This window comes from Bos indicus, chromosome 12 (genome assembly GCF_029378745.1).
Source record: "Bos indicus isolate NIAB-ARS_2022 breed Sahiwal x Tharparkar chromosome 12, NIAB-ARS_B.indTharparkar_mat_pri_1.0, whole genome shotgun sequence".
NCBI lineage: Eukaryota > Metazoa > Chordata > Mammalia > Artiodactyla > Bovidae > Bos > Bos indicus.
In genome coordinates, this window is record NC_091771.1 from 527,919 (window position 1) to 600,007 (window position 72,089).

A 72,089-nucleotide genomic window follows, 5' to 3' on the forward strand; every position below is an offset into this window, starting at 1 on the left:
CAAGGCAAACCATTCAATGTCACGGTGATCCAAGCCTATGCCCCAACCAGTAATGCCGAAGAAGCTGAAGTTGAATGGTTCTATGAAGATCTACAAGACCTTTTATAACTAACACCCAAAAAAGATGTCCTTTTCATTTTAGGGGACTGGAATGCAAAAGTAGGAAGTCAAGAAACACCTGTAGTAACAGGCAAATTGGAGTACGGAATGAAGCAGGGCAAAGGCTAATAGAGTTTTGTCAAGAGAACACACTGGTCATAGCAAACACCCTCTTCCAACAATACAAGAGAAGCCTACACATGGACATCACCAGATGGTCAAAACCGAAATCAGACTGAGTATATTCTTTGCAGCCAAAGATGGAGAAGCTCTACACAGTCAGCAAAAACAAGACCGGGGGCTGACTGTGGCTCAGATCATGAGCTCCTTAATGCCAAATTCAGACTTAAATTGAAGAAAGTGGGGGAAAACATTAGACCATTCAGGTATGACCTAAATCAAATCCCTTCTGATAATACAGTGGGAGTGAGAAATAGATTTAAGGGACTAGATCTGATAGACAGAGTACCTGATGAACTATGGACAGAGGTTCGTGACATTGTACAGGATACAGGGATCAAGACCATCCCATGGGAAAGAAATGCAGAAAAGCAAAATGGCTGTCAGAGGAGGCCTTACAAATAGCTGTGAAAAGAAGAGAAATGAAAAGCAAAGGAGAAAGGAAAAGATATAAGCATATGAATGCAGAGTTCCAAACAATAGCAAGAAGAGATAAGAAACCCTTCCTCAGCGGTCAATGCAAAGAAATAGAGGAAAACAACAGAATGGGAAAGACTAGAAATCTCTTCAAGAAAATTAGAGATACCAAGAGAACATTTCATGCAAAGATGGGCTCAATAAAGGACAGAAATGGTATGGACTTAACTGAAGCAGAAGATATTAAGAAGAGGTATTAAGAATACACAGAAGAACCATACAAAAAAGATCTTCATGACAGAGACAATCACGATGGTGTGACCACTGACCTAGAGCCAGACATCCTGGACTGTGAAGTTAAGTGGGCCTTAGAAAGCATCACTACGAACAAAGCTAGTGGAGGTGATGGAATTCCAGTGGAGCTTTTTCAAATCCTGAAAGATGATGCTGTGAAAGTTCTGCACTCAATATGCCAGCAAATTTGGAAAACTCAGAAGTGGGCACAGGACTGGAAAAGGTCAGTTTTCATTTCAATTCCAAAGAAAGGCAATGCCAAAGAATGCTCAAAGTACCGCACAATTGCACTCATCTCACATGCTAGTAAAGTAATGCTCAAAATTCTCCAAGCCAGGCTTCAGCAGTACGTGAGCCGTGAACTTCCAGATGTTCAAGCTGGCTTTAGAAAAGGCAAAGGAACCAGAAATCAAATTGCCAACATCCGCTGGATCATGGAAAAAGCAAGAGAGTTCCAGGAAAACATCTATTTCTGCTTTATTGACTATGCCAAAGCCTTTGACTATGTGGATCACAGTAAACTCTGGAAAATTCTGAAAGAGATGGGAATACCAGACCACCTGACCTGCCTTTTAAGAAATGTATATCCAGATCAGGAAGCAACAGTTAGAACTGGCATGGAACAACAGAGTCTTTCCAAATAAGAAAAGGGTACATCAAGGCTGTATAAAGGAAATCAGTCCTGAATATTCATTGGAAGGACTCATGCTGAAGCTGAAACTCTAATAATTTAGCTACCTGATTAGAAGAACTGACTCACTAGAAAAGCCCCTGATGCTGGCAAGAATTGAACGCAGGAGAAGGGGACGACAGAGGATGAGATGGTTGGATGGCATCACTGACTCAACGGACATGGGTTTGGGTGGACTCTGGGAGTTGGTGACAGACAGGGAAGCCTGTTGTGCTGCATTCCATGGGATTGCAAAGAGTCAGACATGACTGAGTGACTGAACTGAAGTCTCTTATAAAAAATTATTTCTTTTGTGAAAAAAAATTTTCAAGTTGCACAAATTAAGTTGCCAAAATAAGTTGTTTGATCAAGTTAAAGGAGTGAAACCGGGAAAAATTGATAAGACCTTTCCTCATTTTCATACTTAAGCATGTATGTGAAATTGGCCACAAGGTTTTCAATGTCTGCTGTGGAGAAGTGATGATAATATTGCCTCCCCCTGAATGTGAGCAGGTTCTCTATCTGCTTTGACCAATAGATAATGGTGGAAACGATGAATAAAATTTCTATTTCCAAGTCTGAAGAGACTTGCAGTCTCCATTTACTGCCTCTTGAGTTACTCAGTCTTAAAATTCAATGCCTAAATAGCCTAAGGAATATGGAGGGATGATGTTTGTAGAAAACTGTCAGCATCCACAGTTGAGCTCTTAGTTGATAGCTAGCATCAATGTCATCCATGTGAATGAGCTATCTTGGATATCTGATCCGGTTGAGTCTCCAGATAGCTCCAGTCCTGATGACTATCTGACTACAATCACATATGACATCCCAGGAAAGAACCATCTGAGCTTATTTAGTAAAAAACTTATTACAGAAAAACAACAAGATGTTTTTAAACTATTGCATTTCAGGATCGTACATGGTTGTTTTGCAACAATAGATAAAACATAATTTTTAAACTATACATACATATTTTATATTTCAAGTATTTTAGATTGGTTTACAAGAAAAACCTATTGTTCCCTCAAGATGAATCTTGTTCCTACTTTGAAAAATTACTAATTTTGATTTGGTTGAGAATATATTGCTACATAAAGTAGAAGAGATACTTGAGTATCAAGTTATCCCAGACAGAAAGATTTCAGGGTAGTCTAAAGAGTTAATAATTATGGAGTTGTATGTGATCAATCAATTGTGGCTACTATGAATAAAACTTGGCTTAGTTAGTAAAGAATCTGCCTGTTATGTAGGAGACCTTGGTTGGATCCCTGGTTCAGGAAGATACCCTGGAGAAGGGAATGGCAACTCATTCTAAAATTCTTGCCTGGAGAGGTGCTTGGACAGAGCAGCCTGGCAGACTACAGTCCATGGGGTCACAAAGAGTCAGAGACAACTGAGTGACTTTCTTTCACTTTTCATGAATAAAACTAAACAAAATTGCTGAACCACAGTGATTACACATGCAGACATTTCACCTCATAAGTGATCACACAGGAAAAACTATAACACCTGTGCTCTTTATTGTTGAAATCAACAGTCCAAAACTACTAAAGATGATAAAGTTATTTCTCTGGTGGTTGCATTAGATAGATAGATAATATATACTTATGTATGGATATGTCTCCATGCATTCATATATCCCACATACACACATTTATTAAATATAAAATTTGTGTAAATATTAAACAGAACCTTGATGAAAAAGCATTTTAGGGATGACCAGTTTTGGGGAAAGCAATCAAACAATAGCAAAACTATAACTGATATACTTAATAGACTTCTGTTTTGTGTCATAAATCAAATTTGCCAGTTCAGTATAGTTGTCAAGGAGATTTTAATTCATCTAAAATCAGCAGCTATATTTTTTCCTTGGGATATATATATATGTCTTATTGTTGATACACATATAATACAAAATTTCAGTTAAAATGTCAACCGAATCTATTTGGTAACAATTTCATTTACAATAAACACTACAGCTTGAAATATTTAAAAAGTCTTCATTTATTATCCATCAATTTTGTTTGTACTTTCTGGCATACCCATGGTTAAAACAAATGGCTGACCACGCAAAATTAATTAAATATAACTGTGATATTATTACAGAAATGAAGTAGTCTGTAGCTCCTAAAAACTCATCTAAGATATTTTTTTTCTTGTTTAAAATTTGTCAATTTTAATGTGAAATATCTATTTTTAAAATTTAATGAGTAACAAATTCACATACAATCTCTATTAACTCAGAAAATGAATTGCCAGTTTCTTTGTCATCACATGCTAAAAATCTCATTTCTAAACTCAAGGAAATCTCCTTGTATGCTACAATCTCCTGGCAAATTTATATCATTGAAAGTGGCTAGGGAATGACCAATAAGAAAAAGGCCCTATTCTTCCCTTATTTTTAGAGAGCAGAGGGCCCTAAGTAAGCCTAGATAGGTCATGTTTGAATAGAAAAATCTTGTATTATCATTAGAATGAAAACTAACACAGAATGGGTACTCAGTTCCCTATTAACCAACCCAGGCATAGGTTTAGTGTTTGAAGAAGTGCTGAGAAGGATAAGGCAGATGGATTATCTGCTTTATCCAACTGAGGATGGATCTGCTTCAGAAGGCCATGATTTTCAGCACAGCCTTGTGTCTTAGAACAAAGAGCATTAAGCAAATCAGGGAAATACGTATTCAAGGTTTCAGAAAAAAGTGGACCAGCATGTACACAGCGAGTCAGTATGGCCTTGGCACTTGGGAGGAAGATATGTCAAAGGAGTATTAGCATCAGTGCCTCAGGAAAGAGGGATTTAATCTTTATTTTTAGCATGCACATTTCTTTACTTCTGGACAACACATCATTTCCTTAATGATTAAATCAGATCTACAATGTATGTTTGATAGTCCATAAATTGGTTGTTTCAGTCAGCACAAAATACAAGTTAACTCGTGATAAGGCAGAATAATACCCGATACCTACCTCAATATGAGAAAAGTGATTTCATTATATCCTCTCAAAGCATATAAATTTGTAATTTCAAATGTATTGTGTTGCTTTTTGTAATGTTTAAATGGATACAAAGCAGCTTTTAAATTATTAAATTAATAAAAAGAAACAATAATCCTTTTGGAAGATACAACTGAGTGACTTCACTTTCACTTTTCACTTTCATGCATTGGAGAAGGAAATGGCAATCCACTCCAGTATTCTTGCCTGGAGAATCCCAGGAACAGGGGAGCCTGGTGGGCTGCCGTCTATGGGGTGGCACAGAGTCGGACATGACTGAAGAGACTTAGCAGCAGCAGTAGCATTGTTCCTTTGGCAAAGTATATGCCAGCAGACAAAATGTATTCTTTTTCATTGTAGCAAATAATAGAATAAAATCTGTCAGTTGTCACTTCCAGTTTTGGATAAAAATTTCCACGTAGAAATTTCATAAGTTCTTTTGAGACAAATGTTTTCTGTTCTTCTAGATCTGGTCACCATAAATACCCTGTGTGTTCTAGAGAGTTGTTGTTGCTGTTGTTTCCCAAAAGCAACTAAATATTTAGATCAGATCAGTCACTCAGTCGTGTCCGACTCTTTGTGACCCCATGAATCGCAGCACACCAGGCCTCCCTGTCCATCACCAACTCCCAGAGTTCACCCAGACTCACGTCCAACGAGTCAGTGATGCCATCCAGCCATCTCATCCTCTGTCGTCCCCTTCTCCTCCTGCCCCCAATCCCTCCCAGCATCAGAGTCTTTTCCAATGAGTCAACTCTTTGCATGAGGTGGCCAAAGTACTGGAGTTTCAGCTTTAGCATCATTCCTTCCAAAGAAATCCCAGGGCTGATCTCCTTCAGAATGGACTGGTTGCATCTCCTTACAGTCCAAGGGGCTCTCAAGAGTCTTCTCCAACACTACAGTTCAAAAGCATCAATTTTTCAGTGCTCAGCCTTCTTCACAGTCCAACTCTCACATCCATACATGACCACAGGAAAAACCATAGCCTTGATTAGACGAAACTTTGTTGGCAAAGTAATGTCTCTGCTTTTGAATATGCTATGTAGTTTGGTCATAACTTTCCTTCCAAGGAGTAAGAATCTTAATTTCATGGCTGCAGTCACCATCTGCAGTGATTTTGGAGCCCAGAAAAATAAAGTCTAACAATGTTTCCACTGTTTCCCCATCTATTTCCCAAGAAGTGATGGGACCGGATGCCATGATCTTCGTTTTCTGAATGTTGAGCTTTAAGCTAACTTTTTCACTCTCCATTTTCATTTTCATCAAGAGCCTTTTTAGTTCCTCTTCACTTTCTGCCATAAGGGTGGTGTCATCTGCATATCTGAGGTTATTGATATTTCTCCCGGCAATCTTGATTCCATCTTGTGTTTCTTCCAGTCCAGCATTTCTCATGATGTACTCTGAATATAAGTTAAATAAACAGGGTGACAATATACAACCTTGACGTACTCCTTCTCCTATTTGGAACCAGTCTGTTGTTCCATGTCCAGTTCTAACTGTTGCTTCCTGACCTTCATACAAATTTCTCAAGAGGCAGGTCAGGTGGTCTGGTATTCCCATCTCTTCCAAAATTTTCCACAATTTATTGTGATCCACACAGTCAAAGGCTTTGGCATAGTCAATAAAGCAGAAATAGATGTTTTTCTGGAACTCCTTGCTTTTTCCATGATCCAGCAGATGTTGGCAATTTGATTTCTGGTTCCTCTGCCTTTTCTAAATCCAACTTGAACATCAGGAAGTTCACGAAGCTGAACTGAAGCCAGCTGAACTGAAGCCAGGCTTGGAGAATTTTGAGTATTACTTTGCTAGCGTGTGAGTTGAGTGCAATTGTGTGGTAGTTAAGTGGACATAAACCAAAGAGAAATATGTTGCTACAGAATCTATCTTGTTTTTATTATTATTGTTCTATTTACATGTTTGTTTGTTTTGTTATGAGCAGAATCAAGGTTGACAACCATTCATTTTGCTCTTGCTAAGCAGTCAGCTACCAGGCTGCCTACAACCCTCCTGCCCTTGTAATCTGCCAATTTAAATTGAACTAACAGATGTGTAGTCTAAGTCACTTATACTTTTATTCAAGTGAAAATAAGATATAAATCAGACACATCTAAATAAATATGGATACAGAAATCCTCATTTTATTCAAGGAAAACTTTGTAAATTGTGTCTATGAGATGTGAAATTGCACACAAGTTAAAGCAAATAAGCAATAATGTCTCCTCCAAATATGAGATTCTATGACTTATAACATAGACAGCTTTATGAAGAATGTCATGCATTTTATCTCCACCACATCTAGCATCATGTGTATATAGTAGTAAACCTTATGGGCATACATTCTCAGTTAACCTTCAACCTTCAATGAACTTCATGTGTGAACTTTCACTTTTTACACTGCCTCCCTGCTGCTAGAGATCTCTCTTTTATCTTTAAAGAAAATATTCCATCCCCTTTTTAATTGTCATGTTGCTAAATTATCACTATCTTTCCAAACTCCATTCACTTCTTGATTCAGCTTCAAAACCAGGCTGGGTTAGAGGGCTTAATACTCAGGATTCAAAGACATTCAAAAGATCTATTTGGAAGTATCAAACAAATTTTTATAAGTAACAGAAATCCAATATTGTTATTAATATTTTTGCTCTATATGACAGGAAATAAATTTTTACTTGGGAATACTAAAACTTTCTGTGAAAAAAAAATTATAATGAATTTTCAGTGTACAACAGATACTTATTGTATGAAATTTATTAATAAACATGAAAACTGGCAAATTGCTAAATGACATAAATAATCTTTCATCATGGACTTTAATTTGTCTTAACAGTTTGATTGAACATACAAATCAAAATTATGATTTCATACAAACCTGTATATCATTGTCATTTGCATAACATTGTCCTTGTCTCAATTTTAATGGGAAAAGGTACTTATATAGGTTACCAATCTTCCTACAAAATCTTGTATAGTAAGAATTTAGCTGCTTGCCAGTTGCTTTACATACTTAACTCTCACAACATTTTGCAGATGAAAAAACAGAAAATCTGACAGTGAATCATTCTCACACTGTTGTGTGCTTGCATGTGTGTGCTCCATCACTGAGTTGTACCCAACTCTTTGCTACCCCATGGGCTGTGGCCTGCTAGGCTCCTCTGTCCATGGAATTTTCTAGGTAAGAATATTGGAGTGGGTTGCCATTTCCTAGTCCAGGGTATCTTCCTGACCCAGGGAAGGGTGTGTCCCTTGTGTTTCCTGCACTGTCAGGTGGATTCTTTACCACTGGGCTACCTGGGAAGCCCCTCCAGTGTTAATGGCATTTTAATTTGTCATTAACAACAAAGTTGGAGTCTTTGCAATATAATATTATACATGGCTTTTACATTTTCACTATAATTCAATGATTTAAATAAGTAGAATGTATTAACTGTACATTACAGACAAGGACATTAATAAAGCCAGGCACTATGATCTGCACATGGTCACACAGTAACACAAACTCTAAATAAGACATTAAGTTACCTAAATTTCAGTTTTTCCATAAAGCACTGTTTTGTATAAATTTAAATTCTGGAATTTGCCTTGTTCCTAGTTTTAAGTTCTGCCTTTCAGCATCTTTTCTTTTTGCTCTTCAAAGTTGCATGTTAATTATTTTTTCCTCACAAATCAGATAGACAGAATATTCTAAATTTAGAGAAAATAATGAATAATCTAAAGCAAACATAAAAACAAATTTCAATTTCCAATAGTAATATATTTAATTTGCTTAAAACAGTCCAATGAATGGCTTCTAGGTGAGTACTTAAGAAAGGAGAGCTAATAAAATTTAGATTTGCTTTTTACACATATTTTATAGATATTTTTAATGCCATCACATGCCAATTGTGTTGCTGTGCTTGTTTTACTGCACCTTAATATGTCAATAATACATAAGAATTCTTTCAAATTTAAATCACTAATAATTGGCATGCCACATTGCAGCAAGCATAGAGACCTCAAAACTAAGAATAAACTAATTGATATATGAGTTGTATTATTGTTTAGAGATTGCCCCCTGGAAATAAAATTAATATTACCTTATCTTGTAACAAGGCATTCTGAAAAGTAGTATAGATAAAATTACATTGAATTATTAATTGTGTAGACAGCCTGAGGTTAATAATGATTCTGAGCTGCTCACATTTCTGAAATCACTTTATTCTTCCAGCCATGACGTTGCCAGAAACAATTAGTAAGTCAAGAAGTGAGAAGGTAAAGTTACATGGAACTGAAATCATAATTAGCCTCTGACCTGGTTTTGATAACCAATTCAATTCTACTCTTCTGTTTTTTTCTGTTGAATAATGCAGATATGCCTTTCTCTTCTTTTCATAAATATACTTTAACATTTACTATTAAGTGATGTCCTGTACCACATGGCTCTGATCCAGGGGCATCACTAATGAGAATTTAATAGTTCTTAATAGTTTGCCATTAGCCAGTTCCAGTGTCAACAGCCAAAAGAGGTTAAAGTGAATACAAATAAATTGTCTCCATTGCCTTCCCTTTCCAGAGAACCCACTAAAGCAATCCTGGGGGTTTGATGAGCAGAAAATTTTAATTTGTTTCTTCACAGACATCCCTTAAGGTTATAGTACAGCAAAATGCATATGATCATTTTGATCCTGAAAAATAACAGGTATCAGTCAGAATTTGAGGTTCAAAGGAGAAATAAATGAAACTGACCTTAGAAGAAAATTTGGTATAGAGATGTACTGGTAAGCAGGGAAAAAGGATATAATTACTGGTCCTAAAAATCTAATAATCTTTGAGAATCAATATAGCATCTTAAAAAAGCTTTGTTAGCCTAAACTTAGGAACCATAGTTCTAGCTATGTTCTTTAAATCATTCTATGGCCTCAAGCTTAGAAAATAATCAGTGGAGGAGTGACATTATCAAGATAGTGACATAGGTTATTCCTGACTTCAGTTCTACTCACAAAACCAACTAGCAACAACCACAGATAAGACACCACTGTGAAAATCTCAGAATCTGAGGATAAGTCTGAAGCACTGCCCTTAACCACAAAGACTGAGAAGGACCTCAATAGAAGTGCAAGAGGAAAATTTCTTCAATGATCTCATCACATCTCCCCCAGAATGGCATGGTGCTGTACCAAGCAGGCCCATGAGACCTACAGCTTCACCAATGGGCAAAAAGAGAACCCAAGGTGGAAATCTACTTCTTCAGCATAGGAGAACATTTCCCAAGAGGCCCACACAGGTCTTACTTCACCTGGATCATTGAGAGAAACAGAAAATACTGGGGGAGTGGAGAAGGACAGAGTTTACAGCAACCAGCACTCATATTTCAGTGAATCTCATTCCTTCTTGCAGTGTCACCCTCACAGAGATTCCAGCTGTGGCTCTGCTCATCTTCAGAGCCGATCCAGTGGACCTATAAAGCCAAAAAGATTGGTTGGTAGTTCTGTCTGATTTGATTTCCTAGTCAACAGGCCATACTGGTCATGGAGACTACTCTGTGGCCTTACTCAAGCAGGGGGACAAATTAGCAGTGTCACCCAATTGCTAAGCATAGGCTCCAGTTCCACTGCAGATGGAAACTGGGCCATAGATGACCAGCAGCTGCAGAGAACATCCCTATGGCCTGTCTAGGCAGGGAGTTAAGCCAGTAGCTCTGCCCAACTGTTGAGCACATAACCTTTAGACATATGTACCAAGTAGTCTGAACAATGACCCCAAGTAGCCGTTGAGCCAGCCTACAGCAGCACCCAACCACAAAGCCCAGCCTACAACCTTATCCAGCAGCACAGCTCACCTATGGTCCTGCCTAATTCCTGAACACAGCCTGAAGTCTTATCCAGGCAAGGAGCCCAACTGTGACCCTGTCCACTTGTGGAGTCTAGCCTGAGGCTCTACCCAACAGGAAAGCCCAACCAGTGACACAGACCACCTGAGAGCCACAGGTCTCCAGATTCAGCCAACTGTGGGGCACAGCTAGAAAAGTCCCACTTAATAAGACAGCCTGACCAGCAACTTTGAGCAACAAGTCCAGCGACCAACACTGAGGCAGAGCCAATGACTTACTTGACTGGAAATTTCAGCCTACAGCTCTGTCCAAATTAGGCACAGCCGGATGCCCTGACTGATTGCAGAGCACAACATAAGGACCTGTCTTGACCATGAAGCACAGCCCATGTCTTTCCTGTACATGGAGTTCAGCCAAGGCACCATCCATTTGAGCACAGCCTGAGGTCCCAACAACCAGGAATAACTGCAGAGCACAGACTGTGGCTCTGTCCAATTGCAGACCAATTGTACCACCTTTCCAGGGAACACCAACAGTCTATGATCCCACCTAACCAGAAGTAATTAACAGCTTAGCTTGTAGCCCCATCTGAGTGTGAAACCAGAGAGTTGCCCCGTTAGAATATGCAACATAGCCAGCAGGCTCACCCAACCACAGAGCCCAGCCAGTGACACTTTCCTTCATCTCAGAGCGTGGGAAGTGGCCTTGACCAACTAGGACTCCAAAAGTAAGCTTTACTTGCCTATGGATACTACCAGCTAACATCTAGTATCAAAAGCTGAAATGACAGGTAAAAGTCTTTCCCCGAAGAAGAAAATGTGATGTCTAGAAGACTTACTCAATTGCACAGGTACCAACACAAAGATACAGAGATTGTAAAGAATCAAGTAAAACAAAAAAATACATCACCAAAAAAACACTAATAAACTTCCAATAAGTGACCTTGAGGGCATGAGGATCTGTGAAATGCCTAACAAAGAATTCACAATAATCCTTTTAAGCAATCTCAGCAAACTGCAAGAACACAGACAGCTAAATGAAATTAGGAAAACATTGCAAGAACCAAATGAGAAATTCAATAAATAGACCCAATCAAAAACAAAACAACAACGAAACAAAACCCCCCACAAACAGAAATCCTAGACCTGAAAGCCTACAGAATGTATGGTATAGGACTGAAGGAAATAATGCATGCATTATGAAACTCCTGAGAGAAAAGGAAAGAAAGAAACAGAAAATCTATTAAACAGTAATGACAAAAGCTTCCAAAAGGTTGTGGAGGAAAATGCACATCCAAATTCACAAAGCCCAGAAAAATAAAATAATTTGAGCCAAAAATATTTAGAGTGAGATATATTAAAATTAAGTTGTCAACAAAGACAAACAGAGAGTTTTGAAAGTAGCAAGATGAAAGTAATTCATCAAATACAAGAGAGTCCCTGTGAGATTATAAGCAAATTTAACAGAAGAAGCTTGGCAGGACAAGAGAGATTGGAATGAGGTACTCATTACAATGAAAGAAAAATCTATTTCCGAAGGATGCTATGCTGTCAAAGCTATCTTTAAAAAATTAAGGAAGCATAGATTTTCACAGACAAAAATTGACATTTTCATAACTAGATATATCTTAAAAGAAATGATAAATGAAATGGAAGCTGAAACTAAATGATTCTAGTAAATATTATAGAAACATACAAATGTGCAAAACATCCATAAAAGTAACTATCAAAGTATAAAAGTCAGATTCTCTAATATTATAATGGTGAAGTACCAATCAAAACACTTGTTAAAGAATAGGAAAGCAATGAAAAATAATTAAAAACTAAGAGTTGAGTCTTTGAAAGATAAACAAAATTGACAAAACTTTAGACTAATCAAGAAAACAAGAGGACTCAAATAAAATTATAAATGAAAAAGAAGACATTAAAATAAATATCACAGAAATAAAAAGGACCAAAACATACTACTGTAAACAATTATATATTAACAAATTGAGCATCTTAGAAAAAAATGCACAACTTTCTGGAAACATACAACAGACCAAGAGTGAATCATGAAAGAATAGAAAATCTGAACAGACAAGTAATATGTGAAGAGTAAATCAGTAATTAAAAACTTTCCAACAACAGCAAAAATTGTAGGACCATATGGTTTCCCTGGTGCATTCTACAGAGTAGATTGATTGGTGATTGATAGTGGGAATGGGGGGAAGTATTAAAATTATTACAAAATTCTAGTTATGATAAGTTCTGGGGATTAATTTAATAATATTGTACTACATACTAGAAAGCTGTGATGAATGTATACCTTAAAATGTATCACCGCATCTAGACACATAATGAATCCATAATTTTACTGGCACAACAAAGAAATCACTAGGTTCTGATTAGACCATGTATATAATGATATTGCTGCTGCTGCTAAGTCACTTCAGTCATGTCTGACTCTGTGCGACTCCATAGACGGCAGCCCACCAGGCTCCCCCATTCCTGGGATTCTCCAGGCAAGAACACTGGAGTGGGTTGCCATTTCCTTCTCCAATGCATGAAAGTGAAAAGTGAAAGTGAAGTTGCTCAGTTGTGTCCGACTCTTTGGGACCATATGGACTGCAGCCTACTAGGCTCTTCCATCCATGGGATTTTCCAAGCAAGAGTACTGGAATGGGGTGCCATTGCCTTCTCTGTATAGTGATACTAGCAGGCACAAATTGTATTTCAGACAAGTAAGTTATTTAAAGCCTCACCTACTGGTGAATTTAATGATGTTTATAAACTTCTGCCTTGATGTGAGCTTTCTTAGAGGCACTCACCTTCTAGCTCTGACAATCTTTTTTTGAACTGGTTATGACCCAACGCTGGGCTGGAGGAAGCACAAGCTGGAATCAAGATTGCTGGGAGAAATATCAATAGCTTCATATATGCAGATGACACCACCCTTAGGGCAGAAAGTGAAGAAAGAACTAAAGAGCCTTTTGATGAAAGTGAAAGAGGAGAGTGAAAAATTTGGCTTAAAGTTCAACATTCAGAAAACGAAGATCATGTTATCCAGTCCCATCACTTCATGGCAAATTGATGGCGAAACAGTGTCAGACTTTATTTTGGGGGGCACCAAAATCACTACAGCCATGATTTTAAAAGTCACCAATCATGGTGACTGCAGCCATGAAATTAAAAGACACTTACTGCTTGAAAGGAAAGTTATGACCAACCTAGACAGCATATTAGAAAGCAGAGACATTACTTTGCTGACAAAGGTCCATCTAGTCAAGGCTATGGTTTTTCCAGTGGTCATGTATGGATGTGTGAGTTGGACTATTAAGAAAATTGAGCACCAAAGAGTTGATGCTTTTGAACTATGGTGTTGGAGAAGACTCTTGAGAGTCCCTTGGACTGCAAGGAGATCCAACCAGTTGGATCTCCAACTAAAGGAGATCAGTCCTGGGTGTTCATTGGAAGGACTAATATTGAAGCTGAAACTCCAATACTTTAGCCACCAGATTCGAAGAGCTGATTCATTTGAAAAGACCCTGATGCTGGGAAAGATTGAAGGCAAGAGGAGAAGGGGGCCACAGAGGATGAGATGGTTAGATGGCATTGTCGACTCAGTGGACATGGGTTTGGGTGGACTCCGGGAGTTGGTGATGGACAGGGAGGCCTGACATGCTGCAGTTCATGGGGTCGCAAAGATTCGGACATGACTGAGCAACTGAACTAAATTGAACTATGACCCAATTCTGATACCACCACTGATTTCATAAAGCCCCTTCAAGTCTTTATAGTTTGGCTTTCAAATCTATAGTTTTCTAAAAATATTTTCTCTAAGTAATTAAAGATAAATAAAATGGCATATTTAATTCAATATTTCTACCTTTGCTTTAAATTTAGGTAGAAGAAAATATTTTTATTATGATTTTATTATAAGTTTAATAAGACCAACATCAGAGGGTCATCAGTTCAGTTCAGTTCAGTCGCTCAGTCGTGTCCAACTCTTTGCGACCCCATGAATCGCAGCACGCCAGACCTCCCTGTCCATCACCAACTCCCGGAGTTCACCCAGACTCACATCCATCGAGTCAGTGATGCCATCCAGCCATCTCATCCTCTGTCATCCCCTTCTCCTCCTGCCCCCAATCCCTCCCAGCATCAGAGTCTTTTCCGAGGAGTCAAATCTTCGCATGAGGTGGCCAAAGTACTGGAGTTTCAGCTTTAGCATCATTCCTTCCAATGAAATCCCAGGGCTGATCTCCTTCAGAATGGACTGGTTGCATCTCCTTGCAGTCCAAGGGACTCTCAAGAGTCTTCTCCAACACCACAGTTCAAAAGCGTCAATTCTCTGGCACTCAGCCTTCTTCACAGTCCAACTCTCACATCCATACATGACCACAGGAAAAACCATAGCCTTGACTAGATGAACCTTTGTTGGCAAAGTAATGTCTCTGCTTTTGAATATGCTATCTAGGTTGGTCATAACTTTCCTTCCAACGAGTAAGCGTCTTTCAATTTCATGGCTACAGTCACCATCTGCAGTGATTTTGGAGCCCCAAAAAATAAATTCTGACACTGTTTCCACTGTTTCCCCATCTATTTCCCAAGAAGTGATGGGACCAGATGCCATGATCTTCATTTTCTGAATGTTGAGCTTTAAGCTAACTTTTTCACTCTCCACTTTCACTTTCACTAAGAGGCTTTTTAGTTCCTCTTCACTTTCTGCCATAAGGGTGGTGTCATCTGCATATCTGAGGTTATTGATATTTCTCCCGGCAATCTTTATTCCAGCTTGTGTTTCTTCCAGTCCAGTATTTCTCATGATGTACTCTGCATAGAAGTTAAATAAGCAGGGTGACAATATACAGCCTTGACGTACTCCTTTTCCTGTATGAAATCAGTCTGTTGTTCCATGACCAGTTCTAACTGTTGCTTCCTGATCTGCATATCAATTTCTCAAAAGGCAGATCAGGTGGTCTGGTATTCCCATCTCTTTCAGAATTTTCCACAGTTTATTGTGATCCACACAGTCAAAGGCTTTGGCATAGTCAATAAAGCAGAAATAGATGTTTTTCTGGAACTGTCTTGCTTTTTCGATGATCCAGTGGATGTTGGCAATTTGATCTCTGGTTCCTCTGCCTTTTCTAAAACCAGCTTGAACATCAGGAAGTTCACGGTTCATGTACTGCTGAAGCCTGGCTTGGAGAATTTTGAGCATTACTTTACTAGCATGTGAGATGAGTGCAATTGTGCGGTAGTCTGAGCATTCTTCGGCATTGCCTTTCTTTGGGATTGGAATGAAAACTGACCTTTTCCAGTCCTGTGGCCACTGCTGCATTTTCCAAATTTGCTGGCATATTGAGTGCAGCACTTTCACAACATCATCTTTCAGGATTTGAAATAGCCCAACTGGAATTCCATCACCTCTACTAGCTTTGTTCGTAATGATGCTTTCTAAGGCCCACTTGACTTCACATTCCAGGATGTCTGGCTCTAGGTGAGTGATCACACCATCATGATTATCTGAGTTGTGAACATCTTTTTTGTACAGTTCTGTGTAATCTTGCCATCTCTTCTTAATATCTTCAGATGGTCATAGTAGCATGTAAAATGCCAGTAGACTTTCTTTTTTAACTTCGATGCCTAGGGCGTTCATTCTATATTTCTAATGCTCAACTCACTGTGTTTATTGTGGGTTACTGCATAGTTTTAAACATACATTTAAGTTAGGCTTCACATGGGTTGTTGCTCTATTTTATTCACAATTTCATAAGATTTCCTCAAAAGTCCTATAGAGTATGACAAACATTACCAGACAATTTAGTGCTCTTTGAGAGAAAGGCTCAGAGCAATTCAGCCCTGCTGAACCAGGCAAGCACAAATGATTAATTACAGTCAACTATCAGAAGAATTGTTATGTTGCATGATGAAGGTTGGCAGCCCTACCTGATCACTTTAGAGAAAAGATTAGGTTATTTATTTTCAAACTCACTTGTGTATCTGCTACTGATGCCATTGTTGTTATCATTCATGAAAATAGGGGGGAAATAGTCTAGATATGGCATCATGGGGGGGGGGAGAATTTAATAAATAATTATGTATATACTTTTATGTTATTTTCTTTTTTCTTTTTTTTAAATTTAAATTTGTTTATTTTAATTAGAGGCTAATTACTTTACAATACTGTATTGGTTTTGCCATACATCAACATGATATACTTTTAAAAATAAATGTATATATTGTAAAACAGAATGTTAAGTGAATATGGAGCTAATTTTCAACAAGTACATTTGTTTGTGATAAACCTAGCATTAAACACCAGTGAACATTTTCATACTCCAAATATTAAAAACATCTTAATAAAACATAGGATATAAGTTAATCAATGATTAGTCTTTGAAACTGAAGTTATATTTGCCCTTAATTGTCACTATCTTTAAGTTTTAATAACCATAAACAAGCAAAGGTGTTAGTCGCTTCTTGTTGTCTGACTCCGGAGAAGGCAATGGCACCCCACTCTAGTACTCTTGCCTGGAAAATCCCATGGATGGAGGAGCCTGGTAGGCTGCAGTCCATGGGGTCGCTAGGAGTCGGACACGACTGAGCGACTTCACTTTCCCTTTTCACTTTCATGCATTGGAGAAGAAAATGGCAAGCCACTCCAGTGTTCTTGCCTGGAGAATCCCAGGGATGGGGGAGCTTGGTGCGCTGCAGTCCATGGGGTCGCTGAGTCGGACACGACTGAAGCGACTAAGCAGAAGCAGCTTGTCTGACTCTTTGCGATCTGGAACTGTAGCCCACAGGCTCCTCTGTCCATGATATTTCTCAGGCAAGAATACTGGAGTGGCTTGGCATTCCCTTATCCAGGGGACCTTTCCGATCCAGGGATCAAACCCAGGTCTCCTGCATTGCAGGAGGATTTTTTACCATCTGAGCCATAGCAGAATAGCCATAGAACGATTAAATATTGTGTATGTGAAAATCTTTGTTGAGAGGTATGAAATTTTATACTCTAAACATATCACAAATAATTTTTCATCTTGATAACAGGCCTGTAGATGGAATACATTTTATATTCTTTATGTTACAACATATATATTTATAACATACATGCATTTATTTAATATATATTTATGTTACAATTTAACTATTTTCTACTGAAAAATGGTAACATTAATACAAAATCATAAGAACATTCCAGATTAAATTTTTCTTTCTTGTTATATCCTAATACTATAAAATTCTGAGGCATGGATCTTGTAACATGGAATAACTCATGGTCCATGAGTTCTGGGAGATAAGAAACTTTCTACGGGTTTATCAAATTTCAGTAGATCTGTGAACAAGGCACTGACGAACCTTTATTCAAGAATGCTTATACAGTGAACCACCTTAAGAAACAGAGTTGAATAGTCCTTCCTTATGGAGCAAACAGCAGATATGCTTGAAAGTGAAGTAAAAGTGAAAGTCACTCAGTCGTGTCCAACTCTTTGCAACCCCATGGACTATAAAGTCCACGGAATTCTCCAGGCCAGAATACTGGAGTGAGCAGCCTTTCCTTTCTCCAGGAAATCTTCCCAACCCAGGAATTGAACCTAGGTCTCCCACATTGCAGTCAGATTCTTTACCAGCTGAGGCACAAGGGAAGCCCAAGCATACTGAAGTGGGTAGACTATCCCTTCTCCAGCAGATCTTCCTGACCCAGGAATGGAACCTGGGTCTCCTGCATTGCAGACAGATTCTTTTTTTTTTTTTTTAAATAAAAACATTTATTTTAATTGGAGGCTAATTACTTTACAATATTGTATTGGTCAATTGAACTATCAGGGATATGCTTAGTGCCCATAAAAATTCAGAGTCCAAAGCCCTCTTCCTTCCATGCATCTCACTAAATGTGCATATATTAACCAGCAATCTTACCTTAGCCCTGTCAGAACTGGTACTCAAGAAATTGGTGCAAAAATACTAATACTTTGACTTCTATAGCTGTGAACAGTAAGCTGCCTGTTGCTCTGGGCAACAAACTGTCCTGTTTCTCTGATGCAGAAGTCTTGCATCTTCTACCGGTGTCCACAAAAATGTGACAGGATAACTTGTTAACATGCTACTAAGTAAAATCTCAGATCATTCATAGATGTTTGCAGAGAGGAACCCCACATTGACTGCTAGCTGATCCTCTTAAATATAGCTACAATCCCATAATAATTTTGTTATTGTTAAGGCTTTATAGCCCCACATCTTTGAGTTGACCCCAGCACACATAATTATTTGCACCGTTAAGGTATGACTCATTTGAGGAGACAGGATGACTGACTCTCCTATCCTGGGGAAAACAGAGTCATAGACTCCACCTCCCTGAAAAATGTATGAAGGATGTCTCTTGAATTGAAAATGATTAAGATATTGGAGACAAAAAGAAACCATTTAGTATATTAACACAAGAAGAGAAAAAAGAATAAACCACATTTTAAAATGTCTTTAATATGTCTATGAGTTGTAGTATTTTATAATCAATTTATGTAAGACAGGAGTTTTACCACTTCTTGCCAGTTTCTATAATGTAATATATCCAACATATTTGTACATTGTCTTGTTACTTTATATCATCATTTTCTTTCCATCTCTGACATATTTTTCCTCCCTGAGATTAATTATTTATATTTTATTTTCAAGCATTCCCATCAGTATAAAAATAAATATATTTAATTTTTCTAAATCGATAAAAAATAATGCATAAATATCTGAATATATAGTAGCTTAAGTTATCTACTCTCAATATCAGATATCCATTCAACTACTTGATTTATAGAAGCTGCCTTCAAAATCAAATATCAAGTTCAATCAAATCATATTAGATTGAAAACTCTAAAGAGTATGCTTAAAATAAGTTAACTAATAATTAGGTACTCTAGAAAAAGAAAAATGTTGTGATACTGCTACCTTCTACCTTGTTTTATCCTATAATCTGTTTGGTATTTTATAAAAGAAAATTAAAATGCATTTAATTTACACTCTTGTTGCAGCACTCTTTTTCATTGGGAATTATAAAAATACCTTCAATGGTTACTATTATGTACCTCTCTAGTATTTGTAATACAATATTTTGCTCACTTGGTGATTATGAAAGCACTTCTTTACTTCATCTTCTATTTTTATCCTCATAAAAATGGGGTCTGAGTTCACATGTTAAGGAAACACCATACTGAATATTGTTCAAATTTATATTTTATAATGAAAGATTATAGGTTTACCATAAGCTGTAGTCTTTTCAAAAAATGTTATTGAAGTATAGGTGACTTACAATGTATTTAATTTCTGCTGCACAGCAAAGTAACTCAGTCATAAGTATATATGTTTTCATATTATTTTAATTATAGTTCATCACAGGATATCGAATATAGTTTCCTGTGCTATGCATTACCCTTCATGGATCACTACCTTGTCATGGCAAAGGGGCTTGTGTGCCTCAGTGAAGCTATGACCTATGCCATGTAGGATCACCCAAGATGAATGGGTCATAGTGAAGATTTGACAAAACTTAATCCACTGGAGGAGGGAATGGCAAACTACCCTAGTATAAGTGCTGTGAGAACCTCATGAACTGTATAAAAGGACAAACAGATATGACACTGAAAGATGAGTCCCCCAGGTCAGACGGTGTCCAATATGCTGCTGGGGAAGAGCAGAGAACAACTACTAAAAGCTCCAGAAATAATGAAGCAACTGGGCCAAAGCAGAAACAATGCTCAGTTGTGGATGTGTCTGACAATGAAAGCAAAATCTAATGCTGCAAAGAACAGTACTGCATAGATACCTGGAATGTTAGGCCCATGAATCAAGGTAAATTGGACAAGGTCAAGTAGGGATAGTAAGAATAAACATTGACATCTTAGAAATCAGTGAACTAAAATGGATGGGAATGGGTGAATTTAATACAGATGACCACTGTATCTGCTACTGTGGGCAAGAATCCCATAGAAGAAATGGTTAGCCCTGAAAATCAACAGAAGAGTCTGAAATGCAGTACCTGGGTACATGCTCAAAAATGACAAAATAATCTCAGTTTGTTTCCAAGGCAAGCCTTTCAACATCACAGGAAGTCTATGTTCCTACCACCAATGCAAAGAAGTTGAAGTTGATCAGTTCTATGAAGATGCTAAAACTGAAACTCCAGTACTTTGGCCACTTCATGCGAAGAGTTGACTCATTGGAAAAGACTCTGATGCTTGGAAGGATTGAGGGCAGGAGGAGAAGGGACAACAGAGGATGAGATGGCTGCATGGCATCGCTGACTTGATGGACATGAGTCTGAGTGAACTCCGGGAGTTGGTGATGGACAGGGAGGCCTGGCGTGCTGCGATTCATGGGGTCGCAAAGAGTAGGACACGACTGAGTGACTGATCTGATCTGATGAAGACCTAGAAGACCTCCTAGAACTAACATCAAAAAAATGATGTTCTATTCATCATTGGAGATTGTAATGCAAAAGTAGGAAGTCAAGAGATACCTGGAGTAACAGGCAAGTTTGGCCTTGGAGGGACTTCCCTGATATTTCAGTTGGTAAAGAATCTGCCTTCAATGCAGGAGACCTGGGTTCGATTCCTGGGTTCGGAAGATCCCCTGGAGAAGGGAAAGGCTACCCACTCTGGTATTCTGGCCTGGAGAATTCCATGGACTTTATAGGCCATGGGGTTGCAAAGAGTCAGATACGACTGAGCAACTTTGGCTTTGACCTTGGAGAACAAAATGAAGCAGGGAAAGGCTGACTGAATTCTTCCAAGAGAATGCACTGATTACAGCTAACACCATTTTTCAACAATACAAGACATGACTTTACACATGGACATCACCAAATGGTCATTACTGAAATCAAATTGATTACATTCTTTCCAGTCAAAGATGGAAAGTTTGTTTATAGTCAGCAAAAACAAGACCTGGAGCTGACTGTGGCTCAGATCATCAGCTTCTCACAGCAAAATTCAGGCTTAAACTAACGAAAACAGTGAAAACCACTAAGCCAGCAAGGTATGACTGGAATCAAATCCCTTATGAATATGCAGTGGAGGTAACAAATAGATTCAAGGGATTAGATCTAGTAAATGGGGCACCAGAAGAACTATTGACAGAGACCCATACTATTGTACAGGAGGCAGTGAACAAAACCATCCCAGAGAAAATGAAAAGCAAGATGGCAAAGCGGTTATCTGAGGAGGCTTTACAAATAGCTGAAGAAAGAAAAGCAGCAAAAAGCAAGGGGAAAAGGGAAAGTTACATCCGACTAAATTCAGAGTTTCAAAGAATAGCAAGGAGAGACAAGAAGGCCTTCTTCAATAAACGGTGCATAAAACTAGAAGAAAACAGCAAAAGAGGAAAGACTATAGACATCTCTTCAGAAAAATTGGAAATATCAAGGAAATATTTCACCAAAAGCTGGGCACAATAAAGGACAAAAATGGTAGTGACCTAGTAGATGCCAAGGAGATCAGAAAGAGATGTAATACATGGAAAGAATACATGGAAGAACTGTACAAAAACGATCTTAATGAGCCAGATTACTATGATGGAGTTGTCAGCCACCCAGAGCCAGACATTCTGGAGTGTGAAGTCAAGTGGGTCTTAGGAAACTCTGCTGTTTATAAAGCTAGTGGATGCAATAGAATTCTGGTAGAGTTACTAAGAACTCTAAGGGATGATGCCATCAAGGTGTTGTATTCACTATGTCAGCAAATCTGGAAGACTCAGCAGTGGTCACAAGACTGGAAAAGGTCAATCCTCACCCCAATTCCCAAGAAAGGTAATACTAAAGAATGTTCTAGTCATCAGATAATTTCACTTATCTCCTATGCTATTAAGCTCATACTTAAAACCCTACATGCTGGGCTTCAGTGTTATGTGAACCAAGAACTTCCAGATGTCCAAGCTGTGTTTAAAAAAAACAGAGGAACCAGAGAGCAAATTGTCAACATTCTCTGGATCACAGAGAAAGCAAGAGAATTCCAGAAAAAACATCTACCTCTATTTCATTGACTACAATAAAGCCTTTGACTGTGGGGATCATAACAAACTGTGGAAAGCTCTTGAACAGATGGGAATACCAGACCATCTTACCTGTTTCCTGAGAAACCTGTATGTGGGTCAAGAAGCATCTTTTAGAAACCTGTATAGAAAAACTGATTCAAGATTGAAAAAGGAGTATAACAGGGATGTCTGCTGTCACTCTGCTTGATTAACCTATATGCTGAGCACATTATGAGAAATGCCAGGCTGGATGAATTATAAGTGGGAATAAAGATAGACAGTAGAAACATCAACAACCTCAGATATGTGGATAATGCCACTGTAATGACAGAAAAAGAAGAGGAACTAAAAGGGATTCTTGATGAAGGTGAAGGAGAAAAGTGAAAGAGCTAGTTTAAAACTAAATATCAAAAAATATGAAAAACTAAGATCATGGCTTCTGGCCCCATTACTTCATGGCAAAAAGAGGGGGAGAAAGTAGAAGTAGTGGCACATATACCCTTCTTGGACTCCAAAATCACTGCAAATGGTGACTGCAGCCATGAACTCAGAAGATGGTTACTTCTTGACAGGAAACTTATTACAAACTTAGACAGTGTGTTGAAAATTGGAGACATTACTCTGCCAACAAAGGTCCATATAGTCAAGGCTATGGTCTTCCCATTGGTCATGTACCATTGTGAGAGATGAACCCTAAAGAAGGCAGGGCACAAAAGAATTAATGCCTTCGAATTGTGGTGCTGAAGACTCCTGAAAATCATTTGGGCAGCAAGGAGATTAAACCAGTCAATCTTAAAGGAAATAGATCCTGAATACGCATTGCAAGGACTGATGCTTAAGCTGAAGTTCTAGTATTTTGGTCACTTGATGTGAATAGCTAACTCATTGGAAAAGCCCTTGATAATGGGAAAGATTAAAGGCAGAAGGAGAAGAGGGCATCAGAGGATGAAATGGCTGGATGGCATCACTGATGCAATGGACATGAACTTGGGCAAACTTCAGTAGATGATGAGGAACTGCTAGGTCTGGCATATTACAGACCTTAGGGTTGCAAAGAGTCAGACATGACTGGGTAACTAAACAACAACAACAACTATACAGCAAGATTTTGTTGTATATCCTTCCTATATGTAACAGTAAAATCTTTATTGATAGTCAAATGATAATTTGTGTTGCTTATTCCTGAAGTAATTAGAATAATAGATTATTTTTACAGCAATATTACAAATGAAGCGGGATTTCTTAATTTTCCTTCTAGTTAATTTTTCCTTAAATTAATTAAGTGTTTCAATTGATTTCTTGATAGAGAAGAGGTAGATTGTGATAACCACACAGATCACTACCATTTAAAACAGAATTTCTGACTTTAGGCTAAAAGTTCCTTTGAAGTGACACGTTCCCAAAATGATTTCTATTGCTCTCGGCTACCTTTACCTAAGGCTTCCTCAGTGGCTCAGCAGTAAATAATTTGCCTCCAGTGCAGGAGCTACACGAGATGCTTGTTTGACCCCTGGGCCAGGAAGATCCCCTGGAGGATGACGTGAAAATCCATTCCAGTATTCTTGCCTGGAAAATCCCATGGACCCAGGAGCCTGGTGGGATACAGTCCATAGGGTCATAAAGAGTAGGACATGTCTGAAGTTACTTAGCAAGCACATTTACCTGAAAGTTATGATACTATCATTGAAAACTGCTGCACTGAATGGTGGGTTAAGTGACAGCAGGTAAGTTGGAGAAAGTACTAAAAAAAGTGAGGGACACAGTCCCCTCACTAGTCATTCATACACTTTGTAAGGTAAGTGGAAATACAGAAACATAGCACACCTTGAGTGACAGGTGCTGTAACAAAAGTAATATCAATGCCAATAAAGCACAGAGAAGGGAGTGGTTAACTGTTTGCACAGTCAAAAATAAAGAGAGATTCAGGCAATGCAATAAGCAAGGACAGGAATGAAAGACCATGGATGTTTAGGGAAATGAAAAGCCCACTTTGCCTGGAGCATCAACTGAAGATCCAAATAAAAATGAAGAAACTTATACAATGTGTAAAAATGAATTCAAAGTGAATCACAAATGGATGCATATAATTCTAACTTTACTGATATAATTAATATTATTGATGGAATTAATAGATAATATAAGAATTAAAGGATAACCAGAACTAACAGATAGCATAAATAACTCCTATAAATAACATGCAAACCAAAAGCCACCTAGTTAGTAAAAGGAACAATACATATTAGGCAATTCTCAAAAGAGGAAGCCAAAACAATCAAAAAACGTATTATAAGAAGTTTAATTTCACTACTCACAGAGAAAATAACAATGACATCAACTATAGATTCAGACTGGTAGAAATATGAATGATTAATAACACCTGCAGTACTTGTAAGCAATCTCAAAAATGACAGAATGATCTCTGTTCATTTCCAAGGCAAGTCATTCAATATCACAGTTATCCAAGTCTCTGCCAGACCAGTAACGCTGAAGAAGGTGAAGTTGAACGCTTCTTTGAAGACCTACAAGACATTTTATAACTAACACCCCCAAAAAGGATGTCTTTTTCATTATATAGGAATGGAATGCAAAAGTAGGAAGTCAAGAAACACCTGGAGTAACAGGCAAATTTGGTGTTGGAGTACAGAATAAAGCAGGGCAAAAGCTAATAGAGTTTTGCCAAGAGAACACACTAGTCATAGCAAACACCCTCTTCCAACAACACAAGAGAAGACTCCACATATGGACATCACCAGATGGCCAACACTGAAATCAGATTGATGATATTCTTTGCAGCCAAAGATGGAGAAGCTCTGTACAGAGAGAGAAAAAAAAAAGACTGGGAGCTGACTGTGCCTCAGATCATGAAATCGTTATCGCCAAGTCCAGACTTAAATTGAAGGAAGTGGGGGAAATGACTAGACCATTCAGGTATGATCTACAGCAAATTCCTTATGATTATACAGTGGAAGTGAGAAATTGATTTAAGGGACTAGATTTGATAGACAGAGTGCCTGTGAACTATGGTCGGAGGTTCGTGACATTATACAGGTGACAGGGATTAAGACAACCCAAAGGAAAAGAAATGTAAAATGGCAAATTGGCTGACTGGGGAGGCCTTAAAAATAGCTGTGAAAAGAAGAGAAGCGAAAAGCAAAGGAGAAATGGAAAGATATAAGCATCTGAGTGCAGAGTTCCAAAGAATAGCAAGGAGAGATAAGAAAGCCTTCCATAGTGATCAATGCAAAGAAATAGAGGAAAACAATAGAATGGGAAAGACTAGAGATCTCTTCAAAAAAAAAAAAAAAAAAGAGATACCAAGGAAACATGTCATGCAAAGATGGGCTCAATAAAGGACAGAAATGATATGGACCTAACAGAAGCAGAAGATATTAAGAAGAGGTGGCAGGAATACACAGAAGAACTGTACAAAAAAGATTTTCATGACCCAGATAATCATCATGGTGTGATCACTCACCTAGAGCCAGACATCCTGGAATGTGAAGTCAAGTGGGCCAGAGGAAGCATCACTATGATCAAAGCTAGTGGAGGTGATGGAATTCCAGTTGAGCTATTTCAAATCCTAAAAGATGATGTTGTAAAAGTGCTGCACCCAATATGTCAGCAATAGAAAACTCAGCAATGGGCACAGGACTAGAAAAGGTCAGTTTTCAATCCAATCCCAAAGAAAGGCAATGCCAAAGAATGCTCAAACTACCACACAAGTGCACTCATCTCACACCCTAGTAAAGAAATGCTCAAAATTCTCCAAGCCAACCTTACAGCAACACAGGAACCGTGAACTTCCAGATATTCAAGCTGGTTTTAGAAAAGGCAGAGGAACCAGAGAATGCCAATATCTGTTGGGTCATTGAAAAAGGAAGAGAATTCAGAAAAAATTTCTATTTCTGGTTTATTGACTATGCCAAAGACTGACTGTGTGGATCACAATAAATTGTTCAAAATTCTGGAAGAGATGGGAATACCAGACCACCTGACCTGCCTCTTGAGAAATCTGTATGCAGGTCAGGAAGCAAGAATTAGAGCTGGACAGGGAACAAGAGACTTGTTCCAAATAAGAAAAAGAGTATGTCAAGGCTGTATATTGTCACCCTGCTTATTTAACTTATATGCAGAGTACATCATGAGAAACGCTGGGGTGGAAGAAGCACAAGCTGGAATAAAGAATTCTAGGAGACATATCAATAACCTCAGATATGCAGATGGCACCACCCTTAGGGAAGAAAGTGAAGAAGAATTAAAAAGCCTCTTGATGAAAGTGAAAGAGGAGAGTGAAAAAGTTGGCTTAAAGCTCAACATTCAGAAAACTAAGATCATGGCATCCGGTCCCATCACTTCATGGCAAATTGATGGGGAAACAGTGGAAACAGTGGCTGACTTTATTTTGGGGGGCTCCAAAATCACTGCAGATGGTGATTGAAGCCATGAAATTAAAAGACACTTACTCTTTGGAAGGAAAGTTTTGACCAACCTAGTTCAGTCCAGTTCAGTTCAGTCCAGTTCATTTCAGTCACTCAGTCATGTCTGACTTTTTGAGACCCCATGAATTGCAGTATACCAGGCCTCCCTGTCCATCACCAACTCCCGGAGTTCACCCAGACTCACGTCCATCGAGTCAGAGATTCCATCCAGCCATCTCATCCTCTGTCATCCCCTTCTCCTCCTGCCCCCAATCCCTCCCAGCATCAGAGTCTTTTCCAACGAGTCAACTCTTCGCATGAGGTGGCCAAAGTACTGGAGTTTCAGTTTTAGCATCATTACTTCCAAAGAAATCCCAGGGCTGATCTCCTTCAGAATGGACTGGTTGGATCTCCCTGCAGTCCAGGGGACTCTCAAGAGTCTTCTCCAACACCACAGTTCAAAAGTATCAATTCTTCAGTGCTCAGCTTTCATCACAGCCCAATACTCACATCCATATATGACCACTGGGAAAACCATAGCCTTGACTAGACGGACCTTTGTTGGCAAAGTCATGTCTCTGCTTTTTAATATGCTATCTAGGTTAGTCATAACTTTTCTTCCAAGGAGTAAGTGTCTTTTAATTTCATGGCTGCAGTCACTATCTGCAGTGATTTTGGAGCCCCAAAAAATAAAGTCTGACACTGTTTCCGCTGTTTCCCCATCTATTTCCCATTAAGTGATGGGATCAGATATCATGATCTTCCTAGACAGCATACTAAAAAGCAGAGACATTACTTTTCCAACAAGGGTCCATCTAGTCAAGGCTATAGTTTTTCCAATGGTCATGTATGGATGTGAGAGTTGAACTATAAAGAAAGCTGACTGCCGAAGAATTGATGCTTTTGAACTATGGTGTTGCAGAAGACTCTTGAGAGTTCCTTGGACTGCAAGGAGATCCAACCTGTCCATTCTAAAGGAGATCAGCCTTGGGTGTTCATTGGAAGGACTGATGTTGAAGCTGAAGCTCCAGTACTTTGGCCATCTGATGCAAAGAGCTGACTCCTTTGAAAAGACCCTGATGCTGGGAAAGATTGAAGGCAGGAGGAGAAGGGGACGACAGAAGATGAGATGGTTGGATGGCATCACCAAGTCAGTGGACATGGGTTTGGGTGGACTCTGGGAGTTGGTGATGGACAGGGAGGCCTGGTGTGCTGCGGTTCATGGGGTCACAAAGGGTCCAACACGACTGAACAACTGAACTGAACCAAATTGATAATGCATATTTAAAAACATGAATGAAAAAGATCCACACTTTTAGAAAATAAATGATGGAAAGAGTGTTTTGTAGAAATGGGGTATAAAGGAGGCTAAAGCAATTGCACCCAATGAATTATAAAATTCCTATAAAATACTCAAATGAAACATTAGTATTTGCTGAATATTGGCAGCAGCAGGATTCATAACTTTTTAAATTAATTTTTTGAAATATTTTCATACTGTAAAATATAAAAACAGATATAAAAGAAAAATGAAAGTGAGAGCTCTGGGTTGACTTCTAGCTCTGGTAATAACTTTAATAGAATTTTAGGCATGGGGCTAGAGGAACAGTATATTTGAGCAATGATATATTTAAGCATTTTCAAATTTAAATGATCATAAAAAAGCCTGGTAAGAATATAATATTTGATGTACCAGGAAGTACACTCAGCACCTTACATATATTATCTCATTTATCCCATAGCAATCATCATGTAGAATGAGTCAGTTTCTACTATAATTCTCTTCTATACAACTGAAAAAGCAGAAAAATACTTAACCTAAAAACATTAAGTATTTTGTCCAAGATCATATTATCTGGTGGTGGGCCAAACTGGGATGCAATAAACCCAGTAAGTAAAACACCATATAGAATGTAGTCTGAACCACCAGAACAACCTCTATAGACTTTAATAAGGAAAAAAATTTCTCTGTGTACATCAGAAAACTCCTGCCTGTTACTTAATATGCATCTCAATATCTCAATTTTACTGATAAAGTAAATGAGCCTAACTTTCAATAGAGTTTTTATGATAAACTTAAATGTACAAATACTGGTGAATATAAAATATCTAGTGTCAACTGAAAAAAAAAAAAAAAACAAAAACACATACTGTAAGACCTGTGAGTTTAAATTTTAATCAGGATCTTACTGCGGACTATAGCCTGGAAAACAGCTTCTCAGATAGCTCTGAAGAACTGCTCCAAACAGGTAGGGAGGGAAGGACTCCCTACCTGTTTGGATCAAAATTCTCCAAGCCAGGCTTCAGCAATATGTGAACCGTGAATTTCCTGATGTTCAAGCTGGTTTTAGAAAAGGCAGAGGAACCAGAGATCAAATTGCCAACATCCACTGGATCATGGAAAAGGCAAGAGAGTTCCAGAGAAAAACATCTATTTCTGCTTTATTGACTATACCAAAGCCTTTGACTGTGTGGATCACAATAAACTGTGGAAAATTCTGAAAGAGATGGGAATACCAGACCACCTGATCTACCTCTTGAGAAATTTGTATGCAGGTCAGGAAGCAACAGTTAGAACTGGACATGGAACAACAGACTGGTTCCAAATAGGAAAAGGAGTACGTCAAGGCTGTATATTGTCACCCTGCTTATTTAACTTCTATGCAGAGTACATCATGAGAAATACTGGACTGGAAGAAACACAAGCTGGAATCAAGATTGCCAGGAGAAATATCAATAACCTCAGATATGCAGATGACACCACCCTTATGGCAGAAAGTGAAGAGGAACTAAAAAGCCTCTTGATGAAAGTGAAAGAAGAGAGTGAAAAAGTTGGCTTAAAGCTCAACATTCAGAAAACGAAGATCATGGCATCCGGTCCCATCACTTCTTGGGAAATAGATGAGGAAACAGTGGAAACAGTATCAGACTTTATTTTTCTGGGCTCCAAAATCACTGCAGATGGTGAGTGCAGCCATGAAATTAAAAGACGCTTACTCCTTGGAAGGAAAGTTATGACCAACCTAGATAGCATATTCAAAAGCAGAGACACTAATTTGCCCACAAAGGTCATCTAGTCAAGGCTATGGTTTTTCCTGTGGTCATGTATGGATGTGAGAATTGGACTGTGAAGAAGGCTGAGCGCTGAAGAATTGATGCTTTTGAACTGTGGTGTTGGAGAAGACTCTTGAGAGCCCCTTGGACTGCAAGGAGATGCAACCAGTCCATTCTGAAGGAGACCAGCCCTGGGATTTCTTTGGAAGGAATGATACTAAAGCTGAAACTCCAGTACTTTGGCCACCTCATGCGAAGAGTTGACTCGTTGGAAAAGACTCTGATGCTGGGAGGGATTGGGGGCAGGAGGAGAAGGGGATGACAGAAGATGAGATGGCTGGATGGCATCACTTACTCGATGGACATGAGTCTGAGTGAACTCCGGGAGTTTGTGATGGACAGGGAGGTCTCACGTGCTGTGATTCATGGGGTTGCAAAGAGTCAGACACGACTGAGCGACTTATCTGATCTGATCTGATATGATTTCTGGCTAGGGAATATGTACAGTCAAGCACACACTTTGGTAAAATATCACTGCTAGTCACAAATAACAGATATCCCAGTTAATGATTTTATGCTTTTCTACATATGTGAAATTATAAGAATCTGTGTTTATTAAAAGTCTTCCTAAAATAGACATCAAACTTGGTAAGATGCTTGTTTTTCCAAAGCACAGAATGCCTCGTCCAGTTTTCCCCCAAAACCCTTCCAGGGTGCACTGTCAGTCATCGACTGAAGGGGCTAGTGACTTAACCTTATAGGATAGTGAGGAAAATCCTTTGTTTTATGCTGGCAACATCTCTTCCCCCAATGGTCAAGCTTTCTTTCACTCCCTGTCCTCCTGCTCTTCCTTTATCAAGTATTCGCCATAAGAAAGGCTTATAAGAAAAATGCTGTTGTTTTGTGCTTATCAACAGTGATGCTATGGCTAGAAACATGTGGGAGCATTCATCTGAGCCCAAAAATCTCCCCACAGATAACTCTCCTTTCAAAATTTATGCTATGGCTGGACTAGCCCTTGTGATTCTTATTATGACTGCAAGATGCCCTTAGTCATAACCATAATGAAACTTTGAAAAACAAAGTTTATTACACACACTTCCCAGAGGGTACACCTGGTACCTCAGAGTGAGGTGGGGAAGAGTAGTGAGGTGGGGAGGTGAGGAAGTGGGGGAGATGGAGATTTGGGGAGGTGGGGAAGCAGGTCTGGGCTTCTGATTTTATTTGGTCGAGGGTGGGGGCCTAAGGTTTCACAGGTTCCATTGCTTATTGGTAATTGAATGCATAAGAGTGGTTAAGTGCCAGACGGGAAAAGCAAGTGATCAAAAGGTCTATTATGAAGTCAACCAGTTACCAGATATCTCTAAAACAAAGGAAGGGGGTGGGGCCTATGGGGGTAGGGAGTAGGATGTCCCCTCCCACAGACTCTCACCAAGTCCTGTTTCCAGGTGAAGCTGCAGAGGATGGATAGTGTGCTGGACCAGCTCAAACAGTTGATTGCAGTGGAGGCTGACACAGGCAATTTCCACCCTATTGACTAGTACGAGCCCCAGAATGCCAACACCAATGCATCCTTGATCCTGGCCATGGCACAGATACCCATCTATCAGGAGCCGGTGGAGGACGTCATAGCCTATGCAGGAGTCTCGGTGGGTAACAAGAGGAACAAATTATAAATGCTCTTGATAAACTTTGTTTGCTATTTGGAGCAGAAATATTGAAGAAAATTCCAGGATGGGAATTCATGGAAGTGGATGCAAGGCTCTCTTTCAATAAGAATGCCATGTTGGCCCAGCCCAGCACCCCATCAAGATATACAAAGAAGCCAGGATCATCAAGGACTGGATTCTTATAAAACTGTCATCCACCTGAAAAAGAATTCAGTCTGGAAAGAAGCTAGAAGAGGAGCATGGCATGCACTACAGTATAACCCTACTCTTATCCTTTGCTCATGTGATGGGCTATGCAGAAACAGGTGAACTCATGTCCCCATTCCTGGGTTGTATTCTCAACCAGCATGTGGCCAACACATACAAGAAGTTGTAGGAACCTCTGGAGGACTCACTAGTAAAGAGTGTCAACAAGATCTGCAACTATTACAAGAAACTCCACTGTAAGATGATCATCATGGGTGCCTCCTTTCACAGCACTGCTATGTCAGGGCCTTGGAAGCCTGGTGCTGTTTTCTCACCACCTCACCCCAGGTCAAAGACCACAGCACGATGGTGCCTGCACTGTTCGCCAAGGCGGTCCAGCTCTGGAGAAGTTCCACCTGGATGAAAAATTCATCTGCTGACTGCACAAGGAGGACCACATGGCCATGGAGAAGCTGTCCAATGGGATCCGTAGGCTTGCTGCAGAGACTTTGAAGCTGAATCAGATGCTGATGAAGGAATGTTCAGCATGGAGAATGGAAAATAGCACAACTCCTGAAGCTGGACCACAAGATCTGCACTATCTTTGAACTGGGGCCTAGTTGCACATGTTTTGCAATGAATCTTGGATTCTTTACTACTTGGAATGAGGAGGAACCATAGATACTTGATTATATGTAAAACTTTTTTTAAATATTTTATTTTATTTTTTTTTGTTGTTAAATAGATAACCAGTTGGAGTTTGATGTGTGATGCAGGGCATCCAAAGCTGGTGCTCTGTGGCAACCTGGAGGGATGGGGCAGGGAGAGATGTGGGAGGGGGTTGAGGGTGGAGGGGACATATGCTTGCCTATAACTGATTCATACTGATGTATGGCAAGAACCTTCACAATATTGTTAAGTAATAATCTCCAAAGTAAAATAAATTAGAAAACAATAAAAATAAACAATAAGTGTAGAAAAGATCCTCCCCTAAAAGCCATCGGAGAGTGTAGGTCTTTTGAACATGAGCTGCCCATTCTTCTTGCTTGGTGCCCTGCAATAAATGCTGTATTTTCCTTCATTGCAAACTGGTATTAATAGATTGGCTTTGCTGTACATCAGGTGAGCACATCCAAGTTTCATTTGGTAACTTTGGTTATTCCAGCCAAAGTAGAACCAGTGAAGATAGTTCTATAAAATATTCATAGTTGGAAGACTTAATAGAAGGAAGCTATTACTTTACACATAGGAGTCTTTTATGTTATATTCTATATGTTGAACACTTTAGACAAACATAACAGAAAGAAACTAGCCTAATTTCAGAAAAAACTGCTCTTCCAAATACTAATTTTTGAAAACTTCTGTTGATATAATTTATTTACACTTTGAAACCAAATTTATTCTAACAAAAAATCTTGCTTTTTTATAGTTAATTCCATTAAGGAGGATAAGCAATGATAATTTTCATAATAACTAAAAATAAGATATTTTTCTTAGGAGGAAAAAAATGTCCAAAGTGATCCAGGTGGAACTGTTTCTAAATTGGAGACATGTCTTTAAGTGATACAAACTGACAGTTTCTCACTTTGGAAATTCTGTGCTATGTTTTGAGTTTTCCTGAACCATCACCTTCCCTTTCTTGTCATAAGTAAAACCACACAGCAAGTCACATGCTGAAATAAGCAGAAAATTTCTGAAAACAAGAGCCAATACCACTAGGAGAGATCTGGGTTGGCAGGAAAAAAAAAAACAGTCAGTCCGAGCTTTCTTTTTTGTCTTTGGATAATAGAAAATGCTCAGATTTTCTTCATACCTATATCTCAAAAATATTTAACTTTAAATCTTTGTAAGTTATTATTAAATTTAGTGTTTTAAAGATCATGATATTCTCTATACTGTAGAGCTCTTTCAAAGCTCATTCTCTCACAGCAGTTGCATCTCTTGAGAAAAGATAGCATGTAAATGTCCACCATAACAGACCTACCTGGCCAAGTAAAACATCTCCTGTCCACTATCTAATTTAATATCTGAGATGATGTGGTGAACACCCTACTCAACACTGGATAGCTATCAGGGAATCTTTTAATCCACTCTATTTATTGTCTTTGAGGCTGCCCCAGTGGCGCTAGTGGTAAAGAACCTGCCTGCATTGGCAGGAGACATAAGAGACTTCTGTTCAATCCCTGGGTCTGGAAGATCCCCTGGAGGAGGGCATGGCAATCTCCTCAGTATTCTTGCCTGGAAAATCCATAGACAGAGGAGCCTAGTGAGCTACAGTCTGTGGGATTGCAAGGGGTTGGACACAACTGAAGAGACTTAACACACACACACACACACACACACACACACACACACACACATTTATTGTCTTTACCCTCCAGTGTTGAAAGGCACAGTGAAAATACTGACATTGGAATAAAAATATGAGTGAATGTAAGAGTAAGGAGAGGGTAAAAGAGCAATCTTAGATTTCTGTCTAGAAAGGAAAAATATACATAATACTTAAACTTGTATATTTTATAACATGATCATAAATTTTAGAAGAGTAAATTTTCAAGAACTAAATACTTGGTGAGACCACAATCTATCTAACCTCCAGAATACTTAGCTCAGTTTGGATGCTATATTGCAAAGAACATTATTACTCTGCCTTTAGTTTGTGATCATTTAAAATATAAGCATAACTATTGATAACTTCTATAATTTTTACTAGAGGCATATTAACTGCAAGGGACATTCTGATTCAGATATAGTATCCAATTTCTTATTGAATCTTGGTAAGTTATTTGCCTTCATAAAATATTATGGCAGGGTTCCAAGGGTTAATTATGAGTTGCATAAAAGGTACTTCCTTCAACTCATTTTAATTTACTGCTTTCTGCTAAGCATTGCCCAGGCACTTGGCTCATTGAAGTTGCAAAGAAGAGTTACTTTTACTTTTCCCCCTTCCCATTCTACTTAGATCTGATATATATAGTCAACAACATCTAATTTCACAGCTCAGTTGTTCAGTCCTTGAGAAAACAACATTTCTTCAAAATTAGATGGTAAAAATGAGTTGGAGAACCTGTACTAAAAAAATTCATAGTTTTAAAAGTGATATTTATGTAAGATATGTTTATGAACTCCATCAATTTATTGAAAGTATACTATTAAATTCTCTCTAAACTCTGCAAGAGGGAATAACTTATAGATGCATATTTCTAATAATATAATACCAATATATTATTTCAGTTATGCACTCAAAGCATAGAAATGGATGGTTATGGTATATGGGATAATAGATGATCAAATGACTATACACTGTAATTCAGAAGATGGCCACAGCACTTGAATAGTTTATGAACTGTGGCAGCCAGAATCCCCAAATGCCTTCATGCTTTCGGGGGGAAGCCATTACTGTTATAAAAATGGAAACATTTATTTAAATTTTAACAAATTTCAATGCCATGCCTTAAAACTCAATACCCACATTTTAGAATCTTCCTTATGAGAGGAAACTGCTCAAATAATAATATAATGTAGGATCTTTAAAGCTACATTCACAAAATTTGATTGAGATAAATGTTTATCAAAATCTATCCAGAGTGATTATTAAGGCTGGAAGTGGGGAAAACAGTGACAAGAGGAGGAATGACTTTAACTTTTTCATTTAAGCTGTATTAATTGTTGGGTGATTCTTTATTTATAAAAATATAAAAGGACAATCTGTATTTTCTCTGTTACATAGTGCTGTACTGAGATGGTGACTGTTGTTATGAAATTAAAATATGCTTGCTCCTTGGAATAAAACTTAAGACAAATCTAGACAGCACATTAAAAAGCAGAGCCTTCACTTTGTCAACACAGGTCCATATAGTCAAAACTATGTTTTTTTTTTTTTCTGTAATTGTGTATGTAATGTGAATTGGACCATAAAGAAGGCTCAGTGCCGAAGAACTGATGCTTTTGAAATATGGTGCTGGAGAAGAGTCTTGAGAGTCCCTTGGGCAGCTAGGAGATCAAACCAGTCAATCCTAAAGGAAATCAACCCTGAATATTCACTGGAAGGACTGATGTTGTAGCTGAAACCCAATACTTAGGCCACCTGATAGGAAGAGCCAACTCATTGGAAAAGTCTTGGATGCTGGGAAAGATTGAGGGCATGAAGAGAAGTGGATAACAGTGGATGAGATGGTTGGATGGCATCATTGACTCAGTAAACATGAGTTTGAGTAAGCTAAGGGAGTTGGTGATGGACAGGGAAGCCTGGCGTGCTGCAGTCCATTGGGTCTCAAAGAGTCAGACATGACTGAGCGACTGAACAAGAACAAATAAAAGATGTACTCCAAAAGACCATAATATTTTAATATTTTTAATAATATTTAAGTATGGAGACATAGAATCTTTTTGTTTTTGGTATTCCATTATGAACCTATTCTCCATGAAATATGCTCAATTTCAAGGAACCACATTTTCAGTTTATTCCACTGAGCTTTTGAAATATCATTATCTTGCATGAGTTTTTAAGTGTACATATTTTAGGCTTTAAGTATCCCCTAATTTTTATAAACTGGGAAAATGTATTTCTAAGATATGCCATGTTGAAAAATTTTTCATTTAGTGACTGTTCATGAGTGCCACATATTTTATATGCATTTTATTATATTTTAACAGCATCTGTGTCAGCTATTTTACAAACCTACTTTACAGATGAGAAAATGAAGCTTGAGGAATGTGAAACCATTTTTCTATGAAAACATATGAAGATGAAAACTCTAAGCTCTCAAATTTGAACAATATCCTCTGAAACACTACTTTTGACTCTGGATTGGGAACCCTGAGATGCATGATAGATTGATTTCAGAACAACACAAGAAAAGATAAAAGTGAATGCTGTAGCAAGAGATTGTGTTCACATTGTCTTGAGACATATATCCTAGCCTGTGGAACAGGCTGTCTCCTGTGACTATTCCCACCACTGTGCAGAGAGACAATCTGGCAAGGATTGCCAAATTAAATATAAACAAGTCATTTATGTCTGAGTTGCAGACATACCATAATTTTTTTCAATATGTGTGTTCCAGATATTGCATAGACATACTTACACTAAAATCTTATTAAGTCTTTATCTGAATTTCAAACATAACTTTAATCCTGTACTTATATTTGCTTAATTTGGAAAATCATGTCCTTTCTTTTTGAGGCAGCTTTGTTGAAAGCTGGCTCAGTAGGTCTGAGCTAAATCAGTGGAAGACTATAATTGTTTGCTCTTGAGCTCTCCCTTTTAAAAAGTCCACTTGTAAATGACTTGCTCAAAGACATACAACTAGCTAATAAAAGGGCTTGAACTAAAATCCAAGTCTCTTTACTCCCACATTGGGAATCTTTATCCTATTCCATGCTGCTGCTGCTGCTAAGTCACTTCAGTCCTGTCCCATTCTGTGCTACCCCAGAGATGGCAGCCCACCAGGCTGCCCCGTCCCTGGTATTCTCCAGGCAAGAACACTGGAGTGGGTTGCCATTTCCTTCTCCAATGCATAAAAGTGAAAGTGAAGTCACTCAGTCGTGTTCGACTCTTAGCGACCCCATGGATTGCAGCCTACGAGGCTCCTCCATCCACGGGATTTTCCATGCAAGAGTACTGGAGTGGGGTGCCATTGCCTTCTCCATATTCCATGCTGTTCCCCTTCATTTGACTTTTTTTTTTTTCCCCCACAGAGAGTGTGAAATTTCATTCACTACACAGGAAAGATGCTTGTATTTCTCTATAAAGTGATTATAAATTGTGTGGAACTATAATCACCATACTTATTCTTAGAAATAATTGAAATACAGAATTTTGAAAATGTCTTATCTTCATAGCCAATGGAAATATAAACAAATGGCAATTACTAAATAGCAAAAGAGTCATATAGCAGCTATTGTCAAATGTTCTACCTGAAGGCAAATATTTTTTGAAAGCAATGAATTCATGAGAATACAATGTTCCAAGTTCTGACTCACCAAATAAGAACTGAAGTTCTCAATAATCAATGGTTAGAGGGTTACACCAGAAACTGAGGAGACACTGAAGAGTTTACCGAATGATGTATTAATATCTTATCCTGAATTGCCAATCCCATGGACAGAGGAGCCTGGTAGGCTGCAGTCCATGGGGTCGCTAAGAGTCGGACACTACTGAGTGACTTCTTTCACTTTTCACTTTCATGCACTGGAGAAGGAAATGGCAAACTACTCCAGTGTTCTTGCCTGGAGAATCCCAGGGATGGCGGAGCCTGGTGGGCTGCCGTCTATGGGGTCACACAGAGTTGGACATGACTGAAGTGACTTAGCAGCAGCAGCAGCAGAAAAATTAGCAGAATGTTCAGTCTCTAATTTCTAAAGAATTAAGGACAGCTGTGGTTGTTTACTCTAAGTTTAGGACAAAATTGAAGTGAATGAAAGCAAGACGTGGAATAGAAAATTTAATCTTAAAAAAACTGAGGACTCTAACTTGAACCAAAAGTATTTGTCTTTTAAGTCATTTAGATTCCCTGAGTTTCTGTTTCCTTATCAATAAAATTATGTGCTCTATTTTCATGGAAAAAATAATGTAATACAAATGTTGTTGATAGGAAGAAAAATGGGAATGCATTAAAGAAGACAATATAAATAGTAAAATAAATTAATTAAATAAAAAGTCCACTTCTCAGACCAGATAGGTGCTCCTGTCTGCTGTACTCACAAAAATGTAGATCAGTAAAGGCCAGAAACCCCTCTACTGGGACTGCAGTCATGGTGCATGTAGTCCATCTGTCCTGCCTGGAGACACCATTGAAAAGCTCAGAAAATTATGTGCATTCTGTCACTTCTCTGATAGTAAATGATAACTCAATAAAGCCTATTTCACACCTACAACACATTGTATTAAATACATGTTTACATGTCTCCACAACCATTTCCATAACATTTTGCAAAAATTTTGTTCTCTTTGTCCTTTTCAACAATCACCCATATGTAACTGAGACATGCTACACGTATGGGTTTGGGAAAGGAAGAGTTCTCCTGTCCTCTTGTTTTTAGAAAGAAAGAGTGTTCATAGTTTCTCTCATTTACTTTTTAAGTTTCCAGACTAAAATTTTAGTCACTCCTGATATAATATCAGATGATAATAGCTCATCACTTGAAATGTACTGTTTTTACTTCTCTAAGTTCCCAGTTTTATAAAGTTTTTCCTGAAATACAACTTGTAGACTCACAATTCTCCTTCCATAGATGCCCATTAATTTGGTTCCAAATACAATATTTTCCCTTTAATTCATCATACTTTTTCCAACAGGGTTCCGCATTTTATTGGTATTTGTTTACAGTAAACATGAGAACATTTGAATTCTATTTATTTTCTACAATTTAGTTGTTAGTTTAGAATTTATTAATACTGTATATGTTTTGCTTGTAAAAATCCATATTCTACATTTTGGAAAATTGCAAACATATATAACCTTATAAAATCATTTTTTCTTTTATTTTTGGCCCAAAATAGTATTTTACTTTCAACAGTTTTCATACAAATCTTTTTATTTAAAAACATTTATTATTTATTTAAAAAATCTTTCCAAGATATTGTTTTGGACATTCCTCTCTCTACCATGTTCTAATTCCAAACTAATTTTCCCTTTCTATACACTATTTTTACTACTATGCCATTCTCATTAAGCTGATATTGTTTTGCTTCCTTGTTAAAGGGGGAAAAAAGGCCCCTTCTCCAAGAAAGCTTGGATAATATATCCTGCTAAATGAAAACTTGCCAAATCTTTTCCCTTAAGGTTCATAACTTTATATGAATTATATTTATGTTATTATTCCTTGAAGTATAATCTCTGACACATTATCCTCCAGATAAAGAATTTCACTGAGGCTGGTGGTAATATCATGCATATTTCTTAATCATTCAAAAGACTAGGAAGAATTCTCACATACCAATATTCAACATACCATTGTAGGTTCATTATTAGAATAAAATAAAAGAATTGGGGACTATAGTGTAACACATTTAAAAAAAAAACAATTTTATTGTTTTCCTTCATGACATTAAGACACTCTATAAGGCTACTTTTTCCTCCTTTATGCTTGTTTGAAATCCTGTGATCTCTTTAATCCTTAAAGTAATCCTGAAAACAATTTAACTTGGTAGCAAAAACATCTATTTTGATGTAATAAAATTTCCAGTTCCATATGGAGGTCAATTTGCTTCCCTCCTCTGGTTGGGGAAAGCTTTAGGCTTGTGGTGCCTGAAGTAGGACAGGGAGGATATGTGTGGTTCCTCTGCTTCTCCCATCACTAACCCCCCTCAGGTTCTTCTCTTGATGGAGGAGTGGGAAAAGCCAGGTAAATCTCACCTGCTGTGTATTCTTAAGGAGATTTAACTTTGTGATTCTTGGCTTGGTGGGAGTTGAAAGCTGATTTTCTTTTTTCTTGCAGTGAATCACATTATTCTATCTCCAACTTTTTTCTGCTAGCAACTACTTGCAATTCTCAGTAAACTGCTTAGATCAAAACTGACACAGTCCACAAGAAACCTCCAGGCATTCTTCCCCTCACTACAATTTATATGTGTCAGTGAGCAAATAGACATTTACTGCTCTTTAAACTGGCCATGTGCTTTTACTGTTCAGATTTTATACTTGTAAATCCAACAGAAATGCCCTGAGTTCCCCAAACTCCAGAGAACATTTATCAGACGAAATAAGGTTCAGGTTTCACAGAGCTGCAAACTGCGGCTTGAATGTATGTGTCCCGGTCAAGATTCCTGTGTTGAAACCTAAATCCTGAGAAGAGGTGGGACCTTTACAAGGCAATTAGATCATGAGATCAGATACATGAAGCAATAAAGATCCTCATGAATGGATTAGTACCCTCATGAAAGAGACCTCATGGAGCTCCTTTGCCCTTTCTGCATGTGGAGCACAGTGAGAGGGCCACAGTCTGCACCCTGGCACCCTGATCCTGGATTTTCAGTCACAAGGAGTAAATTGTTTACAGTCCACTTGGTCTCTAATATATATATATATATATATATATATATATATATAAAATAGCTGCCTGAACAGACTAAGACATGGTATCACAAACAATACAAACAAGAGATAACTACTGCTTGTTCTGAGCTGATTCTACCCCTTCTGTACAGAAAGACCTGGAATCATGGCATGTTAGAGACAATTAAAATTGTCCAGTCCAAAATTGCCAAGTTATAGATGAAGAAACTGAGAACTGGCCAATGCTTGATTAACTTTAGTTCAACAAACATCATTGAATACTCTTTTACAAATAATAATGGGGTAACAAAGACAAATTTGACTCAGAGTTGACCTTGCAGGAGCTTTAGTTAGTAGGTGAACTGATGTTACAATTCACATCTCCTGGTTTCAAAGTAATATCTGTCACCACACACTTGGGAATAGTTCTCAAGTTTAGTTAGAAAAAAAAAACTCTCCTGAGAGCTGTTAAAATGCAGATTCCAGAGCTCTGCTGCTGCTGCAGATTCCAATTCAATGTGCTCCTGAATCTTCATGTTAACAAGTCCTTCAGTTGAGTCAAGGGCCAATTGTTCTGTTCCAGAATTTAAAAGCATGGTTCTTTTTGTTTTGGAGAGGGTCCTGTTCACTGATATTGATTGCCTAAGAGAAGTGATGCTTCTGTGTCATCCATTGCCTGCCTTATCATCCCATGATTTATACAGATCAAAAAAATGTGTGCAGTTTTACTGAATATAGGGTGTGTTCAGGTGCCTCTGCTTTCCTGAAACATGTTCTGGGGGAATTATTTTGGAGTTTCCTGCTGAATCCTGTCAATCATTCCCATGCTCTGCAATTCCTAAGGACTGTGTGTTACTTTATCTAGGCTCGATAAAGGACAGAAATGGTATGGACCTAACAGAAGCAGAAGATATTAAAGAGGTGGCAAGAATACACAGAAGAACTGTACAAAAAAGATCTTCATGACTCAGATAATCGTCATGGCGTGATCACTGACCTAGAGCCAGACATCCTGGAATGTGAAGTCAAGTGGGCCCTAGAAAGCATCACTACGAACAAAGCTAGTGGAGGTGATGGAATTCCAGTGGAGCTATTTCAAATCCTGAAAGATGATGCTGTGAAAGTGCTACACTCAATATGCCAGCAAATTTGGAAAACTCAGCAGTGGCCACAGGACTGGAAAAGGTCAGTTTTCATTCCAATCCCCAGGAAAGGCAATGCCAAAGAATGCTCAAACGACCGCACAATTGCACTCATGTCACATGCTAGTAAAGTAATGCTCAAAATTCTCCAAGCCAGGCTTCAGTAATACATGAATCGTGAACTTCGTGATGTTCAAGCTGGTTTTAGAAAAGGCAGAGGAACCAGAGATCAAATTGCCAACATCCGCTGGATCATCGAAAAAGCAAGAGAATTCCAGAAAAACATCTATTTCTGCTTTATTGACTATGCAAAAAGCCTTTGACTCTGTGGATCACAATAAACTGTGGAAAATTCTGAAAGAGATGGGAATACCAGACCACCTGACCTTCCTCTTGAGAAATCTGTATGCAGGTCAGGAAGCAACAGTTCGAACTGGACATGGAACAACAGACTGCTTCCAAATAGGAAAAGGAGTATGTCAAGGCTGTATATTGTCACCCTGCTTATTTAACTTATATGCAGAGTACATCATGAGAAATGCTGGACTGGAAGAAGCACAAGCTGGAATCAAGATTGCCAGGAAAAATATGAATAACCTCAGATACGCAGATGACCCCATCCTTATGGCAGAAAGTGAAGAGGAAGTAAAAAGCCTCTTGATGAAAGTGAAAGAGGAGAGTGAAAAAGTTGGCTTAAATCTCAACATTCAGAAAAGGTAGATGATGGCCTCCGATCCCATCACTTCATGGGAAATAGATAGGGAGACAGTGTCAGACTTTATTTTTTTGTGCTCCAAAATCACTGCAGATGGTGACTGCAGCCATGAAATTAAAAGACGCTGACTCCTTGGAAGGAAAGTTATGACCAACCTAGATAGCATATTCAAAAGCAGAGACATTACTTTGCCAACAAAGTTTCATCTAGTCAAGGCTATAGTTTTTCCTGTGGTCATGTATGGATGAGAGAGTTGGACTGTGAAGAAGGCTGAGTGCTGAAGAATTGATGCTTATGAACTGTGGTGTTGGAGAAGACTCTTGAGAGTCCCTCGGACTGCAAGGAGATCCAACCAGTCCATTCAAAAGGAGATTAGCCCTGGGATTTCTTTGGAAGGAATGATGCTAAAGCTGAAACTCCAGTACTTTGGCCACCTCATGCGAAGAGTTGACTCATTGGAAAAGACTCTGATGCTGGGAGGGATTGGTGGCAGGAGGAGAGGGGGACAACAGAGGGTGAGATGGCTGGATAGCATCACTGACTCGATGGATGTGAGTCTGAGTGAACTCCGGGAGTTGGTGATGGACAGGGAGGCCTGGTGTGCTGCGATTCATGGGGTCGCAAAGAGTCGGACACAACTGAGTAACTGAACTGAACTGAACTGATTCTTAATGAATAAAACCTTGCACATGCTGGACCTATACGGAATGTATAGTGTATGGAATTTATTGCATGTTCTTTCTTCTCTTTGCATACATATATTTATAAAATACAAAATTATAAGAGAAATCTTCATAGAAATATTGATTTCTGTGGATGCTCCCTTATATCTCATAATATGTTCGGATATAGCAAAGCCTAATGTCTCAAAAGTTAAGCAGGTCTGATTGAACATTAAGAAATAAATTGCCAAATCAGGTACTCAATGGCAAGAAATTTCTCACTTGATAAAATGGTGTAGTTGGGGTGTTGATGGCACTTTTTCATCAGTCATTCACAGAAAGCACTCTGACACTCGTTTCTAGTATGTTCTGACCAATCTCAGTCCTCATCCACATGGTGTGACACCACTGAGCTTTGGTTACCCTTCCATGGGATGCAATGAGAAGCCCATCCACTCATTTAGGATTATAGGTATATGTGTTTTATGAATTATCTAAAATGTGCACAAACCACTTTTGTTTCTTTCAAAATGCTGCTCATCTGCAATTAGGTTGCATTTATTCTTGCCATAGACAAAATCTTAGAGTTTATCAACTTTAATGAGATTAATTTTCTAATAATAACAGTTAATTGAGAAGGAAAAGCTTCCAGGAGCCAGCATCTTACATACTGAGTGCATATTGCATATTGAGTGCAGCACTTTCCACAGCATCATCTTTCAGGATCTGGAATAGCTCAACTGGAATCTATCACTGCTGGGAGCCAGCGTGAGGAACTCCACCCATGACAAAGGTCATGAGGAAGGAGGCTCAGCATACGAAAAGGCGGGATCGAGCCTCAGGAGTCCCCCTGGAAATTCTCGAGCATCTCTGCCTACTTTCTGCTTTGTGCTTTCACCTACACCTCTGACTTTATGGGGGGCTGTCCGCCACTACCTCTCTCTGAAAAAAGAGTTAGCTTACAGCTCCAGTTAATAATTTCTGGGTGTGACAGTGTTTCAACCTACAAACTCCTTTGGAAGTCCTCTAGCTTGCCTGAATAGGTTTTTCTGGCCACATGTGATTGCTCAGAGCCTCCCAACTGTGACAGGCATGAAATGTTCTAAACTGTCTAAATACAGATTCCTTTGAGCAGTTAAAAGATTGATTAGAAATTGTATTGGTGAAGGGATTTTCACTTGTTGGGCCAATGTTTGCTGCTAAGTCTCCATATCCCTTACCTGCTGTGTCCCTGGCAGTGTATTGATTAATATAATTGGTGTAAATAGTAGCTTTAATGTTTGTAACCTGGGACCCTTGAGTTAATTCTTTTTCTTGTTATAGCCCACCACACCTTTGCTCTGTAGGAATGCAGCTTTATCTAATGCCTTTGGAAGGTGGCTCCTGACCAATCACCTTTAGAGAAAAATAAGTTTTCTGAAGAAAGGGTCTTAAAATGTTAACAGGCCTCCGGGCCAGAAGATGATGCAAATCACCTAAGCTTTTGATATGATAAGTTTGCAGGAAGAAAGCCTGGCTTGCTGCATGACTCTACCCCTTCCCCCATTATCCTCTACACATAACTTAAGGTATAAAAACTACTTTGGAAAAATAAAGTGCGGGCCTTGTTCACCAAAACTTGGTCTCACCATGTTGTTCTTTCTCTTACCTTCTGGCTGAATTATTCAGCCTCTTTTCTCCACTGAATTTCCTCACTGAGCTATCCTTATTCTATTACTCTTTATATCTTTGATAAATATTTAAATAAATAGGTTGCCTATACTGTCTCTCCTTCGAATACCCTGGATCAGCCGGGGCTGGACCCCGGCAAAAAGCTAACCAAGCATCTGAATGAAAGCTCTTCCTTAAACAAGGAGAATAATTATTTTAGTGATATAATCTCTTTCTTACTTTTATAAAGAAAATAAATCATAAGGCTAATGTCCCAATATCTGTATGGCTAATTGGAATAAGTTAAAAAGCAAAAGCATTGAAGGTGTCATAATCAAATATTTTCTACTGAAAATTACCTTCTCCCAAGAAACATTGTCTATACTATTATTCCATTAATATTTTACCAATATTTGGAGATTACCTTACAGAACCCACACATCATATCTTTTAATGCTCATTCACTGCTGAGTGTGATGAGAAAACAGCTATTTTGAGTTACTGTGTGGGCATTTTATAGTACAGCAACCCTAATCACACCTAGTCTAGAGATTTAGATAAGAAGCCAAGTTAAGGATTCCTGCCATGAGTTCCTGTTTTGCTTTTCCTGGGGCTCCTTTCAAAATAACTGCTTCAAGTTGAGTGTTTGAAAAGTTAATAACCTCCACCTCCACCACCTTATGAATAATAGATATTTTGTTACCTTGTTATATACTGCTCCCTGATGACCATGGAGGGAGGGTCGCCCTTCCTCTGGCTCATTGCCCACCCCACGCCCACCTCACACCACACACCCTGCCCTGCCATTTCTGGGATTTGTAAGTCATAAACCTAGTGATTTTACTTCCTTTGTGTGGATATATTGAAATTTCAACTTTAATCAAAATGACCTAGGGTTTCACTTCCCCAAAGTGGCTGTTCAGATGTGAGGGAGATACACAATGACCCCATGTTAAATTGTGTCTCCTTATTCAGCTGGTCATAATGTGCATATTCTTAATTTAAAACACCAGGTATGAGTCAGTAAACACAATGAGGACCTGCAGTAGCCCAGACACTCTAGTAGATGCTGGATACCCAATAAGGAGTGTGTAATATGGAAACATCCCCAGATGCAGATCCAGGTTGTTCAGTTGTGTCTGACTATTTGAGAACCAATGGACTGCAGGATGCCAGGCTTCCCTGTCCTTCACTATCTCTTGACACAAACTCATGTCCACTGAGTCAATGATGCCATCCAGCCATCTCATCCTCTGTTGCCCCCTTCTCATCAAGCCCTCAATCTTTCCCAGCATCGGGGTCTGTTCCAATGAGTCAGCTCTTCGTCTCAGGTGGCCAAACTATTGGAGCTTCAGCTTCAGCATCAGTCCTTCCAATGAATATTCAGGAGTGATTTCCTTTATGATTGACTGGTTTAATCTCCTTGCCTTCTCCAGCACCAAAGTTCAAAAGTACCAAGTCTTCAGCACTCAGCCTACTTTATGGTCCAATTTTCACATCCTTACATGCCTACTAGAAAAACCATAGCTTTGACTAGATGAACCTTCATCAGCAAAGTGATGTCTTTGCTTTTTAATACACTGTCTAGGATTGTCATAGGCTTTATTCCAAGGAACAAATGTCTTTTAATTTTGTGGCTGCAGTCACCATCCACAATGATTTTGGAGCCCAAGAAAATAGTCTGTCACTGTTTTCATTGTTTCCCCATCTATTTGCTGTGAAGTGATGGGACTGAATGCCACGTTTTTGTTTTGTTTTGTTTGAATGTAGAGTTTTTCACTCTTTCACACTCCTCTTTCACCTACATCAAGAGGCTCTTTACTTCCTCTTCTCTTTTTACCATTAGGGTGGTGTTATCTGCATATCTGAGATTACTGATATTTCTCCTGGCAATCTTGATTCCAGCTTGAGCTTCATCCAGCCCAGCATATCGCATATGTATTCTGCATATAAGTTAAATAAGTAGGGTGATAATATACAGCCTTGTCATAACTCTTTCCCAATTTTGAACCAGTCCGTTGTTCCCTCTCTGGCTCAAATTGTTGCTTCTTGACCTGTATACAGGTTTCTCAGGAGGAAGGTAAAGTGCTCTGGTATTCCCAGCTCTTTAAGAATTTTCCTTAGTGTGTTGTGATCAATACTGTCTGTCCTAAGTTGCTTCAGGCATGTCTGATCTTTGTGACCCTGTGGACTATAGCCTGCCAGGCTCCTCTGTCCATGGAATTCTCCAGGCAAGAGTAATGGAGTGGATTGCCATTTCCTACTCCAGGGAATCTTCCCAACCCAAGGATTGAGACTTTGTATCTTAGATCTCCTGCATTTGCAGGCAGGTTCTTTACCACCTGAGAAGGGCCATGATCCACACAGTCAAAGGGTTTCATGTAGTCAATGAAGCAGAAGTAGATGTTTTTTCTGGAATCCCCTTGCTTTTTCTATGATCCAACGGATGTTGGCAATTTGATCTTTGGTTCCTCTGCTGTTTCTGAATACAGCTTGTACATCTGGAAGTTCACAGCTGATGTACTGTTGAAGCCTAGCTTGAAGAATATTGAGCATTATCTTGTTAGCATGTGAAATGATCTCAGTTGTACTGTAGTTTGAACATCCTTTGTCATTGGCTTTTTTTGGGATTACAGTGAAAACCAATCTCTTTCAGACCTGTGGCCACTTCCAAGTTTTCCAAATTTGCTAGCAAATTGAAAGCCAGGAGACTGATGCATAAATAGAAATATTACAATTCTGCATGAAAAATATCATAATTATGAGTAGATCTTTGACACCCTAAGTGAAAGTCTCTCAATCATGTTCAACTCTTTATGACCCCATGGACTTCTCCAGTCCATGGAATTCTCCAGGCCAGAATACTGGAGTGGGTAGCTGTTCCCTTCTCCAGGGGATCTTCCCAACCCAGAGATCAAACCCAGGCCTTCCACATTGTAGGCAGATTCTTTACCAGCTGAACCACCAGGGAAGCTTGACACATTAAAGGGCAGAACAATTCAACATTTCCAGAAGAGCTGAAGGAAGTTTCAGATAAATGAATCTAAAACCAACTTCATATTAGAACCACCTGAGAAGCTCTTAGAACAAATGCTACACATGATCCAGGACAGATTAATTAAAGCAGAATCTCTGCAGGTGGGTTCTCCATGCTGATAAATTTTAAACTATGTCCAAGTTTTTATATTTATCTAGTGTTAAGAACCACCACTATAAAGAAAATGGCAAATGAACTTTTTTTGTTTGTTTGTTTTAATTGGAGGCTAATTACTTTACAATACTGTGGTGGTTTTTGCCATACATTGACATAAATCAGCCACAGGTGTTCATGTGTTACCCTGTCCTGAACCCACCTCCCACCTCCCTCCCCACCCCCTGGGTAGTCCTAGGGCACTGGCTTTTTTTTTTTTTTTTAATTGAAGGATAATTGCTTTACAGAATTTTGTTGTTTTCTGTCAAACCTCGACATAAATCAGCCATATACATATATACCCTCCCTTTTGAACCTCCTTCCCATCTCCCTCCCCATCCCACCCCTCTAGGCTGGCACAGAGACCCTGTTTGGATTTCTTGAGACATACAACAAATTCCCATTGGCTATCTATTTTACATATGGTAATATAAGTTTCCATGTTACTCTCTCCATACATCGCACCTTCTCATCCCCTCTCCCCATGCCCATAAGTCTAACCTCTATGTCTGTTTCTCCACTGCTGCCCTGTAAATAAATTGTTCAGTACCATTTTTCTAAATTCCATATATATGCGTTAGTATATGATACTTATCTTTCTAATTCTGATTTACTTCACACTGTAAGGTGTGAAGGTGGCTCTAGGTTCATACACATCATTAGAACCAACTCAATGCATTCCTTTTTATGGCTGAGTAATATTCCATTGTGTGTATGTACCACAACTTCTTTATCCATTCATCTGTCGGTGGGAGATCTAGGTTGTTTCAATGTCCTAGTTATTGTAAATAGTGCTTCAGTGAGCAATGAGATACATGTGTTTTAAATTTTGGTTTCCTCAAGGTATAAGCCCAGCCTACTGCTGGACCATATGATGCTCTTATTCCTAGTTTTTAAGGAATTTCCATACTGTCTTCCACAGTGGCTGTATCAATTTACATCCCCACTGACAGTGCAAGAGCATTCCCTTTTCTCCTCACCCTCTCAAACATTTATTGTTTGTAAAATTTTTGGTGATGGCCATTCTGACTGGTGTGAGGTGATATCTCATTGTAGCTTTGATTTGCATTTTGCTAATAATGAGCAATGTTGAGCATCTTTTCATGTGTTTGTTAGCCATCTGTATGTCTTCTTTGGAGAAATGTCTGTTTAGGTCTTTATCCCACTTGTTTTTCTGGTATTGAGTTGTATGAGTTGCTTGTATATTTTGGAAATTAATCCTTTGTCAGTTGTTTCATTTGCTATTATTTTCTCCCTTTCTGAGGGTTGTCTTTTCACCTTGCTTACAGTTTCCTTTACTGTGCAAAAGCTCTTAAGTTTAACCAGGTCCCACTTGTTTACTTTTGTTTTTCTTTCCATTACTCTAGGAGGTGGGTCATAGATGATCTTGTTTTGATTTATGTCATTGAGTGTTCTCTCTATGTTTTCCTCTAAGAGTTTTATAGTTTTTGGTCTTACATTTAGGTCTTTAATCCATGTTGTTTATCTTTGTGTGTGGTGTTAGGAAGTGTTCTAATTTTATTCTTTTACATGTAGATGTCCAGTATTCCCAGCACCATTTACTGAAGAGGCTGTCTTTGCCCCATTATACATTTATGCCTCCTTTGTCAGAAATAAGGCACCCATAGGTGCATGGGTTTATTTCTGAGCTTTCTATATTGTTCCATTGGACTATATTTCTGTTTTTATGCCAGAACCATACTGTCTTGATGACTGTAGCTTTGTAGTATAACCTGAAATCAGGAAGGTTGATGCCTCCAGCTCCATTCTTCTTTCTGAAGACTGCCTTGTATATTTGGGGTCTTTTGTATTTCCATATAAATTATGAAATTCTTTGTTCTAGTTCTGTGAAAAATGTAATTTGATAGGGATCCCGTTGAATCTGTAGATTGCATTTGGTAGTATAGTCATTTTCACAATATTGATTCTTCTTACCCAGGAACATAGAATATCTCTCCATCTATTTATGTCATCTTTGATTTCTTTCATCAGTGTCTTACAATTTTCCTAATACAGTTCTTTTTTTCTTTAGGTAAGTTTATTCCTAGATATTTTATTCTTTAAGTTGCAAAGGTAAATGGAATTTGTTTCCTAATTTATCTTTCTGATTTTTCATTATTATTATATGGGAATGCAAGTGATTTTTGTGTATTGGTTTTATACCCTGTAACTTTACTAAATGCACTGATTAGCTCTAGTAATTTTCTGATTATATTTTTAGGGTTTTCTCTGTACAGTAGCATATCATCTGCAAACAGTGAGAGCTTTACTTCTTTTACAATCTGGATTCCTCTTTTTTTTTTTTTTTTTTCCTTCTCTGATGCTGTAGCTAGGACTTTCAAAACTATGTTGAATAATAGTGGTGAAAGTGGACACCCTTATCTTATTCTGGATCTTAGGGGAAGTTTTTTAACCATTGAGAATATTTGCTGTAGACTTGTCATATATGGCCTTTTCTATGTTGAGGTAGGTTCCTTCTATGTACATTTTTTGAAGAGTTTTAACCATGAATGCGGAGAAGGCAATGGCACCCCACTCCAGTACTCTTGCCTGGAGAATCCCATGGATGGAGGAGTCTGGTAGGCTACAGTCCATGGGGTCGCAAAGAGTTGGACACGACTGAGCGACTTCACTTTGACTTTTCACTTTCATGCACTGGAGAAGGAAATGGCAACCCACTCCAGTATTCTTTCCTGGAGAATCCCAGGGACAGAGGAGCCTGTTGGGCTGCCGTCTATGGGGTGGCACACAATCAGACACGACTGACGCAACTTAGCAGCAGCAGCAGCAGCAACCATAAATGGATCCTGAATTTTGTCAAAGGCTTTCTCTGCATCTATTGGGAGGACCATATGATTTCTATCTTTCAATTTGTTAATATGGTGTATCACATTGATTGATTTGCATATGTTGAAGAATCTTTGCATCCCTGGAATAAACCCAACTTGATCATGGTGTATGAGCCTTTCAATGTGTTTTTGAACTCTATTTGGTAAAATTCTGTTGAGGATTTTTGCATCTGTGTTCATCAGCTATATTGGTCTGCAGTTTTCTTTTGTATGTTTTGTCTTGTCTGATATCAGGGTGATGGTTCTCGTTGAATGAGCTTGGAAGTGTTCCTTCCTCTACAATTTTTTGAAAAAGTTTTAGAAGGATAGACATTAGCTCTTCTCTAAATGTTTGATAGAATTCTGCTGTAAAGCCATCTGGTCCCTGGCTTTTTTTTTTTTTTTTTTTGCAAGATTTTTGATCACAGCTTCAATTTCAGCGCTTGTATTTGGGGTGTTAATAAAATTTCTATTTCTTCCTGGTTCAGTTTTAGAAAATTAAACTTTTCTAAGAATCCATCCATTTCTTCCAGGTTATCCATTTTATTACCATATAATTGTTCATGATAGTCTCTTATAATAATCCTTTGTATTTCTGCACTGTCTGTTGTAACCTTTCCTTTTTCATTTCTACTTTTGTTGATTTGGTTCATCTGTTTTTTTGTTCTTGATGAGTGTGGCTAAAGATTTATCAATTTTGTTTATCTTCTCAAAGAACCGGCTTTTAGTTTTATTAATCTTTACTATTTTTTTCTTACATTTCTTTTCACTTATTTCTGTTCTTATCTTTATGACTGCTCTCCTTCTGCTAATTTTTTTTTTTTTTTAATTTTCCTTCTTTTTCCAGTTGTTTGGGTGTAAAGTTAGGTTGTCTATTCAATGTTTTTCTTGTTTTTCAAGATAGGATTGTATTGCTATAAACTTCTCTTAGAACTGCTTTCATTGCATTCTATACGTTTTGAGATATTGTGTTTTCATTCTCATTTGTTTCTAGAAATTTTTTGATTTCCCCTTTGATTTCTTCAGTAACCTTTTGATTATTTAGAACATATTATCTAATATCCATGTGTTTGTGTCTTTTTACAGTGGTTTTTTTTTTCTTATAATTCATATCTAGTCTCATAGCATTGTGATTAGAAATGATACTTGATACAATTTCAATTTTCTTAAATTTACTGAGGTTTGATTTGTGACCCAAGATATGGTCCTTTCTGGAGAATGTTCCATGGCACTTGAGAAGAAGGTGTATTCTTCTGCATTTGGATGGAATGTCCTGAAGATATCAATGAGATACATCTCATCTCCTTTGAGACTTGTGTTTCCTTAATAATTTTCTGTTTTGAATATCTGTCTGTTGGTGTGAGTGAGGTGTCAAAATTTCTTACTATTACTGTGTTACTGTCAATTTCTCCTTTTATGTCTGTTAGTGTTTTTCTTAGGTATTGAGGTGCTCCTATGTTGGGTGCATAGATATTTACATTTCTTATGTCTTTCTTTTGGGTTGATCCCTTGATCATTATGTAGTGTCCTTCCTTATCATTTGTAAATTTTTTTATTTATTTTTTATTTTAAGGTCTGTTTTGTCTGTGATGAGGATTCTTTCTCCAGCTTTTCTTTTGCTTTCTATCTGCATGGAATACATTTTTCCATCTTTTCACTTTCAGTCTATAGATGTCTTTAGGTCTGAAGTGGGTTTCTTGTAGATAGCATATATATAGGTCTTGTTTTTTTTTTTTTTTAATCCATTCAGCTAATCTGTGTCTTTTGGTTGGAGCATTTAATCCATTTTCATTTAAAGTAATTATTGATATATATGTTCTTATTGCCATTTTCTTAATTTTGGGAGGTTTGATTTTGTAGATCTTTTCCTTCTTTTGTATTTCTTGACTATTTAAGTCCATTTAATATTTGTTGTAAAGCTGGTTTGGTAGTACTGAATTCTCTTATCTTTTGCTTGTCTGAAAAGCTTTTGATTTTTCCATCAATTTTGAATGAGATCCTTGCTGGATACAGTAATCTTGGTTGTAGATTTTTCTCTTTCAGTACTTTAAATTTATCATGCCATTCTTTTCTGGCCTGTATAGGTTCTGCTGAAAGATCAGCTATTAACATATGGGGTTTCCCTTGTATGTTACTTGTTGTTTTTCCCTTTCTGCTTTTAATATTCCTTCTTTGTGTTTAATCTTTGTTAGTTTGATTAGTATGTGTCTTGGTGTGTTTCTCCTTGGGTTTATCCTGTATGGGATTCTTTGCACCTTTTGGACTTAATTGACTATTTCCTTTTCCATGTTGGGGAAATTTCAACTCTAATCTCTTCAAAAATTTTCTCATACCCTTTCTTTTTCTCTTCTTTTTCTGGGACCCCTATAATTTGAATGTTGGTGTGTTTGATATTGTCCCAGAAGTCTCTGAGACTGTCCTCTGTTCTTTTCATTCTTTTTACTTTATTCTGCTCTTTAGAAGTTATTTCAACCCTCCCATCTTCTAACTCTCTGATTCGTTCTTCTGCTTCAAATATTCTGTTATTGATTCCTTCTGGAGTGTTTTTAAATTCAGTAATTGTGTTGTTTGTCTCTGTATGTTTATTCTTTAATTCTTCTGTCTTTGTTAATTGATTGTTGCATTTTCTCCATTCTGTTTTCAAGGTTTTTGATAATCTTTACTATCGTTATTCTGAATTCTTTTTTCTTTTGCCTATTTCCTCTTCATTTATTTGGATTTCTGTGTTTCTGGTTTTTTCTTTCATTTGTGCAGTACTTTTCTGCCTTTTCATTGTTTTTCTTAAACTTATTGTGTTTGAGGTCTCCTTTTCCCAGGCTTCAAGGTTGAATTCTTTCTTTCTTTTGGTTTCTGACCCCCTAAGGTTGGTGTAGTGGTTTGTGTCAGTTTTGTATAGGATGAGATTTATGCTAAGATTCATTTTTTGTTGTTGATTTTCCTCTGATGGGCAAGGCTGAGTGAGGTGGTAATCCTGTCATCTGATGATTGGGTTTAAATTTTTGTTTTGTTTGTTATTTGGATGAGGTGTCCTGCATGGGGTGCTACTAGTGGTTTCACGATGCTGGGTCTTGTATTCAAGTGATTTCCTTTGTGTGAGTTCTCACTATTTTATTCTTCCTATGGTTAATTCTCTGTTAGTCTAGGATCTTGGTGTCAGTGCTCCCACTCCAAAGGCTCAGGGCTTGACCTCTGGTCAGGAACAAAGATTCCACAAGTGGTTTGTTATGTCATTAAGTGAGATTAAAACACATACCCCAAAACGAGAAACCAAAGATTATCCCCAGACAAATGCAGTTACACAGTCATGCAAATAATGATTAAAATAATGGAATATACACATATACATATGCATCCATAAGCAAAATCAAAACTCTCCAACAAAAATAAAGTACAATAGATTGACCCAGTGAACAAAGGAAACCAAAAATTATATCTACCAGTTAAGAACAAAGCTAACTAAAGCACAAATTGGAAAACAAGACTGAAGCAAGGTGCAAACTGGGGAATAAAACAATGTAAACAAAACTAACAAGTATGTTCAGAGGAAAGGAAAGAAAGAAAAGAAACAAAGGATGGATGTGCAAATCTAAATAGAGGCAGGTAAAGAATATTTATATATATTAAAGATTAGCTGCAAGGGGCAAAGAATAGTAGGAAAAGCAAATAAAAGAATAAATGTAGAAAAAAATGAGAATATGTTTTAAAAAATTAAAATTAAAAAAAAATGAAAAGGAAAGAAAAAAAAAAAAAAAGGAAAGGTCCAGAAAACTGCAGAAGCCCCACGTAGAGACAGAAGTTTACAACAATAAAAAGTGTGAAGGGAAAAAAAAAAAAAAAAAAAAAAACCTGAAAAGCTTAATTAGATTTCATAGTGTCAATAATATTGGCAACTACAACAAAGCAGGGTCGGGGAGGAAAGTAAAGGGGAAAAAAAAAATAAAAAAAAGAAAGAAAAGAAAAAGAAAAAAAACCTGTGGCGGATTCATTTCAATATTTGGCAAAACTAATACAATATTGTAAAGTTTAAAAATAAAATAAAATTTAAAAAAATCCAAAAGAAACTACAGAACAAGTCAAAACAAGAATAATAAGTGTTTTTCTTTAGTCCCTGCTGTCTGGATCTTTTATCTCGCTGGGAGTCACAGTCTGTCTCACCTCCCTAGAATGCCCTCCAACACTGTGTTGGTCCCTGGACCTTCTGAGGGGGCAGCTAAGATTCTATTCTGGTCCTACTCCTCTGTGTTCTTGCCTCCAATGTCCACAGCTATCATAATTAGTGCACTTTCTTTTGAGGGAGCTCTCAATATTCTTTTATATATTCCATAGACACAGAGTCTGCCTAGTCGATCATGCAATTTTAATCTAAAGCTTGTACAGCTACTTGGAAGATTTTGGGTCTTCTTCCTTAGCCACACTGCCCCTGGATTTCAACTGTGGTTTTATTTCCATTTCTGCATGTAGGTCATCCACTTGGGTTTGCTCCTGATGCTGCTCTGGAAGACTTGGCTCTACCCCAATGATGGCCAGGTGCGGAGGTGATTAGTTTTTTGGCACGTTTTTTGATTGGGTCACTGCTTTTTCTAGTATTGTGCTGCATGAGCTGCTTGTATTTCAGAGATTAATTTTTTGTCAGTTGTTTAATGGGAGAAGGAAATGGCAACCCACTCCAGTACTCTTTTCTGAAAATTCTGTGGATGAAGGAGCCTGGAAGGCTACAGTCCATGCAGTCGCAAAGAGTTGGACACAACTAAAGCAACTTAGCAGCAGCAGCAGCAGCAGCAGTTGTTTCATTTGCTATTATATTCTCCCATTCTGAAAGCTGCTTTTTCACCTTGCTTATAGTTTCCTTCACTGTGCAAAAGTTTTAAGATTAATTAGGTCCCATTTGTTTCTCTTTGTTTTTATTTCTGTTACACTGGGAGGTGGGTCATTGAGGATCTTTCTGTGATTTTTGTCAGACTTTTCTGCCTACGCTTTTTTCTAGGAGTTTTCTGGTCTTACATTTAGATCTTTAACCCATTTTCCGTTTATTTCTGTGTGTGGTGTTAGAAAGTGTTCTAGTTTCATTCTTTTACAGGTGGTTGACCAGTTTTCCCAGCACCACTTGTTAAAGGATTGTCTTTTCTCCATTCTATATTTTTGCCTCCTTTGTCAAAGATAAGCTGTCCATAGATGCTTGGATTCATCTCTGGGCCTTTTTTGTTTGTTTGTTTCATTGGTCTATATTTCTGTCTTTGTGCCAGTATCATACTATCTTTATGACTGTAGCTTTTTAGTATAGTCTGAAGTCAGGCAGGTTGATTCTTCCAGTTCCATTCTTCTTTCTCAAGATTGCTTTGGCTATTCGAGGTTTTTTGTGCTTCCATACATATTGTGAAATTATTTCTTCTGGTTCTGTGAAAAATACAGTTGATAGCTTGATAGGGATTGCATTGAATCTATAGATTGTTTTGGGGAGTATACTCATTTTCACTATATTGATTCTTCCATTCCATGAACATGGTATATTTCTCCATCTATTTCTGTCATCACTGAGTTCTTTCATCAGTATTTTATAGTTTTTTATATATAGAGCTTTTGTTTTTTAGTTAAATTTATTCATAAGTAATTTATTATTTTAATTGCAATGGTGAATGGGATTGTTTCTTTAATTTCTCTGTTTTCTCATTGTTGGTATATAGGAATGCAAGGGGTTTCTGTGTATTAATTTTATATCCTGCAACTTTACTATATTCATTGATTAGCTCTAGTAATTTTCTGTGGTGTCTTAAGGCTTTTCTATGTAGAGGATCATCTGCAAAGAGTGAGAATTTTGCTTCTTCTTTTCCAGTCTGGATTCCTTTTATTTTTATTCTTTGATTGCTGTAGCAAAGGCTTCCACAACTCTGTTGAATAGTAGTGGTGAGGGTGGGCACCTTTGTCTTTTTCCTGACTTTAGAAGAAATGCTTTCAATTTTTTACCATTAAGGATATTTGCTGTGGGTTTATTGTAGATGGCTTGCATTATGCTGAGGTATATTCCTTCTATGCCTGCTTTCTGGAGAGTTTTTGTCATAAAGGGTGTTGAATTTTGTCAAAGGCTTTCTCCACACCTATTGAGCTCATCATATGGTTTTTATCTTTCAATTTGTTAATATGGTGTATCACATTGATTGATTTTTGAATACTGAAAAATCCTTGCATCTCTCAGTTAAAGCCCGCTTGGTCATGATGTATGATATTTTTAATATGTTGGTGGATTCTTTTTGCTAGAATTTTTTGAGGATAGTTTTGTCTACGTTCATCAGTGATCTTGGCCTGTAGTTTTATTTTTGTGTGGCATCTCTGTCTGGTTTTGGTATTAGGGTGATGGTGGCCTCATAGAATGAGCTTGGGAGTTCACCTTCCTCTGCAGTTTTCTGGAAGAGTTTGAGTAGGATAGGTGTTAGCTGTTCTCTAAATTTTTGGTAGAATTTACCAGTGAAGCCATCTGGTCCTGGGCTTTTCTTAATCCAGATCTTCAACAAATGCTAAAGGATCTTCTTTAGACAGGAAACACAGACAGGGTTTATAAAATTGAACCCAAAGCAGCAGTGTAAATGGCAATGGGATCATATACATCAATAATTACCTTAAAAGTAAGTGGGTTGACTTCTCCAACGAAAAGACAAAGACTGGTTGAATGGATACAAAACAGGACCACTATGTATGCTGTCTTCAAGAGACCCACCTTAAACCAATAGACACATACAGACTGAAAGTGAACAGGTGGAAAAAGTTATTTCATGCAGATGGAGACCAAAAGAAAACAGGAGTAGCAATACTCATATCATATAAAATAGACTTTGAAATAAAGACTGTGAAATGAGACAATGAAGGACATTACATAATGATCAACTATCATAACAATGAAAAAAAATTCATAAAAATCAAAGAAGATAAAACAATTATAAATATATATACCCCCAATATAGTGACTAGTGAAGTCATTCAGTCGTGTCCAACTCTTTGAGATCCCATGGACTGTACCCTACCATGCTCCTCTGTCCATGGGATTTTCCAGGCAAGAGTACCGGAGTGGGTTGCCATTTCCTTCTCCAGGGGATCTTCCCAACACAGGGATTGAACCCAGGTCTCCTGCATTGTAAGCAGACGCTTTTACCATCTGAGTAACCAGGGAAGTCCCAACATAGGAGCATCTCAATGCATAAGGCAAATACTAACATGTATGAAAGGGGAAATTAATAGTAACACAATAATACTGGGAGATTTTAATACCCCACTCATACCTATGGATAGATCAACCAGACAGAAAATCAGTGAGGAAACACAACCTTTAAATGATACAATGGACCAGTTAGACCTAATTGATATTTATAAGGCGTATCACCCCAAAACAATGAATTTCATCTTTTTCTCAAGTGCACACTAACATTCTCCAGGATAGGCAACATTCTGGGCCATAAATCTAGCCTTGGTAAATTTTTAAAAATTGAAATTATTTCAGACATCTTTTCTGATCACAATGTGGTAAGATTAGATGTCAACTACCACAAAAATATTGAACTGCCTTATTTAAAAAATTTAATCTATTAAAATGCAAACATATGGAGGATCAACAACATGCTACTGATTAGCCAACAGATCATGGAAGAAATCAAAAAGGAAATCAAAATATGCAAAGAAACAAATGAAAATGAAAACACGACAACTCAAAGCCTATGGGATTCAGTAACTAGTAACAGCAGTCTTAAGAGGAAGGTTCATAGCAATACAAGCTTACCTCAAGAAACAAGAGAAACATCAAATAAATAAACTAACTTTACACCCAAAGCAACTAGAAAAGAAGAAATAAAGAACCACAAAGTTATTAGAAGAAAGAAATCATAAAAATCAGAGCAGAAATAAGTGAAAAAGAAAGAAAGGAGATTATAGCAAAAATCAACAAGACTAAAACCTGATTATTTGAAAAGATAAATAAAATAGACAAACATTAGCCAGATTCATGAAGAAAAAAAGACAGAAGAATCAAATCAATAAAATTGGAAATGAAAATGGAGAAATCACAACAACACAGAAATACAAAGGATCATAAGAGGCTACTGTCAGCAACTATATGTGAATAAAATGGACAATGTGGAAGAAAGGAACAAATTCTTAGAAAAATATAACCTTCCAAAACTGAACCAGGAAGAAATAAAAAATCTTAACAGACCCATCACAAGCATGGAAATTGAAACTGTAGACAAATGAACTCTTTAAGATGCAGGTTGAGTAATAAATCTGTGTGTTTAAACACAGCCCAATTTAAATGATCTATTGGTAAATAAGAATGTTTTATCTGTTTTACCCTTCCAAGTTCTTTCTATTATTTTAATAACTACTGATCAGTTAATGTGAAATGTAGTAGAATTTTAATGGAACAGCTAGTAGAAGGTGATCAAGCTTAGCTGAAAGTAGGGTTTTTTCTCCTATCAAAAGAAATCTCAGTCCATTATTTTTTTTATCATACTAGTAAGTATAATAAATTATAGAAATTGTACTCATCATTTTGAGTGTAAGAAAATAAAGTGAAACCTGAAGCTGAGTGAAATAGAATATTAGAGGACAGATTTTCCAGATATCACAGCAGTAAGTGACTGAATACAATAGTGAGTAAACATTCTAGCAATAATGTTTATTCAAAGGAATATATCATGAGTTTAAAGTTTCTGAAACACATTATAAATATTTCTAAAATTTAGTTGAAATAGTAATAATTAATTTTAAAATATGCCTGATTATATATTTAATGTTTGCTATAAGTAATGGTGATCAGTAATCATTAACCTGTGCTATATTGAAACTAAGATTATTGGTAATATCTTCTCATTCTGAGAGTTAGTTCCATGAAGTTCTATCTATCTTATGTGTGACCTAATTATGTATCCTCCTCTGCTCTCCATGTTACCAATTATTCAAATAAAAGTTGTTCTCCTTGCAAATCATATTGCTGTCTAGACTTCCTCTCCAAAATCTGAGCCTATTAAAGCATCATTTGTCACAGAGCACTGGGTTTGAGTTCCCTGAGTCATACATTAAATGTCCTCTCTTTCTCTGTGTCCCCATTGCTATCCTCAAATATGTTCATCACCACTATCTTTCTCTGTTCCATATATATGTGTTAATGGGCTTCCCTGGTGGCTCAACTGTAAAGAATCTATCTGCAATGCAGGAAACTCAGGAGACTTGTGTTTGATCCCTGGATTGGGAAGATCCCCTGGAGAAGGAAATGGCAATCCACTCCAGTATTCCTGCCAAGAAAATCCCATGGATAGAGGAGCCTGGTAGGCTACAGACCATGGGGTTGCAAAGAGTCAGACATGACTGAAGCAACTGAGCACACCACGTATGTGCTAATATAGTATATGGTTTTTTTTTTCTCTCTCTCTCTTTCTAACTTACTTCACTTTGTATAATAGGCTCTAAGTTCATTCACCTTGTTAGAACTGACTCAAATGTATTCCTTTTTGTGGATGGATAATGTTCCATTTTATATATATATATATATGTGTGTGTGTGTGTGTGTATATATATATATATATATATATGTATGTATGTATGTATCACAACTTTGTTATCCACTCAATATCTGTGACAACCTAGAGGGATGGGACAGGGTGGGAGGTGGGAGGGAGATTCAAGAGGGAGGGACCATATGCATACCCATGGTTTTTTCATGTTGATGTATGGCAGAAACTAACACATATTGTCAAGCAACTTTACCCCAATTGAAAATAAATTTATTAAAAAAAAATAATTTGTCCTTCAAATTCCAGAGTAATACCAGCAGTCTTCACTAGAAGTCATGTACTTATATTTTGAATCTTACACTACTTATTTTCTAATCAAATGATATTGTCATATGATTTCTTATTTTGTGTTTTTTTTTTGTTGCAAATATTATCTGTCAAGTGCCAATTCTTAAGGGAATGAGGAAAAAGAAGGATGTGCAGAGATTTTAATATGCCTCTTTCATTTAGTTTAATTTGAACCTAATCTGATGTAAATATTAGCATATGACTTTATGGATTAAAAACAACTGATTCACAGAGCTAGAACAAATAATTTGACAATTTGTATGGAAATACAAAAAACCTCGAATAGCCAAAGCGATCTTGAGAAAGAAGAATGGAACTGGAGGAATCAACCTACCTGACTTCAGGCTCTACTACAAAGCCACAGTTATCAAGACAGTATGGTACTGGCACAAAGACAGAAATATAGATCAATGGAATAAAATAGAAAGCCCAGAGATAAATCCACACACATATGGACACCTTATCTTTGACAAAGGAGGCAAGAATATACAATGGATTAAAGACAATCTCTTTAACAAGTGGTGCTGGGAAATCTGGTAAACCACGTGTAAAAGAATGAAACTAGACCACTTTCTAACACCATACACAAAAATAAACTCAAAATGGATTAAAGATCTAAATGTAAGACCAGAAACTATAAAACTCCTAGAGGAGAACATAGGCAAAACACTCTCCGACATACATCACAGCAGGATCCTCTATGACCCACCTCCCAGAATATTGGAAATAAAAGCAAAAATAAACAAATGGGACCTAATTAACCTTAAAAGCTTCTGCACATCAAAGGAAACTATTAGCAAGGTGAAAAGACAGCCTTCAGAATGGGAGAAAATAATAGCAAATGAAGCAACCGACAAACAACTAATCTCAAAAATATACAAGCAACTCCTACAGCTCAACTCCAGAAAAATAAACGACCCAATCAAAAAAGGGCCAAAGAACTAAATAGACATTTCTCCAAAGAAGACATACAGATGGTGAACAAACACATGAAAAGATGCTTAACATCACTCATTATCAGAGAAATGCAAATCAAAACCACTATGAGGTACCATTTCATTCCAGTCAGAATGGCTGCGATCCAAAAGTCTACAAATAATAAATGCTGGAGAGGGTGTGGAGAAAAGGGAACCCTCTTACACTGTTGGTGGGAATGCAAACTAGTACAGCCACTATGGAGAACAGTGTGGAGATTCCTTAAAAAACTGGAAATAGAACTGCCTTATGATCCAGCAATCCCACTGCTGGGCATACACACTGAGGAAACCAGAAGGGAAAGAGACACGTTTACCCCAATGTTCATCACAGCACTGTTTATAATAGCCAGGACATGGAGGCAACCTAGATGTCCATCAGCAGATGAATGGATAAGAAAGCTGTGGTACATATACACAATGGAGTATTACTCAGCCATTAAAAAGAATACATTTGAATCAGTTCTAATGAGGTAGATGAAACTGGAGCCTATTATACAGAGTGAAGTAAGCCAGAAGGAAAAACATAAATACAGTATACTAACGCATATATATGGAATTTAGAAAGATGGTAACAATAACCCGGTGTACGAGACAGCAAAAGAGATACTGATGCATAGATCAGTCTTATGGACTCTGTGGGAGAGGGAGAGGGTGGGAAGATTTGGGAGAATGACATTGAAACGTGTAAAATATCATGTAAGAAATGAGTTGCCAGTCCAGGTTCGATACACGATACTGGATGCTTGGGGCTAGTGCACTGGGACGACCCAGAGGGATGGTATGGGGAGGGAGGAGGGAGGAGGGTTCAGGATGGGGAACACAGGTATACCTGTGGCGGATTCATTTTGATATTTGGCAAAACTAATACAATTATGTAAAGTTTAAACATAAAATAAAATTCAAAAAATAAAAATAAAAACAACTTAAATGTTGAATGACTTGCCCAAGGTTACAAAATCACATGACAGGGAGTCATGATTCAAATGTTCAAATTCTGATGTGCTTGATTATGAAATTCATGAACTTTCTAATACTTAATGTTGAATGGAGTATATTTTATATTAAATTTTATTTTCCATATTTTTTCATCCATTCAAATGATCAGATTTATTGAACACTTCTAAATCTATAGTATAAAAAACAGAAAATATTTTCTTTAGTTTCTACTTACTGTCTTTAACTATGCTGTTCCTAATTTTATTTCTCTCCTGTAATACTCTCATGAGAAAAATCTCATTGGTTTTAGGTTACATTCAGGTACTTAACCAAACTAATGTAGCCCAACTAAAAATTTAAATTACCTGGAGTTGCTGACTCTTTTCCTTCCCTACTCCACAGACTCAAGGAGATAATCAGTTAGGATCAGCTAACCTATTGCATGAGAGGAAGACATCCAAATGAGGAATGAGATACCAGTTTCCTAGCTGCTGGGTACATAAAAGTGAAGTGAGGAATTAGCCTATTACCATAAACTCTGTAGTCTCCTTGACTCCTATTTTAACCAATTCCTTTGTTTTTGTGGAACTATGCATTTATAGAGTTGAGGAGGGCAAGGTGTTGGACCAAGTTAAGTCCCACAGGACTTTTGTGGTCATTTTACTTAGATGTTTGGAAAAGTCATCTCTCCACAATGGAAGGATTTTCACCCTCTTTCATTTTAGCTGCCAGTTCTGAGGCCTGTAATATCTTCTATACCAGGGATACACAATCCCCAGGCCACAGATCAGTACTAGACTATCACCTGTTAAGAACTGGGCTACACAGCAGAAGTTGAGTGGCAGGTGAGTGAGCAAATGTCATATATATTTACAACCACTCCCTATCACTCACTTTACCACCTGAACTCTGCCTCCTGTTGGATCAGTAGTGGCATTAGATTCTCATAGGAGTACAAATCCTTGCAAAAGAGAAAAGACCCAATGATGAGACTATCTGTTCATTGAGACTGTCTCTCTCAAAAGACCCAGTGATGCCAGCAAAATAAGGCTGCCTTTAAAAGAAATACCAAGTGTCTTACTCAAATTACAGGTTCATTGCAATATTAATTCCCATTCTCCAAGCTTGCTTTGTATAATATGTATTGACTGACTATCCATTAAAACCATTAAACCTTCTAAACTGCTTCACCACATGGAGGCCAAGTGCTTCCATTAAAAGACAAGCTTTTGGAGTTTTTCAAAAGTGAACACAAACAACAGATGTAATTGTTGAAAGCAATCATTTCATCAAATCTGTATGTACTAAGAGTATCATTCTTGATGGCTAATCACATTAAAGCTAGGAAGCCCTTTACTATTGATGAAGAGTTGATCCTGTCTGCTGTTAAGGACATCTGTAGTGAACTTGTAAGATAGTCTGCGCTTCAAAGTGTGGTACAAGTTCCTCTTTCAACTAGCACCATAACTAGATGAATTGATGAAAGAAAATATTGAGGCAGAATTGTTAGAGAGGATTAATGAGTCACCATGATACACTATCCAAGTTGACAAGTCTACCAATGTTGACAAGAAGGCAATGATGCTTGTCTTTATATGATATATATTTTTAGGAGGGTATGCATGGGTATGTTATGTGCACCTTTGTTGCCAACCAACAGCACAGCTGCACAACTATTCAAGTCTTTGAATGACTCCATGTCAGGAAAACTGAATTTGTCATTTTGTGTCAGTATATGCACAAACAGAAGGGCTGCCATGATTGGACAGTTTTCTGATTTCACTACTCAGGTCAGAGAGATTGCTTCTGAATGTGAGTTTACACACTGTATCATCCATAGAGAAACACTGTGGAGCCAAATGTGTCACCTGAACTTAAAAATGTTTTGCAGGATGTGATTTAAAGTGTTAACAATATTAAAGTACATGCCCTTAACTCATATATGCTTGTGCAGCTCTGCAGAACTCACATGTCTTCTCTTGTATACAGATGTAAGATGACTGTCTAAAGAGAGATCACTGGCCAGAGTTTTTGAGTTATGAGAGTCACTCCAGAGATTTCTTTTAGAAAAATGGTCCACACTGGAGCATATTTCAGTGACACAGAATGGGTTGCAAAATTTTCTTACTTATGAGACATATTCAGCTGACTCTATGAACTCAATCTGTCACTTCAGATGAAAACAACCGTGTTCACATTGGCTTTTTAAGTGGTTGCATTCAAGCCCAAACTGGAATTATGGAGGTGATGAGTGAATGTTGGGATTTGGGGGATAATTCAAATACTAGCAGAGATTTTGAAAGAAACTGAGCCAGGGCCTTCTTTCTCCAACTGGTGCATGATAACATTTCTCAGCTTTCAAGAGTTTGAGCACTACTTCCCAACCACAAAAGACCCCTGAGCTGAGAAAGAATGGATCCATGATCCACTTGTGAATAAGTCAGGTGAATCAACTTTGTGCTGTAAGAGAATCAACTGCTTGAGATTACAAATGATGATGGATTTAAAAGTATGTTTCAGACAACTTCAAATCTCCATAAATTCTGGATTAAAGTCGAGGTGAAATATCCTAAGATTAACACAAAAACACTGAAAAAGTCGCTTCTATTTCCAACATCCTATCTTTGTGAATCAGAGTTTTATGCAATGACAGCAACCAAAAGAAGATGATAGAGTAGTCTGAACATAAGCAACTCACTTAAGATGTTGCTGTCTCTCATCACTTCCAGATGGGATCATCTAGTTGCAGAAAAACAAACTCAGGACTCCCACTGATTCTGCATTATGGTGAGTTGTATAATTATTCCATCGTATATGTAATATGTAATAATAATAAAAATAAAGTACATAATAAATGAAATGTGTTTGAATCATACCAAAACTGTCCCCCCAACCCTGGTATGTAAAAAAAAACTGTCTTCCATGAAACCAGTCCCTAGCACCAAAAAGGTTGGGGACAGTTGTTCTATGCAATAATATTTATTGAGGGACTACTATTCAGTATTATATAACACCATTATCCTCAAATTGAGGATGCACTAGTGAATAAGATACTGAGTATAGAATCTTGCACATAGTGAGTACTCAATATGTACTGAAGAATAAAAGTAGATAGGGTAAGAGACAGAAATATAATAATCATGAATAAAGTTATTGAACTGGGAGATTCATTGTTTCACCATATATACAAACTGTACTGATGAATAGAAAAAGGAAGTAACTGTTGGCACTGGATAGATGAACTTTATGTCATACCAATTCACCCATAAGAAGACCAACTGAGAAAGACACAGGGAGAAATTTGTGGACAATACAAAGTAACACTGAGATTGAGTACAAAATATATTACTCAGTGGGGAGGGTGCAACTGAAATGTTGAACATTGGGATTAGAAGTGCTACAGCAAGTTCATATTCAATGCAGGAACAAAGCATGTAATATATTCAGTTTATTGTGTTATGTGCTCCATATGTGAAAAAAAAATGGAAGGCTAAGTTTCTTCCAATATCTCATTTTCAAAATATTTAGGGAATTATGGACAACTTACTTGAATCCATAAACAAACCATTAAGAGCGACATGTAACACAGTAATCAATGTATTGCTGCAAGGAAGGTAGAAAAGGGAGTGATCACCGACAGCTGGGATAATCAGTAGGATTTCCTGGAAGTTCTGAAAGTTTTAGGAGGAATGATGCCCACAGGCCTTCATGATTTAAGGTTTCTCAATGGGGTAAGTGAGCAGACTCTCTAGTGAAAAAGAAAAATGGATGAGATAAGGAAAAATGAGTTGGACATTTTTAGATGTGAAACAGTGCTGTGTGATTTTGAATTGTGTAATATAGCCTTGCATTTATACAGCTGAAGAAAAGCAAAAGTGAAACCCAGAACTTCTAGAAGGTATGGAATATTGAATTTAAGGTATAAAATAAGGTTTCATATATTTCACAGTTTATATTTAAAGACAAAGTAAATTAATTTTCTTTTTTTCTGTTTTTAATTTTTTTCTCTTTTTGCTTTTATTATCTCTCTTTCCTTTATCCAGTCATTAAACACATGTTTATGAAGCTAATATATAACAGGTGCTAGAAATAAAGCATTCAACAAACAGCTTATATTCTACAAGAAGAAGACATTTTATGTATGTGTATCTAAAATTATGTTTTTTACTATTAAATGGCATGAAGATAAAGAAATGTAGGATATAAAATGATGAAAGGTAGAGGTCTCAGCAAATTTTAAAATATCCAATCAGTATTTTTAACTATAGGTACTATATTGTACAGTACATTCCTAAGACTATTTCACCTGATAAAACTGAAACTTTGTACACCTTTTGAAAGAAATGTCTTAGAAAGGGAAAAATAATAATCCCTACTGGGAGCTTATTGTGACTTGATTACAGGAAATTTTATTGCACAAAAAATTTAAATTTTAACTTGGTGTTTTGAGGGGTTTTAAGACCATGGGCAATGCAATATAATAACATTCATGGTAAGTGAAAGATGCCTTCTCTCTAGTGCAGGAACATAGTGAATGTTGTAGTAGAGGTATGAAGGTAAAATAGCCTGTTCTCAGGAGTGTTCCATGGTAAAGCTCTTCTAGAAAAGAGGACACAGAAATCCAAAAAATGTATTTCCTTAAAAATATCCATTACAATGTACCCTTTAGCATACAGTGCCCCCAGGCACCACATTTTAAAAACTTTTGTTTTATTGCGGTAAGGTATATACAGTAAAGTATATACTTGTGGTAAAGTGTATACAGTACACTAAAAATGGTTATAGTAGTAAGTTTTACTGTATATTGTTGTAGTTTATTTGCCACATTGTGTCTGACTCTTGGTGACCCCATGGATGGCAGCACACCAGGCTTCATTGTCCCTCACTATCTCCCAGAGTTGCCCAAGTTCATGTCAATGAGGTGGTGCTGCTATCCAACCATCTCATCCTCTGCTGTCCTCTTTTCTTTTTGCCTTCAGTCTTTCCCAGCATAGGGTCTTTGCCAATGAATCGACTTTTCACGTCAGGTGGTCAAAGTGTTGGAGCTTCAGCTTCACCATGGCAAAACCTTCCAGTATTCTTGCTGGGAGAACCCAATGGATAGTATAAAAAGACAAAAAGATATGACACCAAAAGATGAGCTTCAAGGGTGGAAGGTGTCCAATATGCTACTGGGTAAGAGTAAAGGGCAATTGCTAATAGTTGCAGAAAGAATGAAGCATATAGGCCAAAGTGAAAATGACCCTCAATTGTTGATGTGTCTGGTGGTGAAAGTAAAATTTGATGCTGTAAAGAACAATATTGCATAGGAACTTTGAATGTTAGGTCCACGACTCAAGGTACATTCAAAATGGTCAAGAAGGAAATGGCAAGAGTAAACATCAACATTTTAGGAATCAGTGAACTAAAATGGATGGGAATGGGCAAATTTAATTCAGACGACCATTACATATACTACTGTGGACAAGAATCCTATAGAAGAAATGGAGTAGCCCCTATAATTGACAAAAGATTCTGAAATGCAGTACTTGTGTGCAACCTCAAAAATGACAGAATGAACTAGGTTCATTTCCAAAGGCAAACCATTCAACATAGCACTAAATCAAGTCTATGCCCCTACCACTGATGCCGAAGAAGCTGAAATTGATCAGTTCTATGAAGACCTAGAAGACTTTCTAGAATTAACAACAAAAAGATGTATTTTTTTCATCTTAGGGCATTGGAATGCAAAATTAGGAAGTCAAGAGATACCTTGGAGTAATGGGCAAGTTTGGCCTTGGAGAACAAAATGAAGCAGGGTCAGGGCAAAGGCTAACAGAATTCCTCCAAGAGAATACACTGATGATAGCAAACACCTATTTCCAATAACATAAGAAAAAACTCTACACAAGGACATCACCAGATTGTCAATACTGACCTCAGATACATCATATTCTTTGCATTCAAAGGTGGAGAAGCTCTATACAGTAAGCAAAAATAAGACCTGGAGGTGACTGTGACTCAGATCATCAGCTCCTTATTGCAAAATTCAGGGTTAAACTGAAGAAAATGGGGAAAAGCATTAAGCCATTCAAGTATGACCTAAATCAAATCCCTTATGATTATACTGTGGATGTGATGAATAGATTCAACGGATTAAATCTGGTAGACAGAGTGCTGAAGAACTATGAACAGAGATTCATAACATTGCACAGGAGGCAGTGACCAAAACCATCCTGGGGCAGGGAGTGGGGGGTTGGGGGAGAAATGCAAGAAGGTAAAATGGTCATTTGAGGAGGCTTCACATATACCTGAGGAAAGAAAAGAAGCAAAAAGCAATAGAGAAAGGGGAAGATATATGCAACGGAATATTGCATATTGAAGAGTTCCAGAGAATATCAAGGAGAGACAACAAGGCCTTCTATAACGAACATTGCAAAGAAATAGAAGAAAACAACAGATGGGAAAGACTAGGGATCTCTTTGAGAAAATTGGAGATATCAAGGGAACATTTCATGCATGGATGATCATACTAAAGGACAGTAATGATAAGGACCTAACAGAGGCGGAAGAAATTGAGAAGAGATGGCAAGAAAACACAGAAAAAACTATACAAAAAAGGTCTTAATGACCAGGATAACCATGTTGGTCTGGTCACTCACCTAGAGCCAGACATCCTGGTGTGTGAATTCAAGTAGGCCTTAGGAAGAATTACTACCAACAAAGCTAGTGGAGGTGATAGATTTCCAGCTGAACTATTTCAAATCCTAAAAGATGATGCTGTTAACTCAATATGTCAGCAAATTTGGAAAACCCAGCAGTGTTTACAGGACTGGAAAATAGTTTTTCATTCCAACCCCAAAGAAGGGCAATGTTAAAGAATATTCAAACTACCAGACAGTTGTGCTGATTTCCCATGCTAGTAAAGTTATCCTCAAAATCCTTCAAGCTAGATTTCAGCAGTACTTGAATTGAGAACTTCCAGATGTACAAGCTGGAGAAGGAAATGGCAACCCACTCCTGTATCCTTGCCTACAGAATCCCAGGGATGGAGGAGCCTGGTGGGCTGCCATCTATGGGGTCGCGCAGAGTCGGACATGACTGAAGCGACTTAGCAACAGCAGCAGATGTATAAGCTGGGTTTAAAAAAGGCATAGGAACCAGAGGCCAAATTGCCAACATTGGTTAGACCATAGAGAAAGCAACGGAATTCCAGGAAAAAACATCTACTTCTGCTTTATTGACTACTCTCAAGCCTTTGTGTGGATCACAACAAACTCTGAAAGATTCTTAAAGAGATGGGAGTCAAAGACCATCTTATCTTCCTCCTGAAATGCTGTATGAGCAGGTCAAGAAGCAACAGTTAGAACCAGACATGAAACAATGGACTGGTTCAAACTTGGGACAGGAGTTCATCAAGGATATATATTATTACCCTAATTATCTAACATATTCAGAGTACTACATGTGAAATCCCGGGCTTGATGACTTGCAAGCTGAAATCAAGATTACCAGGAGAAACATCAACAACGTCAGATATATAGATGATAGCACTCTAATGACAGAAAGCAAAGAGAACTAGAGCCCTAAGATGAAGATGAAAGAGGAGAGTGAAAAAGCTGGTCTAAAACTCAACATTCAAAAAACTAAGATCATGGCATCCAGTCCTATCACTTCATGGCAAATAGAAGGGGAAAAATTGGAAGCAGTGACAAATTTTCTCTTCTTGGGCTCCAAAATCACTGCAGATTTTGTATATGATTTTTATTATAGAGTTGAGTGTTATTAAGTACATTCCCATTGTTGTTCAGTCATCACCATCATACAGCTCCATTTTTTTTTTTTTTTGTCTTCCCAACTGAAACTCCATACCTATTAATGAATAGCTTTCCATTCCTCTCAGTTTCTAGTCTTTGGAAACCATCATTCTATTTTCTGTCTCTATGAATTTGACTACTCTAGGTACCTACATGAACTCATACAGCATTTGTACTTTTGTGTCTCACTTTGTTCACTTAACATTATGTCTTCAAGGCTTATCCTTATCGCCTCGTATTTGAGAATTCCTTTCCTTTTTAAAGACTGAACACTATTCCATTGTATATATATACAATGTCCATACATTACATTGAATCTGTAGATCTATTTTGATAGTATTAACATCTTAACAATATTAAGTGCTCCAATTCATGAACACAGGATGTCTTTCTATATATTTGTGTCTTTAATTTCTTTCAGCACTGTTTGGTAGTATTCACTATACAAGTCTTTCAGCTTTTTAAAGACCTCAGTTGCACGCTTTAGCAAAAACATCAGCTTTTACCCTGAGGGCTTTGAGAAACTTCAGTATCATTAAAGACAAAATGTAATCAGTGTTATAAAAGACATACGAAATTTATGATCACATATGCAATGCAAATTATGAGTTCTTTTCTGAGGTAAACTTAATGCTCCACACAAAATCAGCTTCAAATAGTATGGATTGTGCTTTAATGTTGTGGCTCTCTTTATATTCTCCAAAACTTCAATTCATGTTATCAAAACATAAGAAACGTGTGAAAGATTATTCCCTTGCTTTTGCGAGTAAACTATTTTTACAAATAATTAAATAAAATATAAGTATTGATTCTGATCTGAATTCTATTCCAGTGGCTTTCCACTCTCATTTTGCACTATTTCAGTAGTCACAAAGTATCACTTAATACATAGCAGATGTTATTTTCACTCAACAATCCTGAATCTTCATTTATTTAAAAGTTTTGAAAGAGGACTTAAATATGTTAATAAACCAATTTTTAAAAATAATAAAACAAGATTTCTTTTCTGATGAAGTTTCCACACTTTGCTTTCCTTTCTTTTTGTGTGAAAGCACTGCTAATTCAGTATGATACAGTAAGACTCAGTCACTCACTATTGAATTTACGACTTTATAATTATTTGTCATCTGTTATTGTCAGATACCATCATTGTACACAAAGCTCACAAAACAGAAAATTGATATGGAAATGGTTTTAAATAGCTCCTAAGGAATAAGTGGCATTTGAAAAATACTTGACTACTTAGTTATATTAGTGATCTGAGAATACATGGGTATGAAATTCAGCAAAATTTCTCTACTCTGTTTCTTCACATTCCAAATAGAGGGAAATAAATTAGACATATTATTTAAAGACTGTATTTACCTAATTCTATGATGATTCATTAAAGGTATGATAGGTCTTGAAAAATAGCAGTTTTCTAAGCACTATGCTGTGTATGCATACACATAAAAAGTTCATTATTATTTTAATAGAATACTTTTATACAAAAATTATATATATATATATATATATATTGCACTCACTACGAAGTCTGAATCAAATTTTCTCTGTATCCCCAACCT

General features: G+C 37.5%; 1 pseudogene; it reads left to right on the forward strand.

Moving 5' to 3' along the window:
* The first annotated feature begins 21,958 nt into the window (after positions 1-21,958).
* Positions 21,959-32,355, forward strand: LOC139186281 (transaldolase pseudogene; annotated as a pseudogene).
* The last annotated feature ends 39,734 nt before the right edge of the window (positions 32,356-72,089 follow it).